Source organism: Lycium barbarum, chromosome 9 (genome assembly GCF_019175385.1).
Source record: "Lycium barbarum isolate Lr01 chromosome 9, ASM1917538v2, whole genome shotgun sequence".
Lineage (NCBI taxonomy): Eukaryota > Viridiplantae > Streptophyta > Magnoliopsida > Solanales > Solanaceae > Lycium > Lycium barbarum.
In genome coordinates this window covers 53,606,283-53,678,371 of record NC_083345.1, presented here as the reverse complement: position 1 = coordinate 53,678,371, position 72,089 = coordinate 53,606,283, and the positions used below count along the sequence as shown (strand labels likewise).

Sequence of the window (72,089 nt, the reverse complement as noted above, 5' to 3'; positions counted from 1 at the left end):
TCAACATTAGATAATCGACAGCTTAGCATACTTGACTAAAGCTAGAGAAAATTGGGCAACATTTCCTTTATTTATACGACTTTCCCCATATCATCTACCAACTACCAAACATCTATAATAACATTCTCAACATTATAACCCAAAATCTTCATTCATCTACATTATCCACATTTCACAACTTCACTTCAATTCTCCCATAATCATGGTCATAGTACACTACTACGTTTTCTTGCATATAATGTTTACCCCATGTTATTAATGTCATTTATGACATATTTACAATCACAATATCTCAAGAATCATGACTCATCTCAAGCTACTACTCAAAATCTCATTATTCTCATCTTTGTAACCCATTTTCTATCTCCTTTCATAATCTAAGTCTTTCAACCTCCCAATACCTTAAACAACATATAATGATCATAAAACTTACCTTAGATAGTGTAGGAGCAATTTATGGATGATAATATTTCACCTGAATAAAAACCCTAGCTTCAATCCAAAGAGTTTTCTTGACTCCAAGCAATCCTAGAGAGCTTCTTGCATTTGATTTCCTTGGTTTGATGAAGTTGATCATAAAATTCTCTTGAGTTCTTGTGGATGAATAGTAGAGAGGGTTCTAGATTGTTCTTGAGGTGTGAGGTGAAAATGAAATGAAATAAATGAACTTGGGGTCTCTTATATTAATTTTGAAAGCTGCCCGACTCAATTCTATAGACCAACATACGGTCCGTATAAATTATATGGACCGTATGTCTGGCCGTATATTTGGTCCAGTGGAGCTTCCATTCTGGGCAGGATATACGGTTGAACATACGGCCAGTGTGTTTGGCCATACAATGCCCAGCTTTTTCCGAACTCTTTCTCGTCGACTCGTTTGATCTCCAATTCTTATGGTACCTTCTTAATACTTTTTTAACACTCCATTAACAATCCAAGGGACATTATAGCTCTTCTCCAAGACATCATTAAGTTACCATTAACTGGGTACTCATAAATCTTTCTCAATACATAACGTATACCTTGCCTTTCTTGGCAAACCTTCCCTTACTTCGAATGTCTTTGAAATCTCAATTAGGATTATCAACTGCTATTTCTTACTCATTGAAACATCGTATACTTCGTGCCCTTCGTCAGTCTATTCACTGTGCATGAACGAAAAAATTTCCGAGGTGTAACATTCATCCCCCCTTTAAAAACATTCGTCCTCGAATGTGGCCATACACGACCAAAAGCATTAAAAGTAAGGTATTGCATTGCATACCTGGGGCGGCAACGTTTCATCTTGAACCTTCTTTGGGAGCCATCATTTTATTCCTCTAACACACACTATCTATATCATTCCCTTTGAATAGCTGAAAATGAGTTTTTCTTCTTAGTAATGACTCTCGGGTGCATTACTTCCCCTATTCCTCAGAAATATCCTTTCAAGAGATATAAGTGAGTCACTTTCCTGATATAATCCTCATTGATACTCGGACTCATCAGTCCTTTTTCTTGCTCAATAATGGTATTAATTTCCACATGGTTTACTAATCCCTTCCGCTTTCCTATCTTCCCTATGACCACGTTAATGATATTGACCACATCTGTAGAGTCTAGATAAACTCAATCCGAGGTGTCCTGTCATAGGTGTCCATCGTCAACTTCCTCAAAGGCCTCATAATTTTTGAGAATTTCATAACCCTTTGGTATCTGTCGGAAATTTTCTATAACCATAATGGTACAAAAATGAAAATTCCAAAGCGTAATATTCGTTTGGTAAAAACCCCCCTTCATTCAGTGATCGTATTGCATTCGTAAGTTGTCACACCCCAGGGCTACCGTAGGAAGCATATAGCATGTACTTATATCATATTCCAAGTAATTGTCCTATTTATCCTTAACGATAATCCCAACTCAACATTTCAACTCAATTCACCATATATTTTCCTTCAACTGACCCGGAATATCATGACCACACTATTCTTATTTACCTCTTACTCCTCTTTTTAAGTACCCACTTGGTTTCATTGGTAACGTATAAATACTTGCAAGTTACATAATCGTTCTTGCGTGATTCGTGTACATACACATCTATACATATACATGTATCCATATCCATATACATATTTGTGTCCATATTCATATCCATAGCCTACCCAACCTTGAAGGTTCGGTGGTTTTCGCATACCCGGCCATGACAAGGCTCGGTGTCATACATACCAAAACTCTTTTGTCTATCTGTAGTAACTTATCTAGTCATTCTCTCTTCCTTCCTTTAATTTTCCCTTGATTATCATATCTTATGTTCTACTATAGAAAACCTTAGGTCCCTTTCTTAATTTTCGCTTATAAATCGCAATATCATGAACAATGACTCTACCGTTAGTGCCTTTGCCTCTATTCTAATATAGCATCTCTATCTTTTACAATACCCCTTGAGTTATTTTCTCTCAATGTCACGAGGTTCAAGGTCTTCGCGAATGATTTCCAGTACAATCTCAGATGCCTGCTTAATTTGTGTTCGTTTATTTACTACTTATTAGACTCATTTCTGCGTAACTCTCACTCTTTGTTTTAGAGTCTATATCTGTCACATCTTAGGGTCCATCGTTTCAATATCTACACTTGTATTCTCTTTACTCGCTTCCCCCCTTTAAGGGTTTTACTTGTACCATTCTCAAATCCGTTGCCTCACTTTCAAGTCTTGAATTCATATATCCCTTACTATACTACATCTTATTCATGTTGTTTCCCATAATTTATAGCTACGATAATTCATGTGTGAAGTCTTAACATACTCATCTTGCAGTTTTGTAATCAAGTAATACAACCGACATAGCAATCCGAACAAGGATGTATTTTACTTAGCTCATCTGGTAGTTATAAGTCAATGTCTAAATCCGTTCCAATTAACAATTTTTGCCCCATAGGGATGCTCACAATAGTAGTATGTCTAGTTATCCATACCATCCATGCAATGTCACTTGCCCTCTTCTTTGGTGCTTAAAGTTCACTTGTAACGACATCTTTGTTTTCCAGGGCCTAAGTCTCATGCGCAACTAAAACCCCTTATGCCTCATACTCATTTACTCTTGTGTTGCACTCAACATTGATTTCAAAACCAATCATAATCATATTGTATTTGTCGTTGATGATAGCTTTGCTCTATCACTTTATCGTCGTACGGTAAACTCATAACTCATGGCCACTTTTTTTTTCAACTCATTACTTCATATACTTTACTCGTTCTAACTTGGTATAGGATATTCGTAGGAGTTGCATCTTCCGTTAATCATAACATGACTACTTCTTAAGCGCGCGTACTTTGCGACGCATTTCCTTCTCTTTCTATTCCTATTCTTATTCCTTTACATTCCGTCCTCCTCAATTTATCTTATTTCCTCCCATTTTATAATCAATCCTTTATTCTTCACACGTGGAACCCTATTCTTAACTTAGTACCGCTTTGTCCTTTAGAATATACTACCTTTGTACCATCCATTCTTCGCTTCCAAAACTTATTCTGTTCATTCTGATCATCCCCTCTCATCTTTATTGTGTTGATCCTTTTCCTAACAATCATCCTATTTCGTTATTCATCTTTCTGTAGTCTTGGTCTTTTACATCCAGCTAAAGATATCACTCATGCTCTCGATTATACAAATCACAAACTACTACTACTTTGCCATATCATATTTCTCTGATTCCTTTTTCAAGTTTGCTTGCTATCATTTCTGTCATTGAGAAACCTCTATGCTGGATTTTTCTAACAAGGTCTTATAAGCTTTCTTATCTACTGCCCCATGGCTCGCTTGCTGGTTTCACACTTGCATTCATTATTTATTCATATAGAACATGTCACATCTTTAGTCGTCTCCTCACTATACTTTACTTACATTGTATTACAGTTCTTGCCACACTCTCATTATATCTTGATCATAATCAACGCTATAGAGTGCCACTTCTTTACCTCGTTCGCAAGCCTGCTCGTAAAATAGAATAAACCTTGCAAAGTAAGCATACTCAACCTGTTACTCTTTCTAATCAGCCCTATTACACTTACCATATAAGTTATTTTACCAATGGATTCACATTCATTATACCCCTTCGTATTTCATACCCCTGCCTCAGTCATGTTGTTACTTTATTTTGCTAATAGACTTACCGTATCTTACTCGTGCTTATCCATCCAATTAATACTCTAGTATCGCACTCTATTGGAGTTACCATTCCTCTCCTATGTCGTGTTTTAGCAATACCAGTCTCCCTAATATACTCTAGCATTTCTCTTTACCGAATAATGTCGATCTTATAATTATCGTTACTATCAATTCAATAGTATTTAACTCATCTCTTGTAGTCGTTAACAATACTCCTAACTTAATCTCGCCCGGCCATTACTTTTTGCACAACATCTTTTCCCGTTAGGACATATTACAAGCTTATATCTTATCTCCCTTAGATTCTAGGAAAATTTCGGCGGAGTTTCCTCTATATTTATTACTATCCCAAAACCTGCACGCAGCAAATACCAACAATGCCTCACAGGGCCAATATATATGTACGACATATCTCAGCCACACAGGGCTCCCACTTTCAAGTAAAAGCACAAAGATGTCGAAACTTACCTCATATATCACACTTCGAGATGTACCTAATCCTTTAGCGATCTACCCTATTATCCCTTCCTATTTACTTTCCCTTTTATCCTTCAGCTTTACATTTCAATCATACCTCAATATTCTTACCTTACTCGACACACATCTTTCGTACCATCGCTTACCTTTGTTTTGATTCATTCAATTTGTTTAGTTCACAAACTTATAACTGAACTTATCATCAAGAGATACCTTTAGTCAATTCCTCTGTTGCACTTACATCGACTTAGCTCTATGACAACCAATCCATTATCATATAAATACATATTCCGATAACGTAGCCTCAACGAAGGGGCTTACCTCCGTAACTTTCAATGTCATCAATCACTTTCTTCTGTCAGTACCGTTCTTCTGCTGCAATCAAAGGTTCGTATAAGGAATCTCATTTCCTATGGCTTAGCTCTATCGCACGATCTTAGAGATGAAAGAAGAGTAACCATCCTAAATGCCCTGTAGCCTCATGTTTATAGATATGGCGCGCAACACACCATAAACAAGACTCTACTAGACACTTCCTAGGACTGAACTGCTCTAATACCACTTTTGTCATGACCCGACAAGGGGCCATGACGGGTACCCGGGGCTAACCACCGAGCACCGCTCATACCATTACCCATCGTACTCATCAAACGTTCATTCATTAATCTTATACACAAGTCATAGGAAAAACCATTTTTTTCACTTCGAAACGTAATTACCTTTATATACATAAGCCCTTCGGCTATCAAAATAATGTACATACAATAAGGACATCGTGAGACCATACTACCCATACATACGTATCTCGAGCCTCTACTAGAGTACTAGACATATGGACGGGACAGGACCCCGTCATGCCCAAAATATATATGTACATAAAATAATAAATCAATGGCACCTCCGGAATAATGGAGTGCTCTCAAAAGTCTGCTTATCGGCTTCTATGAATCTGGGTCGCCTCCCTGTCTAAATGTGGGCATAAACACAGCGTCCAAAGAAAGGACATCAGTACGAGCATTGTACAGAGTATGTAAGGCGTGAATAAAATGAACATAATAGAGAAATCATAAGAAATGAGATGAGGATATAACCTGCTTAACTTTTAAGAGTAAGTGCATTTTCATCATATCACATATACCATGAAATCACATATATCATCATATCACGTTTATCATATCACATATGTCCTCATCGTTAACCCACGTTCGGGTAACCATCATACGCCGCCCACTAGTGGTAGTCATGTCCGGCCCTCTAGGCACGGTGTACTCATACGCAGCCCACTAGTGGTGGTCATGTCCAGCCATTCAGGCACGGTGGAACCATAAGCAGCCCGCCCTAGCGGTGACATATCCGGCCATCTAGGCGCGGTGGAATAATATCATCACATATATCTCACAACTTACATGAACCTTTTATAGAGCATGCATTAGAATTTAAAGACAATCTATGAAAATCATATCATATTCGTACCATGAACTTCATCAAAAAATATCGTATGATAGGCTTATAATCTCTAAAGCTCATTATTATCATTATCGTATTTATGGCATATCTCTTACCTTTATCTCATATGAAATCCTCTATGAACATAGACTCATAATATTTCTTGAACATTTGTCATAGGACATGCATTAGAGCTTATAGACAATCTATAACAATATCAGGGTGACATAAGTTCGAGAACCCCCGATTACATTATGGAGTGATCATATTCATCATATTTCACCTTGAAGGAACTAACATTTTAAGGTGAGTGTACACCATGAACGACATCAAGGGATCGCAAATAGGATCATTAACTTCATGGATATCATATCTTGCTTTAGAATCTCTAGGCTTAGACTTATCATCATTATTATCATATTCATGACATATTTCTCCTCTTTATCTCATAAGAAGCTCTTTATCAACGTTGACTCATAGTTCCCGGAAAGTAAGAAAAGTCATGGAGAGGTAGGGAAAATAATATCCTTGGAATCATATAAGGTTCAGTAGCTTCGTAGGAATTTCATATCACGAGCTTTAGGACTTCTAGACTTAGATTCATCATCAGTATTGTCATGCTCGTAACGTATCTCCTTTCTTTATCTTGTATGAAGCTCTTTATAATCGTAGACTCATAATTTCCGATATGTAGGAAAATCATGGAAAGATAGGAGGATTCATACCATAGGAGTCATGCCTTAGAAAGAAGGGACTAGCCTTACATACCTTTTTGTTTAGTTATTCTATCGCTTTATCGTTCTCCTTCCATGCTCACGTCTCTACCTTCAAGAGAGTTCGTATCAACATTAGATAATCGGCAGCTTAGCATACTTGACTAAAGCTAGAGAAAATTGGGCAGCATTTCCTTTATTTATACAACTTTCTCCATATCATCTATCAACTCGCAAACATCTATAATAACATTCTCATCATTATAACCCAAAATCTTCATTCATCTACATTATCCACATTTCACAACTTCACTTAATGTCATTTATAACATATTTAGAATCACAATATCTCAAGAATCATGACTCATCTCAAGCTACTACTCAAAATCTCATTATTCTCATCTTTGTAACCCATTTTCTATCTCCTTTCATAATCTAAGTCTTTCAACCTCCCAATACCTTAAACAACATAGAATGATCATAAAGCTTACCTTTGATAGTGTAGGAGAATGTTTTGGATGATAATATTTCACTTGAAGAAAAACCCTAGCTTCAATCCAAAGAGTTTTCTTGACTCCAAGCAATCCTAGAGAGCTTCTTGCATTTGATTTCCTTAGTTTGATGAAGTTGATCATAAACTTCTCTTGAGTTCTTGTGGATTAAGAGTACAGAGGGTTCTAGAGTGTTCTTTAGGTGTGAGGTGAAAATGAAATGAAATAAATGAACTTGGGGTCTCTTATATTAATTTTCAAAGTTGCCCGACTCAATTCTACGGACCAACATACGGTCCGTATAAATTATATGGACCGTATGTCTGGCCGTATATTTGGTCAAGTGAAGCTGCCATTCTAGGCAGGATATACGGTTGAACTGTTATAGCCCGCATTTTATACGTTCGGAAATTTCGAGGTAGTCGTGGTATGTTGAAGGCAAGACCATTTTTCAAAAATTATTTTAATATACAAGTTGTTACGAATATTATTTATGAACATTATTAGTATGGAAATATTGAGAAAGGTTAAGGGCAAACTTGGAATTTGGAAAATAATTTTCATGAATTGCAAGACAAAATACTAAACAAAAAAAAAGTGGGCTTGAGGCATAAGGGCCAAGTGTGGCCGTCCATCTTGATGGGCTAAGTCCCATATGAGAGTCCAAAATATGTTATTAAAAGATGACAAACACTTTGACATAAGATATATTGGTCATAATTCTCTACAAATTCTAGAAGCTTAGAGAGAATAAACAAGGGCCATGTGTTCAAAATTCTTATACTTGAGGGGCTTAAAAATAAATATAAATAAATGGTGGCAAGAAAAGGATAAATAAGACCTAATTGTCTTCATCTTTAGAAAGATGAAAACAAAAACTTGGAGAAGGAGAGAAATATCAACAAGGCCATTCGGCCATGAAGGTGGGGCAAGAACCTTGGAGGAAAAATTATTCAAAAATTATTTTCCTACTAATTGGAAGGTCCGTAGCAAAGTGAAGTAATTATTGGGGAAAGAAAAACATCTATTCATGCAAGGAACAACTTTAACCAAGGGAGAAGATAAGTGGAAAAGGTAAGAATTCAATCTCCTTTTATATGTTATGAATGTTTGTGTATGTTGTAGTACGTAGAAATTAATGAAATTTGTGATATTTTGTGTGTTGGAGGTTGGCCGTGCATATGTATTATTGTGGCCGTGTGGTTGTTGTGTAATATAGAGGAGAATGAGTCAATTTTATGTGGTGTGTTGGTTGTTGTTGTAATGTATAGAAATGAATGGAAAATTCATGAAAATATGCACGTAGTTGTTCTGGCCGAATGATGGGTGGTTTGGCAAGTTATGGTGAATTGATTCTATTTGACATTTTAGTTGTGGTATTGTGAATTTCATGAAGAAAAATGAAGGTTTGATGGCTTAAAATAAAGTTGTAATCGTTATCAGAATATTGAAGAAGTTAATGCGACATTAGCTTGAATTCTTACATTGCATGAGTAGTATTGTTAATGTGTGGTTGTTGATATGGTTTATGAATCTAGAATAAGAGAAAATATGTTGCCAATGTTTTTATTGAAGTTGGAGAGGTTCGGGCGGCATGGTATGTTGATTGGAGCATTTTGAATATTGTAGTGTAGTTGGTTTGGCCGAGTTGAATTCTCGAATTGTATTGATAAATTGGCCGAGTTAGATTCTCGGGGATGGTATATTTACAGGGGAGATGCTGCCGAAATTTCGGCAGAATATAAGTGAATTTATTTGAAAAGTTAAGACAAGTGAATGACAATGGATTTAATGATTATGTGAATTCTTTTGTATGTAGACTAGCAAGCTTGGAAAAATAAGCATAGCCAACAGGACGTGGAATAGGTATGTAAGGCTTACCCTTTATTTCTTTTGGCATGTCTTGGAGCCAAGTAAGGTATGATATGTACTTTAAGCTAATTCTACTCCTTAATTCCGAGTTTGTTGTGATTCGTATGCCCTCTCTGATATAAGTACTCCGATCCGAGTAATCTGACATAAGTATTCTGATATAAGTATTTTAATATGAGTATTCTGACATAAGTATTCTGATACAAGTATTCTGACGTAAGTATTCTAATATAAGTATTCTGACATAAGTATTCTGACATAAGTATTCTGACATAGGTATTCTGATATAAGTATTCTGATATAAGTATTCTGTTATGAGTAATCTGCTACGAATATCCTGATAGCACGTTCGATTATTCCATCGAGTCTTGATTTATGTGCATTTAGTTTCTCACTACTCTGCTCGTGCATATGTTATGATTTCCTTCGCCGAGTCCCGGGCCGGTATGTATCGTGCGTATGGTTCGCCGGGTTCCACGTTTGAGGGCCGGGTGCCATATATGTATTCCGAAGTTAGATGTGTTATGGTGTTATGATGTGTTATGGTTCGCCGAACCACATATGATATGTTATTATGATATGATATTATGATTTGTGACGGAGATTACGGAGCAAAACTTCTGGAGTTAGATGTGTGTGGCGCCGAAGGCAGGGCGGCGCCACGTTTTCCCCGGGTCCCGCAAGGGACCGGATACCGTTCTTGGCATGCATGGTCTGTGTTTCCAGTAAGTTATTTTTATTAATTTTCATATCGCACTTACTCCTGTACTAATCTTCTGTACTATTTATTTCGCTTGTGATTCTGTTCATTTTATTCCATGCTTTACATACTCAGTACATATTCCGTACTGACCCCCTTTCTTCAGGGGCTGCATTTCATGCCACGCAGGTACACCCAGATGAGCAGAAGACTTTGCTAGGAGGTGTTTCAGCGGCATTGGCGAACTGCACTTCCTCCCGGAGTGTTGCCGAGTCAGAGCGTATATAAGTTGTGATTTCTGATTTGTGTTAGAGACTTTGCAGACAGAGTCGTGGGTACAGAACATCAGTTTGTAAGCGGCTTCCTCAGCCGATGTGACATTTTGTGATATGTTACAGATTTCATATGTCTACAGATTTTGTTTGATTTGTGAACAATAGAAAGAAAGTTTCTGAAAGCCTTACTATATGTTTCATGTGATTTGATTTGATAATTTGAAAAGAGTCTGTATGTAATCAGAGTCTGAGGGTTCGCTCGGCTCCGAAGATGGGGTCGGGTGCCCATCACACCCTAATGAGGTTAGGGTGTGACAAAGTGGTATCAGAGCAGGTCTGTCCGTGGGGTTGTCTGCAAAGTCGTGTCCAGTAGAGCCCTGTTTATGGTGTGAAGCCGGCCACATTTATAAACAGGAAGCTACAGGGCATCTAGGGATTGTTGACCTTCTTTCTGTCCTAGATCGTGCGATAGAGCCAAGCCCTAGGAAATGAAATTTCTTATGTAAGCCTTACATACGACGAAAAAAGGTAAGTGGCGACATGGAAAGTCACAGGGGTAAGTATTGACATATTTGTTCTGTTACCTGAAGTTGGAAGCTCTGGGTGGCTGGAATATGTCATATATATATATATATATATATATATATATATATATATATATATATATATATATGCCTAATAGGAAGAAGTGTGGAAAGGGAATATTGTAAATGGACGGTAAGTGGGGTGAGTGTTTCAGAAAGGTTATGAATTTAGTATGACATAAAAAATAATAGCGAGAAAGACGGTTAGCTGTCCAGAGGATTAAAATGGATAACATTCGAGGTTTAGTTGGAACGAGGTCTGCTGGGGGATTCATAGAAAGTCGACAATCGGCTTTGCCGTAGGTTATGATATGAGAACGGTGAGAGGAAGTCTGAACTGGCTGATAATCGAGTATGCATAAGTAACGGCGACGAAGGTACGTTTGTTACCATTGGGACTCTGGGAACCCGGGACGGAAGGTAATTATACATAAAAGTGGAAGGTGAACATTGAAGGTCGAAAAGGGTAAAATGGTAATTGTAAAAGAAAAGACGTGTTACGAGAGTGTCCCGGAATCTGTGAGGCCTCGACTAGCCCCAAATCATGTAATAAAGGTCACATGAGAAAGTGGACGCGATTATATCAGTATTAAGGCACCAGATTCCATCGAAGTTTCGAGGTTAAGCGTGCTAAGGTGGGAGCAATTCTGGGATGGGTGACCCCCTGGGAGATATGCTAAAAAATTTCACAAGTGTAGATCCAAGAGACAAATGAAAAGTTAGAATGACCTAAAGGAAACTAGAGTATATGGGACGGTTGGAGATCATGAGAGGTCGCGTAGAACGAGGCAGATTGGATTGGTGAAAAGACAGGGGGTGTATTACAGCTCTGGAATTAGGATAGGCTTGAATAGTGTTTGGAAGTATTTCGTGGACTAGTTGATAGTAGCTATATATATATATATATAGGAATGCGCAGGATATCCCACATATGCTTGTATCGATGAACATGTGCGTCCCAGCAACCGGCGCTACGGTAAAGAAGGCACCAATTGGATAAGGGTACCAAAGTTCAAGTAACAACAAGAATGAACGACACAATGTTATAAGGTAGGTTGATGTTATTCTCTCTATAGGGTAAGATTGAAAAATTCTGATATAGTGATACTTGAGAAAGAAAGAAAGTAAGTAAATGGAAGGCAAAGAGATCAAAATGTCGGAAAAAGGTGAAAGGTAAGAAATCCCGGTAAGGGAAGCCCGAGAGAAATTGTTGATAAAGCATGAGACTACTTGGATAAAAACTTGAAGGTAAGTATGTAAGAAGAATAAAGTGTGGTAATAGGGAACAAGGGAGGAATGGGTGAGGTTCGAGAAATTAATTTCAATAAATAAGGCGAAAGGAATAGTGACGTTGACGGGAGATGTGAAGCAAGAAAAGAATAATTAGGCATGGCGATGATGTTAAGAGATTAGGTCCTTAAAAGGTATGCAAAGGTATAGATGTGCAGCCATATTAATGTGGTTGCCTCAGATATGGAAGTGCCTTTCTAAGAAGTTGACTTAAGAGTGAAACGAAATTGCACGTTCAAAGTAAAATTTCATGAACTTCAAGGCCGATGCCACAAATGGAAAAAGAAGAAAAGTGTCCGAGGAGGAAAGAACCTAAGGAAGGTTAAGGATGAAAGTAGAAAAAAATATACAATGGGTTGGTCACAGGAAGGGGAGAGCGTTTAGGCACAGGGCAATTGGAAACCTCTAACCATAAGCATAAGAAGGATACCGAAATGAGTTAGCAATAGGAACCTGATTACGTGCCAAGGAAATAATAAGGATAATGAGCTAACGTTGTTGATTTGGAAATTTATGATAGGGAATGAAAATTTATGCTAGATCTGAGAGATTTGATCTTAGAAGAAATGGAAATGAAATGTAAGGAATGTACGTGGGAGACCGCTTGGTTATAGCGTCATGAATAGAATTAAGGATTCGATGAGCAAGAATAGAAGAAGTATAGACTATAAGGATTTTATGCTAAGGGCAAAAGCGATTGGGCGCTCGAAAAAGCATGGATGCGCAGCTGCGGTAAGAGCGCATAGTTAAGAAGAATTACGAGTAAGTAAACTATAAACGAAGACTTCACAAAAGAACTGTTGGCATATAGGGATCCCTAAAAGGGGGGGAGACTATATTATATTAAGCTTATGAGAAATTACGACATTTTCAAACGCCAAGATAGAACGCAGTGTCTACAAATGAGATGGAAGAGTTTATTGGACATTAGGAAATAGTTCATGGACCATTAATTATACGAAGCATAAGAATATACGCCGGGAACTTGTATGAATCACCGATGGGAAGCGATGCTCGGTTACATTTGTAAGAAATCCACACAAGGAATAACAATGGATGAAACGAGCGCCAACACGAAGGATGATAAGTATACTTGAGTTGAGAAATGCGAGGGAAGAAAGTAAAGAAAAAGTTGTAGTAAGAACTCAAGGATGTTGAGAACTAAGAAGTTAAGTGAGCTCGGATCATAATCTACCATAAGGATAACTGGACTGCGAAAGGTAATAAATAAGAAAATATTTCATATGTATGTTTTTAGATGAATATTTAAAATGAAAGATTAGGAAGGGATAGTGGCAAAGACGTAAAGGAAAAGGGAACACCAAGAGCCGATGGGTATTTATAGCCTGATAAGCGAGATTGCAATACCGTAGATTAGATACAAACAAGGAACAGCATGTGGCCCTGTCGGATCGTCAAGTGAAGATTACGTACTAAAGACGTGACTTTCGTCAAGATATGATAACGAAACAACAACAGAGAAGAGATGACTTGGGAAGGACAAGGATACTAACTTGGTACAGTGGGTTAGAAAACCCATGACACGGAATGAGAACTTATGTGGAAATCGAAGAGTTCGATTATAAAGGAAGTAGGGTGAAAGGAAAGAAACAGGCATGAAGGAAGGACAACTATAAAAGGGACCCTCCCGAAGAATTATGACACCCCACGAGGTCATTTGAACATTCGAGGACGAATGTTCTTAAGGGGGGGAGGATGTTATAGCCCGCATTTTATACGTTCGGAAATTTCGAGGTAGTCGTGGTATGTTGAAGGCAAGACCATTTTTCCAAAATTATTTTAATATACAAGTTGTTATGAATATTATTTATGAACATTATTAGTATGGAAATATTGAGAAAGGTTAAGGGCAAACTTGGAATTTGGAAAATAATTTTCATGAATTGCAAGACAAAATACAAAACAAAAAAAAAAAAAGTGGGCTTGAGGCATAAGGGCCAAGTGTGGCCGTCCATCTTGATGGGCTAAGTCCCATATGAGAGTCCAAAATATGTTATTAAAAGATGACAAAGTCATCTTTTACATAAGATATATTGGTCATAATTCTCTACAAATTCTAGAAGCTTGGAGAGAATAAACAAGGGCCATGTGTTCAAAATTCTTATACTTGAGGGGCTTAAAAATAAATATAAATAAATGGTGGCAAGAAAAGGATAAATAAGACCTAATTGTCTTCATCTTTAGAAAGATGAAAAAAAAACTTGGAGAAGGAGAGAAATATCAACAAGGCCATTCGTCCATGAAGGTGGGGCAAGAACCTTGGAGGAAAAATTGTTCAAAAATTATTTTCCTACTAATTGGAAGGTCCCTAGCAAAGTGAAGTAATTATTGGGGCAAGAAAACATCTATTCATGCAAGGAACAACTTTAACCAAGAGAGAAGATAAGTGGAAAAGGTAAGAATTCAATCTCCTTTTATATGTTATGAATGTTTGTGTATGTTGTAGTACGTAGAAATTAATGAAATTTGTGATATTTTGTGTGTTGGAGGTTGGCCGTGCATATGTATTATTGTGGTCGTGTGGTTGTTGTGTAATATAGAGGAGAATGAGTCAATTTTATGTGGTGTGTTGGTTGTTGTTGTAATGTATAGAAATGAATGGAAAATTCATGAAAATATGCACGTAGTTGTTGTGGCCGAATGATGGGTGGTTTGGCAAGTTATGGTGAATTGATTCTATTTGACATTTTAGTTGTGGTATTGTGAATTTCATGAAGAAAAATGAAGGTTTGATGGCTTAAAATAAAGTTGTAATCGTTATCGGAATATTGAAGAAGTTAATGCGACATTAGCTTGAATTCTTACATTGCATGAGTAGTATTGTTAATGTGTGGTTGTTGATATGGTTTATGATTCTAGAATAAGAGAAAATTCGTTGCCAATGTGTTTATTGAAGTTTGAGAGGTTCGGGCGGCATGGTATGTTGATTGGATCATTTTGAATATTGTAGTGTTGCTAGAATAATTGTTGGCATTGTTGTTGGTTTGGCCGAGTTGAATTCTCGGATTGTATTGATAAATTGGCCGAGTTAGATTCTCGGGGATGGTATATTTACAAGGGAGATGCTGCCGAAATTTCGGCAGAATATAAGTGAATTTATTTGAGAAGTTAAGACAAGTGAATGACAATGGATTTAATGATTATGTGAATTGTTTTGTATGTAGACTAGCAAGCTTGGAAAAATAAGCATAGCCAACAGGACGTGGAACAGGTATGTAAGGCTTACCCTTTATTTCTTTTGGCATGTCTTAGAGCCAAGTAAGTTATGATATGTACTTTAAGGTAATTCTACTCCTTAATTCCGAGTTTGTTGTGATTCGTATGCCCTCTCTGATATAAGTACTCCAATACGAGCAATCTGACGTAAGTATTCTGATATAAGTATTTTAATATGAGTATTCTGACATAAGTATTCTGATACAAGTATTCTGACGTAAGTATTATGATATAAGTATTCTGACATAAGTATTCTGACATAAGTATTCTGACATAGGTATTCTGATATAAGTATTCTGATATAAGTATTATGTTATGAGTAATCTGCTACGAATATCCTGATAGCACGTTCGATTATTCCATCGAGTCTTGATTTATGTGCATTTAGTTTCTCACTACTCTGCTCGTGCATATGTTATGATTTCCTTCGCCGAGTCCCGGGCCGGTATGTATCGTGCGTATGGTTCGCCGGGTTCCCCGTTTGAGGGCCGGGTGCCATATATGTATTCCGAAGTTAGATGTGTTATGGTGTTATGATGTGTTATGGTTCGCCGAACCACATATGATATGTTATTATGATATGATATTATGATTTGTGACGGAGATTACGGAGCAAAACTTCTGGAGTTAGATGTGTGTGGCGCCGAAGGCAGGGCGGCGCCACGTTTTCCCCGGGTCCCGCAAGGGACCGGATACCGTTCTTGGCATGCATGGTCTGTGTTTCCAGTAAGTTATTTTTATTAATTTGCATATCGCACTTACTCCTGTACTAATCTTCTGTACTATTTGTTTCGCTTGTGATTCTGTTCATTTTATTCCATGCTTTACATACTCAGTACATATTCCGTACTGACCCCCTTTCTTCAGGGGCTGCATTTCATGCCACGCAGGTACACCCAGATGAGCAGAAGACTTTGCTAGGAGGTGTTTCAGCAGCATTGGCGAACTGCACTTCCTCCCGGAGTGTTGCCGAGTCAGAGCGTATATAAGTTGTGATTTCTGATTTGTGTTAGAGACTTTGCAGACAGAGTCGTGGGTACAGAACATCAGTTTGTAAGCGGCTTCCTCAGCCGATGTGACATTTTGTGATATGTTACAGATTTCATATGTCTACAGATTTTGTTTGATTTGTGAACAATAGAATGAAAGTTTCTGAAAGCCTTACTATATGTTTCATGTGATTTGATTTGAAAATTTGAAAAGAGTCTGTATGTAATCAGAGTCTGAGGGTTCGCCCGGCTCCGAATATGGGGTCGGGTGCCCATCACACCCTAATGAGGTTAGGGTGTGACTGTCACGACCCAGCCCCGTGGGCCGCGACTGGTGTCCTTCTGGGACACCCCAAACGAACTCACACCCAGACCATCGTAATCAGACTCATCCGAACTCAACGTACGTTATTCGAACTCAACATCGTAATCAGATCTCTACCGAACACTTATCCTAAGCAGTCGCCCGTACAGATCAGGCAAATCACAAATCAGAAAGGAGGCGGAATATACATCGCCAAATTTCACACACACACATCAGAGGGGTGGCGGAATGCACATCGCCCCCAAGTACATACACATACATACAAACTCAGAGGCCGATTTGGCCATAGCAGCGTACGGGCCGCTTAAGAATGCAAAACAGACTCACATGCAAACACACCGGACCCACGACCCACAAATCTAACTACAGGCCTCTAGACAAAACAGAACATATGAACATATGACGGGACAGGGCCCCGCCGTACCCACTCATCCAAATATACAGAATACAGACACAACAAAAGATATGTACCAAAAGTAGGCTCCGGATCGAGGGGAGCTCTCCAACACAGCAGAATGAGTAGCCTAAACTGGAGGACCACCCAAACGAGCTTCTGTACCTGCGGGCATGAAACACAGCCCCCGAAGAAACGGGGGTCAGTACGGGAGAAGTACTGAGTATGTAAAGCAGAAGGTACAGAAATCACAAACACAGCTGGAGTCAGAAAGAACAAACACACCAACATCGCAAACAAAGCAAACCTGTGCGGGAGGCGAACGTACAAATGCAAATCAAATCATGTATAGGGTTTAGGAACGTGGTCACCCCCCGACGCTGGTGCCACAACACATCATAACTCCAGAAGTTTTCAAATCTCCGTACAGTCTCCAGACACATCATATCACACACACATCATATCATCAGAACATATCAAATGCCATATCACATCATAACTCCATAAACGGTAACCGGCCCTATGGCGAGGCCTCGGAAACCGTAACACATCATAACTCCCGAATATATTATAGCGCGCACGATCACAAAGCCGGCCCGGGTACCGACGAACGAAGTCATAGCAGACAGCACGAACAGAGTAGTGCCGAAACCATATGCATATTAAAAATAATTTGTCGGACTCAACATATCGTTTACATATAGGTAGATACTGACGCCAGAAGGCTCGGAGTAGGAATCGAATTGATAAAAGTAGGCCTATAAAGGTTACGAAGTTCCAAACTGTCAAATTCGTAAGAAAACTGTTCATAAGTCATTTTTCCGGAATTCTCACATCATCCCAAAGTACAGAACATGCATTAATGGCATAGGAAGTTTCAAACACATCCTTGAGTCATAAATAGAAGATTGCGAATCATAACAGACACAAGCGAATCAAACAAACCGAATAAGGGGAGCCTCGGGGCTCGCGGGCCCACCTCGGGTCAAATTGAGGCGGCGGACACAAATCACAGACTTTCGGCTCCATAGAGCCATCTACGAAAGTTTCGAAGGGTTTCGGACACAACAGCACAAGTTATGGAGGTACGAACATTCTTTTAACCAAAAGTGACAAAAAGGGGTTCAATCGCGCTGAGTGAATAGTGCTCGAACTTGAACTTCGATTTCCAAGAGCAGGGTTATTCCCGAGATTCCGAAATTTACCTAGTGGGTCTAGGACATGCCAAAAGAATGAGAGGTAGGCTTTACATACCTGGTTGGCGCCTTACGCTCGTCAAATCGCGATTCCCGTTTCGTCCAGAAACTGCAAATGGTCACTTTTACCAGTTACTATTCATGAGAGTTAGCATTTTCATCTTTGGGGCTATACTTGGCTACCGAAATTTCGGCAGCATTTCCCCTATAAATCTAACATCCCCGAGACTTGGCTCGGCTCAAAATACAACAACAACAACAACCCAAACATCATTGCACAATACAAACCACAATCAAACCACACTAGCTTCAAAATTTCACCTTAATACATAAGTTGGTAATCCTATATTCAAACTTCACAATTCTAACTCATGTCCACATTATTGTATTCATTCATTCAAGATTATTCCTCCACATAACATACAAGTTCCAAACCATATACAAAGTTTCTCAAAATCCATTTCTTTCCCTATTTCATTTCAACCACCAAAAGTTACGACGAATATTCTAACTTGCGTCGTTTCATTCTAAATTCATCAACATCAACTATAAATCATATTTAAAGTCCTTGGTATCATAAATATACTATGATATATACAAATATACCAAAGGTATACACTTTCCGATAACGTCCGAAATTATTTTCTAGCACCAACTCAATTCTTTAATCGATCCTTTACGACATAAAGATCACAACAACACATTATTCAAGCTAAACAAGATAAAATTCTTATGCCTTGCACTACATGGGACTCACGGCCAAACACACCCTTTTATATACACACACACCATGCACAAACACAACCTCATCCCACAATCTTCACACTAATCCAATCACTAACACATATATATCCATTTCATAGCATTAAAACATAAAAATCTTACCTTTTTCTTGAATTTCCGACTTGTCGCAAACGTCGCTCTTTCTCCAAACTACTTGTATCACGTCGGAGAGCGTCTTGAGTACTCCACAACTATGTAAAACTTGAGATTTTTGGATCAACAATCAAGCTTGGAAAATTATTTCTTTCCTCCCCTAAGGGGTTCGGCCGAATAGTGGTTTAGGTTCCAAGTTGGGTTTGTTTGATTTTTTTTTGTCTAGATAATTCTAAGGATCATTGATATATATCTTGACTAAGGCACATGCCACTCACATGACCATTAAAATGGTCTTGGGCCTTGCCAAAGGGGCCGGCCACTTCACACTTTGGGCTTCACTTTTATGTTCAAATTTTTCTTGGCCCAATTCATAAAACGTCCCGTTTTGTAATTCCCGAAACTAATTTTCGAAATTCCAAATTTACCCTCGGCCTTCCTCGACGTCTTAACATTAATGATTCCATAACCAACATAGTCATACTCACCAAAAATCAAAATATTTCCTCCACACTCACAAGTCTTCTTTATTTCTCGATTTCCCGTTATACGAAAATACGGGACATAACAGTGACATGAACATACGGCTAGTATGTTTTATACGGCCAGTATGTTTGGCCATACAATGCCCAGCTTTTTCCGAACTCTTTCTCGTCGACTCGTTTGATCTCCAATCCTTATGGTACCTTTTTAATACTTGTTTAACACTCCATTAACAATTTAAGGGACATTATAGCTCTTCTCCAAGACATCATTAAGTTACCATTAACTCGGTACTCATAAATCTTTCTCAATACATAACGTATACCTTGCCTTTCTTGGCAAACCTTCTTCCCTTACTTCGAATGTCTTTGAAATCTCAGTTAGGATCATCAACTGCTATTTCTTACTCATTGAAACATCGTATACTACGTGCCCTTCGTCGGTCTATTCACTGTGCATGAACGGAAAATTTTCCGAGGTGTAACAAAACTGCCGAGAGGGCCATTCATACAAACTACCAAGAGGGCCATTCATACAAAATGCCGAGAAGGCCATTGCACGTTTACTTTCCATTGTCAAGAGGGTCATTCATACAAACTGCCGAGAGGGTCATTCATACAAACTGCCCAGAGGGCCATTCATACAAATATCATTAAAATATTTACAATATTGTCGAATTTCAAAAGCAGGTGCTCAGCCTCCAAAAATGGGCCAGCTTGCTGAACTAGATCTAGACGAATTTCGGAGCAAACGTGGAACTTTTTCAAGTCAAGCTCTCCGGCTAGGACTTGAAAGCCATCCAATTTAGACTTGGCCACAATTTGTCATTTTATTGTCTTTATTAAAAACTGCGACTGGTCGGATACACACCGGGACATACTCTTCTCCAGTGATTCGAACTACATGTGGCCTGATTCCCAGAGACCAGGGATATGTAGGCGGGCTCAAAATCAGAGAGTCGGCCACACTTTAAAAACCGTCCAGAGAAACCCCGGTCACAACACCGGGAATCTCAGGACTTTCCTGCTAAATCACTTGAAAGTCTTTAATTGAGTCGGACTACATATGGCCTGAATTCTCGAATAGCCCAAGATATGTAGGAAACTCAAAAGCCAGGGTCCATCCACATATGTGAATTTCATGAAATTGAAGTGTAAGATGAGTCGCGTCTGTAAAAAATTAGGGTTAGTCAAATTTTGTGGCTCAGGGATGGCCTCGCCATCCCTGATCACCGAAGGGGCAGTTGTTGACACCTAATTTTTGACCTCCCATAATTTTATTTTAATTATTCAGAGTCCTTGGATAATAAATAAAATAAGTTGTGCACCTTAAAGGGTCTAAATAGATTTTATAAATTGTTCAGGTCAATGTTTTACTCTTTTAAATTGATAAACAATATTTTCATGGCAATATAAATTATTTAGAAAATAATTTGTATTTTATGACATTTATGGAATATTTTATTTAATTGAAAGCAAACAATTTTTGAATGATTAATTACTTAATTGTTTGAATCAAGGAAAAATCAGATTAACAAATAATTTATCCTAGTTTATCCAAGGAATTTGAGTAATTAAAGAAATTGACCATTTTACCCCTCAACCTTTAATTCTATTTGTTTGCATAATTTTTAAATTAATAAATTATTCTAGTAATTAATTTGGTTAATTAGAGGGGTCATTTTTGCAAATTTAACCTCCTAATGACCTTAATTGAGATGATCAAATCTATTGGAAAATCAATCGAGGTCATTAGCGTAAATTAGCTTTAATTGGCTAACTAATACCAAGATAAGGCTATATTTGAAATAATTAATCGGATTAAGATTAATCAAGGATATTTTTGCAATTAGCCAGATAAAAGGTTTTAATTAGAACCATCATTTATCTTTAAAGCCAATTGAGGCCATATCTGCAAAAATGGATTTAATAGTCATGTTTTAAATTAATTATGTCCTAATTTGATCATGATTAAAATATCATGGTTAGTAATTGATATTTTTAGCTTGGACCATTTATTGGACTGCCTATTTGGCCCCTTCATAGATATATATACAATATGTATACTTGTATATATACATTGTGTATGTATATATATGTGAAAAGAGGACCCTTTCATTTTTTTATATACGATCGAGCCCAGTCCAAACGGACTAGACCCGGCCCACAGAGTGTTTAAAGGGGAGGCAATGTGTATACCCTCATCGTATTCTCATTTCTCAGACCCTAGGGGTCTCTAAGCAAAAGAGAAAAGAGGCGAGGTGGCTAGGGTAAAACCCTAGCGCTGCCTCCCCCACTGTCCCACCCTTTTTCCCTCATCGCATCCCATCTTAGGATGGAGGGTAGAGTAGGGGAAAATCAGAGGAGAGGACGAAGCATTAATAGCTTCATCCTTCTCAGTACGTTTCTTCACAAAATTCATCCAAACGCTCCCTTAAGGTACATTCCTTGCATATTCTTTTATTTATCATCGATTTATAGTTATTTAAGATGAGAATGAGCCGCTGATTATAGTTTCCTTTTGATCTGGACCGTATGCGGTTGAATTCATGTGAAGACTTATGGAAAAACCCACAAGTCCCACATCGGTATTGTAGAACTTGAGACAAATTTTGGGGTTCTATAAATAGAACCCCATCCCTCACCATTTAAACAAGTTTAACAACCTTAAGAGGCTTGAACTTTGAGTTTTACTTGAAATTTAGGCTTAGTCAGTATTATTTTAGACTTTAACTAAAGGGTTTTGAGTCTTTCTAGTTCTAAAACTTTATTTCTTTTCCGTGTTTTATATTTTGTGTGGCTGAGTGTGGGAATCAGAAGCACAAAGGCACCAAGTTCATTCTTATACATGGACATGGTTGCACATACAAAAGGTAAGATTTAATCTTGTTGTCGTTATTTTCTGCATTTTCCTTTTGTTTTATTTCAAATTAAGAGAAAATCTTATTAGTTTAGGTTATTGTATTATTATTTCCTTGCTTGTTTAGTGAATTATTAGTAATGGGCTGCTGAGTTTGCTAAATTTCCTTTTAGTGATAGTACAGCTTAGTAATATTCATGTCTTGATCTTTGCCTGTTTGAGTGGTGATTAGTGTGATGATATATGATTAGTTTGAGTTGGGGTCCTGATAGCACTATACTAGTTTATGGTCATTTGTGGTAAATATGCAAATCATGATTAATTGAGAACTATTTGATGAGTTAGGCCAGTAAGAATCTTATCTTGTTTCGTTTTTTGAAGTTTATCAATATAAGTGAATTAGTCTTCATCTGTTTGTCTTGTTAAAGTATGGTTGATTGATGGTTTGAATATGATGATGAGAGGTTGAGTCTAGGGTAATGTGGCTTTGAATTTAAAGTCATAACTTGATGGGGTTATTGGTAATAGAGTTGAAGGATGTATCCCTAAAAAGGAAGTGACATGGGAATATGCATAATGCTTGCTGCTTGCTTAGTTTCAACATAAAAATCTCTATATGTTCACTCAAGTGCTTTAAAACTAGTCTATTCTGATGGTCTTGATTAAGGTTGAGTTGTATTATGTCATTTAGATGTGATTGGATATGGAGAACCTACTACGATTGAGTCTAGTGAAACTGGAGCAATCTTTGTCCAAAACCTATTCCATGAAGTTTTGTTACCTTGTTTCCTATGTGTCAAAGCTTGAAGTGGGTGTCCAGTTATTACAGTAAGTCTGAGGCTTTGAGGTTGTTTGGTTTTGTCTGGGGTCATCTTCAATCTGTATCTTATTTAGGCTGAAGAATGAGGTAAAAGGGTCTAGTATCATTACATCCCTAGTCTTACTTTAGTTGGTTAGGGTCTGTCTAGTATGAATATGAGAGCTTAGGTTGACTGTCCTTCTTGCTTTTTCATATCTTAAAATGCTTTACTTTGAAATGATTATGGATAGAATGTATAAAACATGATGTTGTGAGTTAGCATTTTCTGTGGTCTACTTCCTTCCCTCATTTGATTATTAACTTGAAAGTGGGGTGACCTATCATGCACATGCACACTTGAGTTGATCCTTGTCCAGTTGACTAAATTATTACTGCAAGCATTGTGTGATTGATTGAGTGTTGATTTATTTCATATGTTCCATGAGTAAGACTATCTGGAGTCTAAGTGAACTCTAAGGAGATGCCAAACATGAATCATCAGCTGATTATTTGCCTTCTTAATATGTTAACACCTATCTGTGGGATTGAATGACTTAGGTAATCTTTGATTATGCTTGTAACTTGACCATAAGAGCTTAAAGGTTTAAATAGGTCTTAATGAGTTAACTATGGTAGACTTGTGATAGTGATAAGCTATCCTAAACCATCCCAAGGCTCTTACTGATTGTCTCTAGGGTATGGGGAGAAGGTCAGAAGAGGGAAAGGTCTTGGGAGAGTAAAAGGTGAGCCTGGGCATGAACTGGAGGTAGTGACCAGTGGAACGCAGGATCCCTTTTTAAAGAAAGGAGATTCAGGAAAAGGAAATGGGAAGGTGATGACCCCACCCTATCCTGCTTCCCTTTCAGGACCCTAAGGCTTCTTCCTATTCTTTTTGTTACACCTTGGAAAATTCCCTGTTAGCGTACAGTGAATGGGCTAGCGAAGAGTACGATCTATACGGTGATTTGATAAGTAAGAGATAGCATTTGATGATCTTAATCGAGATTCGAAGACATTAGACGTAAGGAAACAAGTTTGACGAAGAAATGTAAAGGATATGTTATGTGTCGGGTAGGAATTATGGACGACGGGTTAATGAGAGTATAATTATGTCTTAGATACAAGTAATAACGTCCCTTAGGTTAGTATTGAAGTGTTGAACAAGTGTTAAGAAGGTTCCATAAGGATTGGAGATCAAACGAGTCGACGAGAACAAAAACGGAACCACTGGGCATTATACGGCCCAACATAAGGACCGTATAAATTATACTGGCCGTATGTTAGGTCGTATAATTGGTCAAGAGCGACATCACATTCTGGACCAAACATACGGTCCAACATACGGTCAGTGAAAAATATACGTACCGTATAAGTTGGTCCGTATAAGTTGGTCGGGACAACTTTGTGATTTAATATAAGGGACCCTTCTCATTTCATTTTATTTCATTCCCACTTTCTAAACTTCAAGAAACCTCTAGAATATTCTCCATCACCCATCCATAAGAATTCAAGGGACAACCAAGATCAACAACACCAAATCCATGAAAACAAGTGTATGAAACCTAGTGAAAGTCATCCAAGCCAAGAAATCCCAAGAGAAGTGAAATAGGGTTTTGGTGCTAGAAGAGTATTTCCATTCAAGGGTTGTTCATCCATCATCTAAGGTAAGTTTCATGACCATACCATTTTGTTTAAGGTATTGGAAGGCTAAGACACTTGAATTGTAGAAAGACATAGAAAATGGGTCATAAATGAGTAAATAGTGTCATTGTTGAATAGTGGTTGGGATGAATCATGAATACTGGTATGTCGTGATTGTGAATACGTTATAAATGACATTTATACCATGGAATAAGTATTATATATGAGAAAACGCTATAACGAGCTATAACCATAATTGTGGAGAAATTGAAGAGAAATGGTGAATTGTGATAAATGTATACAAATGATGATTATTGTTTGCCATATTGTGAATGTTGTTGTGAGCGTTTGGGAGTTGATATAGAATGTGGGTAAAGTAGTAGAGACAAAGGAAATGCTGCTCAATTTTCCCTAGAAATAGTAACACGTTCTTATAGCCGATTAACTAATGTTAATGCGAATTCTCTTGAAGGTAAAGACGTGAGCATTAAAGGAGAACAAGCAAGCAATAAAGTAGTTAAACGATAAAGGTATGTGAGGCTAGTCCTTTCTTTCTTTGGTATGAATCCGATGGAATGATTCTCTTTCCTCTCCACGAATCCTCTACATATATTCCGGAAGGTCAAAAGTCTATGGTCATGAACAGCCATATGAGATAAGAGATATGTTATGAGTCCAATGATAATGATGATAAGCTTGAGTCTAATGATTCTATAGTCCTTGATATGACGCTTCTATAACGCTAATGATGTTGTATGTTGTAAACACTCACCTCACACACTATTCCCTTCGAGGTGAGGCAAAATACTATTAAGTTAAGTATGTCATGCATTGCATACACTCACCTTATGTATTGTCCCTTCAAGGTGAGGCAGAGTACCATAAAGTCGATGATGTTATGCGTTGTACATACTCACCTTATATACTCCTTCCTTCAAGGTGAGGCAGGATACTTATAAATATTCCATGATAAAATCGGGGGATCACGACCTTACGTCACCCCGATAAAGTATAGTTGTCCTTGAGTCTTCATGCACGTATTATGATGAGCATACTATGGTCAGTATATTATAATGAGCTTATGATGATGATATTACACCATACCTATATGGTCGGGCAGATACACACACCACTATAGTGGGCAGCTTATACCCCAGACGCGGGAGGCCTGGACGCAGGTTAATTATTATCACACCGTACCTATGTGGACGGGCAGCTTATACATTATCACACCGTACCTATATGGGCGGGGCAGCTTATACTTATACATTTATGCATATATGATATGATGATGAGTATGAGTAAGACAACATGATTTATTTATTTTATGATTCACAGTCAGTTACAGATTGCTCCTCATTTGATGCCTCCTTATTTCATTGATGTATCATTATTGTTTATGCCTCTCATACTCAGTACAATGTTCATACTGACGTCCGTTTTCTTTGGACGCTATATTCATGCCCACAGGTAGACAGGGAGGCGACCCAGACTCGTAGGAGCTACTCGCTGATTTGAAGAGCACTCCATCTTCCGGAGGTGCCCTTGATTATTCTTTTGGTATATATGTATATGTATGTTTTGGGCACGACGGGGTCCTGTCCCGTCCTTATGTCTAGTACTCATGTAGAGGCTCGTAGATACGCAGTGTAGGTTATATGGTCTCACGAGGTTGCCGTTATGTATGTATATATATATTATTTTGATGGCCGAAAGGCCTATGTATATATAAAAGAATTTATGTTCTCAAAAGAAAAATGATTTTCTTATGATTTGAGGATGAATTTGATAAAAGGACGTTTAATGGGTATGATGAGTAGTAGAATTAGTGGTGCTCGGTGGTTAGCTCCGGGTACCCGTCGCAGCCCCTAGTCGGGTCGTGACACTTTTAAACCTCTTTCTCATGGTTTGGGGACACACAAAGACCTCAGGTGGATTAGGAAAGCTTAGGTATATCTGGGAAGAGGGTACACCTAGAACTAAATAATGTCCTGCCAGTACTTGTAAAGCTTAAGTCATGTGTTTCACTATGTCTTCTAAAAAGGATTTTAATTTGGGGGGATTGGTTGTCTGTGTTGTTGTTGTTTGAGTTAGGTGTTTGATAAGAAAGTAGGATTAGGGAGTTTACTAGTAATGATCCAAGTCAACACCCTTAAGGGACTGAGTAATAACCTTAATGTTTGTCACCTACTTTTACTTATGATCATGTGCATCTTGTTTTCTTTAACTTGTGTATCTGCACCTTGCTTCTCAGAACTTGCTTTCTTGTGATACTGATTGAGTCTGTGATTATGAGAACCTAACTATGCTATAAACTTTTTCTTAAAAGATTTGCTTAGATTAAATATTTGGGGAACCATTACTAGGAAATAAGATTGATCCAAGATTGTTTGACTGATTGCTTACATGATATGCTTCTGTAATCCATTTTCCTGAAGATTTTGAGTGTACCTCTATGTATGGATTGGCATTGGTTCTAGTTAGTAGATATGTTAGTTATATGCTGAGATTTGTAAAAAGGGTGTGAGCTAAACCTGTTATATCCCGTATTTTGTGCATTTGGATATTTCAAGATAATTGCGAGAAGTTAAGGGCGAGGCTATATTTTGATATTGTTTAACACACAAGTTGTTTATGAATTTTTTTGAAGTGGAAATATTAAGAAAGGCTTGGGGCAAAAAGGGAAATTCGCAAGATGGCTCATAGAAAATATGGAGGAAGGCTAAGGGCAAATTTGGAATTAGGAAAATAAATTTTCATGAATTATAAAAAAAAAAAAAAAAAAGTGGGCTTGAATTAATGGGCCATTTGGCCGTCCAAAATGAAGTGGGCCAAGGCCCACATGGATGTAAAATAAATAAGTCTAAAGATGACTTATGGATCACTCTTATCCCTTAGAAATTTCAAGAAACTTAGAGAGACAAAAACCAAAAGGCCATTCGGCCATGGCAAGGTGGAAGTGAAGTCCCAAAAACCTTGACCAAAGAAATATTTTCTTCTAGCTAATCAACCAATTGGAAGGTCCCCAGCAAAGTGAAGTAGTCATTGGAGCAAGTAAAACATCTATTCTTGCAAGCTACAAATCCTAGCCAAGTGAGGAGTTAAGTGGAAGAGGTAAGATGTAATCTTCTTTTTTATATGTTATGGATGGTTGTGTATGTTGTAGTATGTAGAAATGGACGAAATTTATGAAAATATGGATGTTATGTTGTGGCTGTGTATATATAGTATTGTGGCCGTGTGGTTGTTGTGTGGTATAGAAGAGAATGAATCAATTTTATCTAGTGTTTTGGTTGTTGTTATTGTGGATTCTATGTTGATAATGAAAGTTTGATGATTCTAGTTGAAGTTGTAAGTGTTGGAGAGTTGTTTTAGAAGCCAATGTAGTTTGAATGTAGCTTCTTGTATCTATGGATAATAATGTTGCTAGCATGTGAATTATTGGTATAGTTCATGGATTTGAAGGAAGGAAATGTGTTGTTATTGTTCTTGTTGAATTTGGATGGTTTCGGGGGAAGTAATATGTTGATTGGGTTGTTTGGAACATTATGTGAATTGTTTGAAGTATTCTTGAACCATGTTAGAATGATCTCGGATTAATACTTGAATGTGGGATCATTGGTGTTAACTTGACCACATGTGACTGAATTGGATATTAATGAAAAGTCGTTGAATTATGTGACAAGGGTTGTTAATGTTAGAATGCATTTGAAATAATTGTTGAAGTTGGAGATATGATTGTTGGTATTGTTGTTGATAATTTGGCCAAGTTGAATTCTCGGATTTGTTGTTGATAAATTGGCCGAGTTAGATTCTCGGGGATGGTGTATTTACAGGGGAAATGCTGCCGAAATTTCGGCAGAATATAAATGAATTCATTTTAAGAACTAAGACAAGCATATGTCGATGAGTCTAATGATTATGTCAATTCTCTTGAATGTAGACTAGCAAGTTTGGACAAATAAGCGTAGCTAATTGGACGTGGGACAGGTATGTAAAGCTTTCCCTTTCTTTCTTTTGGCATGTCCTAGAGCTAAGTAAGCTATGATACTTATCTTGGGGTAACTCTATTCTTGATTCCGAGCTTGTTAATGATTCTTATTCACTTCTTGATGTGAGTATACTTATTATAGCCAAGCTTATTGTATGATTGAATAACAAGAAAAGTCTAAAGAGTTTTGTAAGTAGTAATGTCCCTAACTTTCGTAGACGGTCTCGGATTGCTTGAAAATGGTCGTAGAGGTTTCTATAATGAATGATGTCCATAACGATATTTGAAAGGTACTTGGTATGATTGTTGCTTTAATTTTCCAAAAAATAGCTTCTGAAACGTTCGTAGAAGGTTCTGTACTTCAAACTCTCATAACTTTCTTATACTAAGTCGGATTGACCTGAAACTTGTTTCTGAGTCTTCAGGCGTCGGTAAGTATACTTATCCATTGAGTCTTAAAAGTTGATTTATGTGCATTTAGTTTCTCACTACTCTGCTCGTGCATATGGTTGTTAACTTTCTTATGCTAACTCGGATTAACTTGAAACGTGTTTATGGTTAACTAATGATTTCGAGAAAAATTAGTTTTGTACTAAAGGAAGCATAAAGTTGATTTCCAAAACCACTCCGAAGGGGGTGCGAGATTCTACTATTTAGACTTTCCAAAACCACTCTGAAGGGGGTGCAAGATTCTACTATTTAGACTTTCCAAAACCACTCCGAGGGGGTGCGAGATTTTACTATTTAGACTTTCAAAATCACTTCGAAGGGGCTGCGAGATTTTACTATTTCGTTTCGATTACGAATTATGTTTGCACTCCATAGCATTATTTCTTTGTATTGATATTTGTGGATTAAGTGGTGTTGACACCATCATCATTAGTATTAATGTCGCAAGCGGCATGCCCGAAGGGGCCAGGACTATTATTATTATGTCGCAAGCGGCATGCCCGAAGGGGCCAGGATTATTATTATTATGTCGCAAGCGGCATGCCCGAAGGGGCCATCATTATTATAATGCCGGACGCGGCATGCCCGAAGGGGCCATCATCATTATTATGTCGGAACCAGCATGCCCGAAGGGGCCACCATCATTAGTATTATGCCGGCGGCATGCCCGAAGGGGCCATCATTATTATTATGCTGGAAGCGGCATGCCCGAAGGGGCCAGGACTATTATTATTATGCCGGAAGCAGCATGCTCGAAGAGGCCATCATTATTATTAAGCCGGAAGCGGCCATCCGATGGGACTATTGTGATACTAAATTTAGATTGTGTATTCTAGAATTTATGTATGCTGTATTTATATTGTGTATGATGGAAGTGGTGTAAGGCACTACATGGCACGGTTCAAAATGCTGTTCCAGGTTACTCCCGGGTTGCTCTTAAACTGGTTTACTGTTACGCCTTTCCTTGTTTATGATTCAGTACCGCTTTACATATTCAGTACATATTCCGTACTGACCCCCCTTTCTTCGGGGGCTGCGTTTCATGCCACGCAGGTACACCCAGATGAGTAGAAGACTTTGCTAAAAGTGTTCCAGCGGGATTGGCGAACTCCATCTCAGTTCGGAGTGTTGCCGGGTCAAAATACTTATGTCATGGTATTCTGTATATGTTAGAGACTTTGCAGACACTGTCCTGTGGATAGGGCGTCGAGAAGTGCTAATCATTTGTAGATGTTATAAGAGTATATATTCTCAGATGATTTCAGTTAGTAAAAAGTACGTAATTGATTGAAAGTTTTCATAATTTGTATAAAGATAATGATCTCTATTTGGAAAAGTCCCATGTTTTAAAAGTTTTTGAAATGACAGGTTTTGGTAAAGCGAACGTTTAAGGGTTCGCTAGACTCTGATGAGAGTCGGGTGCCCATCATGCCCTATCAAGATGAGGGCGTGACAAAACCATTAAGTCTAAAGGTATGCCTTAAGTTACGAACTCTTCCAAGGCTCTTTTCTGAAATGAATTAGTGTAGTACTCAAAGTGGAAACCTGCCTGCTGTGTCCCTTCTTGAATTGTTTGTACCTCTGATTTGAATTCTAATGAATTTCTTATATGGTTAGTATCACTACTTGACTCTTTGGCTTTCTGCATCTTTGAGAATACTCTGCCTATGTGTTGAATTACCATTGCTTTCTAATCTAGTTGTGTGCATTTGTGGGGCTGGGTTGAATAGAGATTATGACATGGCATGACCTGTAAGGAGTGTAGACTTATTTCGGGTGATTCTGTAAAGTTAAAAGGACCTGAGTAACCTGCTAATGGTAAGCCGACCCATGCTATGACTCTGAATAGCTTAATGATACCTTGAGGAGATTGAGAAACGGTTATGACCTTAGCTCAAATGATTATGTATGTTTATATGTACATGTATTTGAAACTTTTTGGATTGAATTCTTGGCTGATAATAGTTTGAGAAACAAGTTTCCACATGATCACAAGGGATTGAAAGTGAGCTAAGGCCACATAACCTGAGATGAGCCTTTTTTTCAGGAGTGCCCTGGAGAAAGGATAAAAGGAAAACCAAGCCTAGCTTGGTTTATAACACCATTCCTTCATATAAAGGGCACCATGTCACTTCTATGGCCTGTAGGGTTATATGCTCATTGTAAAGGACCTTGGGATCACATGGATTCTATTCCTAAACCAGAAGAGACCCCAGGTTAGAGTTAAGTATACATCTAGGAATGCTTGATGATTTGATTAAATAAAGAGTTCAAGTGTGCATATGTGTTTAAGTTAGGCACAAAAGGAGGGGCTTAACAGAAGTATGAAACTGGGATGTTAATTTGTCTTGTCCATGTCTTGTTTGCTTGTCCAAACTACCCTACTATCTCTATATGATACCATGCCTTGTACAGAATAACCCAGACACAGAAAGATTAAAGTTCTGCCTCTGTCCCTGCCATGTCCGCATACCTCAACTTGCTTCTGTTTGCTTCTTACCTATAAGATGCAGCCTGTCCTAGTCAATCTCATGGTTATGTGTTTGGTACTTGCTTTGTTTTCCTCTTATCTACAAGATGTAGCATGTTCTAGTTCATCGAGGATTATGTGCTTAGGTTTCTTGTTCTTGTTCACCTCACTTCTGTATGCTACAACTTATGTTGTTTTATCCATGATCATGTTCCTTGTTCTTTGTTCTGTCTACCATGCATTTGTATGCTGCGGCTTGCTTTGTCCCCCTGTGACTGCATATTTTGGTCCTTGTTTCTTGTTTACTTCAGCCTGCTTTTGGTTCATTCCATGAGTGTATGCTTGGTTCTTCTCCTTCTTACTTTATGTCCATGTCTTGAAGTTTTGCTTTGATTAACCTTTGGTCATATGTCCTTGGTTTGCTTCTGTTTACATTGTACTCATTTAGGGCCAGTCTGCTTTTGGCTATATTATGTCTATATATATGGCCTTCTATGTTATGTTGTGGTTCTGGGATACTGCCTATTGTCTTATGGCTACATTGGTGGGGGGTGAGATAATTTTGAGGATGCCTAGTCTTAGCCTTCCCCGGGTGTCCAGCCATGCATGGGGTTCACGAAACCCCTTGGAACTTGTGCAGCATCGGGAATACGGGGGCAATGACTCTCCCCTCCCATGTTATCCAAATCCCTGCCAGTGGGGCCTTGTAGTATACATATATATCCATACATAGATATCTTACTCTATGACTTGTGAATATGTTTGATACATGTATATATATTTGATATATGTGTTTGTATAGTTATAAGTGTGATAAGTTCAGTATCCTTAAACCGGGTTCCTTTTTCCTTTTCCCCCTTCTCACTGCATGACCACTCGGGTCAAGATCAGCCTGCCTATTGGGTCTCAGGCCCAACAAGGAAATTCTTTCTCCAAAGATATCGAGTCCGCAAAGATGGAATTAAATAACTGGCGTGCAGAAGGCCCAGTCATGGGTGAAAATGGCCAACTAGGGGCTTGGTATGCCCCTAGTCTTCCTCTATCCTTTATTTTGTTTCAATCTCCTTCATTTGAGCTTTGTTTGTATTTGTACAAAACTTGTAAAAACTCATATCATATAGTGGAATCCTTATTGTATGAACTAGTCGTCTTAGGATAACGATACCTATGCCGTTCAGATTGACTTTAAGTCCCCAAAATAATTTTTTCAAAACCCGGATTTAGCATAACGATTTTTGTCAAAATTAAATGGATAACCAGCAAAGCTACTTTGACACAGGTTAAGTTAATAGAAATAGGAGGATTTTTCAAAGTCATGAACGCTATAATATTATTTTGAGCAAAAGCGGACTGGGTTTTAACCAAGGGACATATTCTTTATAAAATAAACTAAGTTTTTTCAGATCCAAACCAAGAACAGAGGATAAATGTTTTGGACCAGACCTAAATAGTTGTTACACCCCGTATCTTCGAAGAGCACTTATCAAGTTTGAAACATAAGTACGTTGAGTTAGGGTTAAGTAAAACCACTTTGGAATATAAGGAGCAAGCATTATTAAGTATATTTAATGAGTGAAGGATGTATACGAGGTATACCGGAAGGTTTTATAAGGAAATGAGTGGAGGAAATGGAGTAGTACGACTTTGGAGAAAGGATGAGTAATGTCTTGTGTGAAAATTTTGGTCCAACTTGGTGGTCGCATATCTCTTAGCATATGAAGTGTTTTAAGGTAAAACAAAATCCTAAGTTGAAGTTCGTCGAGTCTAGTTTCCAACTCAACAAACCACTCGTCAATACGACGTCGGAGTAGATAATTATGGACGTTACAAGTTCAGCTGACAGAGCAGAAACGCATGCTACAGTACTGCAACAGTAACCGAGCAGCTACAGTAAAATGCTACAGTACGGCCCGAATTTGACCCTTATAAAAAGGGTAAGAACCCCCTTTTTTCAGCAGATTTGCCCCAGAAAATTCCAGAAATTTAAAGAGAGAGAGAGGGAATCAAAAAGTAAGCAATTTTCAAGTAGCGGAGTAGTGGTTTAGGTCCGGGCAACGCATGGTTGTGATTCTAGTGTTGTTTTGCGGTGGATTTTAGCGTGGATACTGAGGATATTGCGGTCTTAACAAGAAAGAAGGTATGAATCTTTCTCTTTTGGTATTATTTAAGACTTAATTACGGAGATTATGTCCTTAAATAATTGTGTAGTAAGTTGGTTAGTTATGGAAGTTGGAAAACAGCGTGTGGGCTGTTTTATGGTACATATTGGTGTTGGAAATGATGTTATTGATGTTGGTATTGTTGTTGATGTTGTTGGTTGCTGAATTGAGATTCTGGGCTAGGCATATAAACAGGGGAAATGCTGCCCGATTTTCAGCAGGATATAAAATAGTTTGACTTGAGAGCTTAGCACAAATATACTACGATGAGTCTAACGATTGTGTAAATCCTCTTAAATGTAGACTTGCGAGTTCGGACGAATAAGTGTAGATAATTGGAGGCTGAACAGGTGTGTTAAGGCTCGTCCCTTTCTTTCAAAGGCATGATTCCTATGGTATGATTTCATAAATGTTTCCATAACCTTCTTGTCTTCAAAAGCCAAAAGTCCATGGTTCTTAAATCTTCTCATGATGTCTAGGATAAGAATGATTTTATGATGGTGACAACGATAATGATGATTTGTGTTTATGATTTCAAAGCGAATATGAAAATGTGGAGCTACTTCTATATGTTCTCAATTTTATTCATTGATGATGACTCTACCTCTAAAGGCTCCAAGTTGTATGTAAAGTTACCCCTTCTTTCTTTTTGGCATGAACTGCGTAAAGTGAGCGAACGACGAACATACATGACTCCAATGAACTCTAGTTCTCAGTAGTACTTGACACGATAATTGTCTTTGATTCTCCAGTGTTGGTTTATTCTAATTATTCTATTGAGTCTCAGATGATGATTTAGCTTGCATATGGTTTCTCATGATATTCTACTCGTGCATATCGTTAATATATCAATTACCGAGTCCCGGGCCGGGTACGTAACTGTGCACAGTTTCATTGCATTGTTCACCGAGTCCCTCACTAGAGGGCCGGGTACGGTATATATATGATTATTTCACCGAGTCCCTCACTAGAGGGTCGGGTACGGTATATATATGATGATTTCACCAAGTCCCTCACTAGAGGGCCGGGTACGGTATATATATGATGATTTCACCGAGTCCCACACTAGAGGGACGGGTATGGTATATTATATATATGCATGACTCTCACCTCATAAGCATAGATGCATTGGTATCCTGGATTATCATACTTGTCTCCTGTCATCTTCTACTCAGACATGAGCTTCATTATTGTACTTCATGCTTTACATACTCAGTACATTTTCCGTACTGACCCCCTTTCTTCGGGGGCTGAGTTTCATGCCCGCAGGTACAGACACTCAGTTTGGTGATGCTCCGGCTTAGGACTTCTGCCCAGCTGCTTAGAGAGCTCCATTGTTCCGGAGCTTGAGTTATTTTGGTACAGACCCTTTGGACGTAGGCTTTGTTACACTCTTAGAGGTCTGTAGACATATGTGGGTTGTGTATATACGGTTTGGTCAGCTATGTCGATGTAGTTTGTCTTGGACGTCCCTGTGTATAGCGGCAGCCTTGTCGGCTTGCATATTTGTTATGTTTTGGTTAACTGATTTCTCAGCAGACAGGTTCTTTCTGATGTATGATATGATGAGTTCACAGCATGCTTTTACAGAGTGCCATATTGTTTTCAGTTTTAGACTGATTATATCTAGTGGGTCGTATAGGGGTGCCCAGCACTGGCACTAGTCATGGCCCATCGGTTTGGGTCATGACAAAAGTGGTATCAGAGCAGTTCATCCTCGGAGTGTCTACAGACCGTGTCTAGTAGAGTCTTTTTTATCGGTGTGTTGTGCACCACATCTATAAACTGGAAGCTACAGGACATTTAGGATGTCATCTTTCTTTCTGATCATAGATCGTGCAGTAGAGCCAATGATAGGAAAGCTCGTTCTTGGTATGATTTTTGTTAAATTGCAGGATTGTATTGGAGAAGAGGACAAGTTCAGGTAATGGGAGCGTAAGTGAGGCTCAGAAGGGGGACTGGAGACCCGTATTGCCCGTCGACTCAGGATCGAGGATATCAAGAGGTAAAAGAAAGAGCATCGGCTATTCCATTGAGACAGGCCCATCGGAGCATGTGGCTCTAGTAGGAGGAGACCCTGAGAAATCATATGACAAAGACTTGTTTAAGGGTTCACGAGACTCTTGTGGATGAAGACGTAATTGAGGAAGTACAAAGTTGGCACATCTAGATTTTCCTTACGTTTCAGCATTATGTTAGGCCAGACTAGTAGACGGTGGGAAGACAAGGATGAAGAGCACACTTCACTCTATAGCCCACCAGATCAGGTTAAGGACCGATCGGCTACAGGTATACGAGTTCTTATTGGAACTTTCTATGTGCGTATGTATTTACTTCAGAGTAATACTGAATAGTGATGAGTGAAATCCTAAAGGGGATCAGTGACTTAAATATTTGGAAGTAACGACGATCAAGATGCCTTCGCCACCATTGGGAATCGTGAAAGCTAGGATGAAAAGTAGTCATACATGCAGATTGAAGGTGATTATTGAGGATTTCAAAGGCCAAAATAGCATTTTCTTAGTCGGACGAGTAAGAGATCCTCTCTAATTCGGAGGGAGATGCATTATGAGAATGTTTTGGAATCTGTTAAAACTTCAACTTGCTTTAATTTATGTGAGAAAGGTCACGCAGTAAGGTGTATGCGATTATACCAGCACTAACGCACCGGATCCCATTAGCACTCCAAGGTTAAGCGTGCTGGGGTGAGAGAAATACTAGGATGGGTGACCCCCTGGGAAGTATATTAAGAGTCCTACAAATTCAGACAGATGAGAAGTTAGAGTAGCCTAAGGGAAATTGGAGTATGCGGAGTAGTTAGAAACCATAAAAGGTCGCGAAGGATGAGGCGGACTAGACCGGCAAAGAGAAGAAAAAAAAAGTGCATCACAGCTCTAGAATTAGGATGAGTTCGAATAGTATTGGGAAGTACTTTGTAAGAGAGGCGTTAGTAAACATATATATATATATATATATATATATCTGTGTGTGTGTGTGTGTGTGTATGAAGTTGATGATATTGTCACCACAGGCTAGAGTTGGAAAGTCCTAATGCAACAACATCAGGGAAAGGAAGAAAGCGAATATATAGAAAGTAAAGAGATTAGAATGCCTTGAGAAAAAAAAATGTAAGAAACGAGGGTAAGTGAAGCTTCTAAGAGGGACGATGGGTAAAGCAAGGGACTATTTGGATAAAATTCCAAGGTAGGAATGCGAAAGGGATAAAGTATGGTAGTGTGAAACAAAAGATGAATGTGTGGGGTCAGAAAACAAACTTCGATAAGTGGGACTAAAGGATAGTAATCACAAATAGGGATGTGAAGTAAGAGAGAGAATGATCAGGCCTGGCAACGATACTAAGAGATTTCCAGCTCTCGAGAGGTGTCTAAAGGGATAAATGTGTAGTCATACTGACACGGTTTCCTCGGAAACGGAGAAGCTTTCCTAAAAGATTATTTGGATAAAATTCGAAGGTAGGCATGCGAAAGGGATAAAGTATGGTACTGTGAAACAAAAGATGAATGTGTGGGGTCAGAAAACAGACTTCGATAAGTGGGACTAAAGGATAGTAATCACAAATAGGGATGTGAGAGAGAATGATCAGGCCTTGCAACGATACTAAGAGATTTCCAGCTCTCGAGAGGTGTCTAAAGGGATAAATGTGTAGTCATACTGACACGGTTTCCTCGGAAACGGAGAAGCTTTCCTAAAAGATTATTTAAGAATAGAACGGATTTGCACGTTAAAAGGAATATTTCACTAACTTCAGGGTCAATACTATAAAATAACAAGTGGAGAAGGGCGCTCGGGGAGGAAGGAACTCAAGGATGGTTTGAGGATGAAAGCAGGAAAGGTACACTAATGGGCTAGTCAAAAGAAGAAGAAAGGAAGAAAAGAAAAATCGAGCGATCACCAAGGACAAGCGAGAGGTTAATGAACTAACAATGTTAACCGGGAGGTAGTACATCAATGACATGGGATGAGGATAAGGAATACCGAGGTTTAATTATAAAGGAAATAGAAGGATGTATGGGAAATATTCATGAGTGTGGACAAGCCTTGGCGGCAGGAAGGAGAAGAAAGAAGAGGGCATATTTGCAAGGATTTCACGACACGAACAAGAAATGGTAGAACACTAGAAGAACTACAATGCATAGGTAGGACGCAAATAAGTAGTCAAGGAAAATTTCGGACAAGTGACCTAAGTGAATAAAAGGATTGATAGTGGAAGGGGAAGAGTGTAGCAATGATATATTGTAGACGTAGAGTGAAACCGGAAACTCAGAGTAAGAAATATTCCAGTGATAATAGTTGTTGAGGAAGACGAGGGATAAAAAGAGCAAAGTGTGACCAAACGTTCCATAAAATATTTTAATGGATTCCAATGTCCCCATTAACCCGTTGATTCGGGAATTGTTCGATCATAAAAGGTATAAGTAGAAGGGCCTTAAAGAAGGCAGCGACAATGGATCTATAATGCATAAGCACTTCATTCAAATGCAAAGCCCTCGATTAGCAGAAAGTAAAATAAGTCAAGCTATACGATGAGAGAATTTCGGTATTATAAGAGACCAAAAGAGTCGAAGGATCGATATGGTAGGCCGATGACTACTGATACTCGGGAGTTACTAGTGTATAAGAACACCCTTAAAAGGGGGGGGGGGGAAAGGCAGATCGAGTCCTAAAACGAGGTATGGCATTGTCAAAAATCCAAGGAAAGAAAGAGGTTAGCTTAAGGAGGCCAAAATTCTGGACGTAGTGGCATACCAAGAATGAATTAAGAGAGAGCAGGAATGAATTAAAGATAAGCATACCACAAAGCAGGTATGAAAAGGAATTAAAATGGATCAAGATAATACTTCACGCGGACGTGAGATATGATATTTCTAGACCAGGGAAATTTGTGTTGCACCTAAATAGGCAGCGGCGTATCCTAAAGAGTAATAAAGAGAGTAAGAAAGCTCTGCAAGCTAACTACAAAGAGAATGATGAAATGGATGATGAGTACAAAGGACATTTTGGGTTACAACGGAAGAAAATCTTGCTATTAAAGGAAAAATATAAGAATCTTAACAAAGGGAGTAACGATAAGCGGTGTGGCGATCTCTAAAGAGAGGAAGAACGATGTGGGTACAGATAGAAAGGCAGCAGCATCAATAGAAATTAGAAAGTATATCACGGGTCACTAACCATACTGAGCATAAGGGTATGTATTATAGAATTATATGAACCATCAACATAAGTTTATGCCCCACAGATGGGAATGGACACACCGGAAAGCCAACAAGGAATGACAGCTAACTAAGTGATCACTGTAATAAGGAAGTCAAGGGTAAGTATACCATACCGATATTGGAAAGAAGCTGCGATAAAGTGAGAATTGCCCTAACCTTATAATTATAAGTTATATTGCAAGATTTGAGGCAAAGGAATTAAAGGGAGAGTTTGACGAGAACTCGAAGATATTGTGAGCTATAGACCAATTCGAACTATGATTATTGGTTCATCCCAATATATATTCCTGCTACGAGGAATAATAGAGATAGTGATGGAACAATAGGAATGTACGTATTTAAGAAATCGTATTGAGGATATGATTATAACCTATCATGGAAAGGAATTAAGACGGATGGTTGAGGAAACGTAACCGTTAAGAGTAAGGATTTGTCAGTACCAGAGTAATGTTGAACAAGCAACGAGACATTAGTATAAGAAAATCTATGATGAATCGGAAAGCTTGGCTGATGAACCACGAGGGGATAATCTAGCACGTATCTAAGCTCAAAAAGTACAAGTAGGGATAGCCAAGATAGCATCGGAGGAGTCAACAAGAGAAAGAAGAAAGTGCTATATTCGAGCAAGGTAGTTATCCGTTAATAAAGAAATGAGGAACGAAGAGGAAGGACGCTCGCAGGACGGCGAGTAACCGTGGCGTGGCTAGTTAAACCACAGGAAGGAAGACAGAATGAAAATGGAATACTAGCTAACTTGTATACATGAGGATTGAAGACTGTACAACTCACAAATGAATTTGATAAGGAGCTAAGAAAGAGCAGGACGAAACTGACAAAATTATAGTATAAGTATATGGTAATCGAACAAAAATTCAATGAGGATATTGAGGATCGGCTCACTACAACATTCGAGGATGAATGTTTTTAAGGGGGGAAGGATGTTACACCCGTATCTTCGAAGAGCACTTATCAAGTTTGAAACATAAGTACGTTGAGTTAGGGTTAAGTAAAACCACTTTGGAATATAAGGAGCAAGCATTATTAGGTATATTTAATGAGTGAAGGATGTATATAAGGTATACCGGAAGGTTTTATAAGGAAATGAGTGGAGGAAATGGAGTAGTACGACTTTGGAGAAAGGATGGGTAATGTCTTGTGTGAAGATTTTGGTCCAACTTGGTGGACACATATCTGTTATCATATGAAGTATTTTAAGGTGAAACAAAAGCCTAAGATGAATTTCGTCGAGTCTAGTTTCCAACGCAAGATGCCGCTCATCCATAGGACGTCGGAGTAGAGAATTATGGACGTTACAGGTTCAGCGGACAGAGCAGAAACGCGTGCTACAGTACTGCTACAGTACTAACCCGCTACAGTTTGCAGTGGATTTTAGCATGGATACTGAGGATATTGCGGTCTTAACAAGAAAGAAGGTATGAATATTTATCTTTTGTTATTATTTAAGACTTAATTACGGAGATAAAGTCCTTAAATAATTGTGTAGTAAGTTGGTTAGTTATGGAAGTTGGAAAACAGCGTGTGGGCTGTTTTATGGTACATATTGGTGTTGGAAATGATGTTATTGATGTTGGTATTGTTGTTGATGTTGTTGGTTGCTGAATTGAGATTCTGGGCTAGGCATATAAACAGGGGAAATGCTGCCCGATTTTCAGCAGGATATAAAATAGTTTGACTTGAGAGCTTAGCACAAATATACTATGATGAGTCTAACGATTGTGTAAATCCTCTTAAATGTAGACTTGCGAGCTCGGACGAATAAGTGTAGACAATTGGAGGCTGAACAGGTATGTTAAGGCTCGTCCCTTTCTTTCAAAGGCAAGATTCCTATGGTATGATTTCATAAATGTTTCCGTAACCTTCTTGTCTTCAAAAGCCAAAAGTCCATGGTTCTTAAAGCTTCTCATGATGTCTAGGATAAGAATGATTTTGTGTTTATGATTTCAAAGCGAATATGAAAATGTGGAGCTACTTCTAGATGTTCTCAATTTTATTTATTGATGATGACTCTACCTCTAAAGGCTCCAAGGTGTATGTAAAGTTAGCCCTTCTTTATTTTTGGCATGAACTACGTTAAGTGAGCGAACGACGAACATACATGACTCCAATGAACTCTAATTCACAGAGGTACTTGACACGATAATTGTCTTTGATTCTCCAGTGTTGGTTTATTCTAATTATTCTATTGAGTCTCAGATGATGATTTACCTTGCATATGGTTTCTCATGATATTCTACTCGCGCATACCGTTAATATATCATTCACCGAGTCCCGGGCCGGGTACATAATCGTGCACAGTTTCATTGCATTGTTCGCCGAGTCCCTCACTAGAGGGCCGGGTATGGTATATATATGATTATTTCACCGAGTTCCTCACTAGAGGGCCGGGTACGGTATATATACGATTATTTCAATGAGTCCCTCACTAGAGGGCCGGGTACGGTATATATATGATGATTTCACCGAGTCCCTCACTAGAGGGCCGGGTACGGTATATATATGATGATTTCACCGAGTCCCTCACTAGAGGGACGGGTATGGTATATTATATATATGCATGACTCTCATCTCCTAAGGCACAGATGCATTGGTATCCTTTATTATCATACTGTCTCCTGTCATCTTCTACTCAGACATGATCTTTATTATTGTACTTCATGCTTTACATACTCAGTACATTTTCCATTCTGACCCCCTTTCTTCGGGGGCTGCGTTTCATGCCCGCAGGTACATACACTCAGTTTGGTGATGCTCCGGCTTAGGACTTCTGCCCAGCTGCTTCGAGAGCTCCATTGTTCCGGAGCTTGAGTTATTTTGGTACAGACCCTTTTGACGTAGACTTTGTTACACTCTTAGAGGTCTGTAGACATATGTGGGTTGTGTATATACGGTTTGGTCAGCTATGTCGATGTAGTTCGTCTTGGACGTCCTCGTGTATAGCGGCAGCCTTGTTGGCTTGCATATTTGTTATGTTTTGGTTAACTGTGACTTCTCAGCAGACAGGTTCTTTCTGACGTATGATATGATGAGTTCACATCATGCTTTTACAGAGTGCCATATTGTTTTCCGTTTCAGTCTGATTATATCTAGCGGGTCGTATACGGTTCCCCAGCTCGGGTACTAGTCATGGCCCATCGGTTTGGGTCGTGACAATAACAAAATCTGGTATCCTTGTTTTTTTTTTCAGAAAAAAAATGACTTAAACCCAAAACGGGCCAAGTCCAACAAAAGCAAAAAAAAGAAGAATTTTGGGCTGAAGCCCACCTAAGGGTAAAGAATTTATGATACTGGGCTTTTAAACAAGATTTTTCATACATGAGTTTATTTGGGCCAAACAACGTAGACGGACCTTTTAAATGGCAGTTTGTAATTTTTTGGGGTATAAGCCCATGTACAAGACTAGTTTTTATAGAATTTGTAACAGAGGATGTACATTTTTAAGATAAATATGCTTCAAACAAAACATTCGTATATACAAGTTCTTAGATGAGGCGCTCCAAACATATTAAACGGATCGATCCAAACAAAGTATGAGTTAAGCATGGACAAAATTACGTACTTAAACATAACAATTTTATATTCTTTATGAATAACATGTATAAAAGGATGACAAAGTTTATATACTCTTTTTGCAAACAAAATATACCATCCTTATAAAGGGAGATTATTTTATCCGGATATTATAAATCTGAATCTAAGTACCCTATATATAAAGGGAATGTGTTCAAACTCTTTTTTTCTCAAAAAATGATATGCAAATGACAAGATTTTTGCAGGAATAAACACTAAATAAATAGTTCATTCAAATACTCATACATTGGAATTCGAAGGTCAACCGTATAGTACGAATCCTTAATACTAGGGAGCCTAATACCTTCCCTAGGGATCACCAGAACCCTTACCTAGAACTTTGGATTACGAAGGATTTTTCACGGTGTATGAATAAACCCTTCAAAACTAGTTTTCCTAATTTCCTAAAAATTAGGTGGCGACTCTTTTAAAACAAAGTCCGAAAGAGCACCAACAAGTTCGAAGTAGCTTTTCCGAGCGCTAACCCCGCCCGCAAAAATGTGAACCGTTATAATATGTGTTAGCTAACTTTTGTCGGCCTATGATACCTACGAGTACATAATGATTGTACTGATACTACCTTGCTGCATTCTTTTATGAGTGCAGAGTACGTGACAGGTTCCACATCCACTCCTCGCGACCGATCCCGAGGCTTTGTTGTTGAATGTCTAGGGTGAGCATGCTTGATGGATCCGCAGTCCGGAGACTCTTTCTTTATACTTGTCTTTTCTTGCATTATGAGACAGTATTCATATTTTGAGACTTTGTATTATTCCAGACTTGTAGCTTATTAGTAGTGGCTCTTGTACTGTATTCAGACCAGTTCCTTGGGGTTGTATTAGTATTATATTTCGTACTTATTTATAATTACGTTTGAGAATTATTTTTCTATTGTCCTATTTACTTTATTGTTGTTGAATTAATGATTAAGGGAAGTGTTCTCCTACCAAGGTGGGAAATGGTAGTTGCCCACACGACTAAGTGATTTTGGGTCGCGACAATTTGCATAAGCTATTTCTCCCACTCGTCGTTGTTTACCAACCCGGATACCAAACAAAGCCACTTAATCTGATATTGAGTTGCTTTATCAATACTGGTCCAGGCCCATTCATAGCAATACCTCTGGCCCAATAAGAACCTTGTCCTCAAGGTTTGAGTAGTAAAGCCTTATATCAACAACATCATTGTCAAAAGCCCAAAGCTGAACATAGGCCAAGAACTTCCTCACATCCTTTTAATATTTGACAGACCTTGCGACACTTCTTTGGTGTCCAAACAATCTCCTTAATAATGTCCTACAAAGTAACTTCGTAAGAAGAGTGTTATAGCCTGCTATTGCCACAACATTGACTCCAGTAGCCTCATAGAGAGTTGTAGATGCTTGCATTATTTTTCCACTCTCCTGATTGACACATTGTATTATTCTCACATGAGAAGGCAATATATATTTGTGTCACGACCCAGCTAGGGGCCGTGACGGGTACCAGGAGATAGCCACCGAGCACCACTCGTTCTACTACTCATCTTACTCATTTAATGCTCTTTTATCAACTTTTATACTCAAATGGTAAGAAAATCATATTCCATCTGAAAACATAATTACTTTTATATACATGTGCCTCTCGGCCATCAAAATAATATATACATATAATAGCATCTCGTGAGACCATCTAACCCACACTGCGCATCTACGAGCCTCTACTGGAGTGCTAAACATACGGACGGGACAAGACCCCGTCATGCCCAAAATATACATGTACACGAAAGAATGATCATAAGCACCTCCGGACAATGGAGTGCTCTCAATCAGCTGACAGCTACTACGGATCTGGGTCGAGCTCTCCTCCTTGTCTACCTGTGGGCATGAACACAGCGTCCAAAGAAAACGGACGTCAGTACGAACATTGTACTGAGTATGAGAGGCATAAACAAAGAAGTAAGACAATGACATAAAGGAAACATCGATATGGAACATCGGTATCTGACTGTCAAGTATAAAGAAAATAATGCATGTTGGCTTACTCATAATCATCATCATGTCATGTATGCATAAATATATAAGCTGCCCGTCCATATAAGATCGGTGTGATAATCATAACATTAGCCTACGTCCAGGCCTCCCGCGTCCGGGGTACCATCTCATGCCGCCCACTAGTGGTGTCTGCCCATGCCATTTGGTCATGGTGTATCGTATAGTTGCCCGCCTTAGCGGTGACTGCCCGGCCAAATAGGTGCGGTGTTATATTGTCATACCCCGTATTTTATACGTCGAGTTATTCATAAAAGAATCGACGCGAGTTAAAGACGGAACCCTTCCCAGACACAGAATAGAAATCCTTAATTTTTCAATTTTTATTAGAACATAAATTTGTTTATAAATTTTACTTAGTGTAAACATATTAATGGATATTAGGGATTAATTAACCATGATTGGATTGTTAAGTGGGGATTAAGACTTAAATATTCACTAATTATGCACTAGTGGCCGTGTGGGCCCCACTGCCACATGACCAAATCAGATTTTGGCCCATGATTTAGTTGGGGGAACGTGTAAGACCCTCTTGGGCAGCAAAATGGTCTACTTTGTTGACCAATTTGCAGCCACAACACATTTCCCAACCCCACAAAGTGAACTTAGAGAGAGAGGCTCTCATCTTCACCAAGTAAAGAGAAAAGAGAGCCACGGCCAGCCATGGCAGTTCCACCACCAAGCATGGCCAGCCCTTCTATTTTTTTCTTACCATTAAAGTGTTCTACACATTCACCATTATGTTTCAAGTGAAGGAGAAACCATAAACATGCCATGCAAGCTCTTATAAGCTCACGGCCAGATTTGAGCTCTCTATTTTGATTCAAAAAAATATTTTCCAAGGTGTTTCAACCCTTAGGAAGGTGCATAGCAACGTGGAATAGCCATTGGAGCAACAAGAACAAGTATTAGTTCAATTCATCAAATTCTAGCCAAGTTGAGAAGTTAGATTGTTAAGGTAAGAATTGATCATCTATTTACACGTTTTTAGTAAGGATTTGGACGTGTTGTAAATGTGCAAATGTAAATTGAATCCATGCAATTAGGTGTGTTGATGTTGGAGCATGATAATAGCCATGGAATTATATGTGTTGATGTTGAAGTATGGTTGTAACTTCGTGAACATGAATTGCATGTATAAAATCATGAATGTTGGTGTTGGAATGCTAATGTGGCCGTAGGGACTGTTTTAGTTGAAATGGGTGGACTGATTTTATTTAGTAATTATGGTTGTTGCTATCATAAATTATATATTAAAAGAATGAAAAGAATTAGAAAGTTAAAGGTGAAATTGTGTTGATATGAATACAAATTGAATCCATGAAATTATGTGTATTGATGTTGAAGCATGGTTGAAGCCGTGTAGGGACTGTTTTGTGTAGAAGGTGCTGAACTAATTTTACTTGGTATTTTAATTGTTGTTTTCATGAATTTAATGATGGAAATGAAGGTATTTAATGGTTAGAGTTGGAGCTAAAATTGTTTGTGGGTTGTTGTAAGGATTGTAGTGATAATAATGTAGCTTATTTGAGTATGAATTGATGATGTAGTTGTCGTGTGGCTGCTGGTCGTATCCCACTGAAATTATATGAAAAGAAGATATGAAATAATGTGTAAGAATCGTATGTGGTTTGCTTAGTATGTTCGTAAGCGTTTGCAAGAATTCTGAGCATCTTTTGTGTGAAAGTTAGGGGTTGTTTTGGATGTGTCGTTGTTGTTCTTATTGAGCTTGGAAGATTGATGATAATTAAGATTATGCATTGTGTTGTATGTTGGTTGGGTTGTTATAAAGTTGGTTACATGAAAACGTTAAGGTTACGGACTATTAGGAATAACTTGAAGACGTAGTAGTCGTATGTGAATCATTATTGAATATTGTGAACGTTGGCTGTTTGGAATATTGCGTGGACTGGAATGTTGTGCGGGCTGTTCGGAGTGATTCTTGCATCTTGTCTTGAATAGCCTCGATATAGTACTTAAACGTATATTTATTGGCGTTAGCTTGACTAGTATGTAATTAGTTTGGGATGTAAGGAAACCGTCGTCTAAATTGTCTAGAAAGGAGTTGCTAACGTTGGGAAACGTTTTGAATCTCCCCGTAGCTTAACCATAATTCTTGACGTCTTAATATAGGTTGAAACTTTGGGCAGCGTATACGTGTTGTGTTACGAATAAACGCCAAAGGTACGTAAAGTTAACACTTCTTTCTTTTTTGGCACGATCCTTACAAAACGAATAGACGATATGTATATGGTTCCAAAGAAGTTCCTATTCTTAGAGCCACTAGGATGGCTAATGTTCTTGATTCTCAGAATTGATTTATTATTATTTTGATATGTACACATGATTTTAAAGTTCCATTTTGATAAAATCCACAGGGACATCCGAAGGTACTTGATATGATTATTATTTGAATTTGCAAATGATAGTTCGTTTTGATTATTCCATTGAGTCTTGATAATTTTTAAAATTGCATATGGTTTCTCACTACTCTGCTCGTGCATGCCTCAATATATCTTTCACCGAGTCTCGGGCCGAGTATGTTATCGTGCACAGTTTCACAGCATTGTTCACCGAGTCCCTCACTAGAGGGTCGGGTACGGTATATATATATGATGATATGATGACATGATGATGAGATGATGATATGATGATATGATGATATGATGATATAATGACATGTTATGGCGGCCAGGAGGGCATATGATGACTTTATTCACCGAGTCCCTCACTAGAGGGCCGGGTACGATATATATGTATATGATATATGATATTGACAAGCATGATTATGTTTCAAAGGCAAGTGTTTTGGTATTCTGAACATTGTACTTTTTTTCTGTACTCCTTATTTCAGATATGCTCCTTTTACTGTATTTCCCGCTTTACATGCTCAGTACATATTCCATACTGACCCCATTTCCTTGGGGGCTGCGTTTCATGCCCGCAGGTACAGATACTCGCTTTGGTGAGCCGCCAGCTTAGGACTTCCCTTCTGCTATCTTGGAGAGCTCCGTTGTTCCGGAGCCCAAATTTGGTATAGATCCTTTTGATCTAAATATATGTATATGTTGTCTAAGGGTACGACGGGGCCCTGTCCCGTCATATTTCACTGTTGAAACTCTTAGAGGTCTGTAGACATGTATGTGGGTTGTATTCAGGTGTGATCAGTTGTGTGTATGATCAGTATGCGTGTGCTATCGTTGTAGCAGCCTTGCCGCCTTGCATATTTTGTCATGTTGTGATAGCAGCCTTGTCGGCTTACTTGTGTTATTGTTTCGTAGTGGCAGCCTTGTCGGCTTGCGTATGTGTTATAGTTGGGGCATTCCCACATGTTATGACAGCCTTGTCGGCTTACGTACTGCATTATCTGTTGAAAGTTGTGACTCCCCAGGAGACCGGTTGCGGCACATATTTATACATTTATGTGACAGCTCCGAGACTATGCTTTGGCCTTCATACGTTCCATGTTATGTTTGTGTTGATTGGTCATATGGTTAACAGGTGTGTATACGGGTGTCCAACTCGGGCACCAGTCACGGCCTACGAGGTTGGGTCGTGACAAAAGTGGTATCAGAGCGATTCATCCTCGGAGTGTCTACAGACCGTGTCTAGTAGAGTCTTGTTTATCGGTGTGTTGTGCATCACATCTATAAACAGGAAGCTACAGGACATTTAGGATGTCATCTTTCCTTCTTATCATAGATCGTGCGATAGAGCTATATTATTAGGATGATCTTTTTCTAACAGAATATTATGTTTGCATCTATGCCTCCGAAGAGAGCGACAGCTGCCCAGAAGGGCAAAGCGATAGCAGGGAATACTAGCCAGACACAGAGAGTTACTAGGGCTCGTGCCCAATTTATACCAGAGGTTGTCCTCCAGTCCGCGAGTTCTGCCACATCGTCACTTCCAGAGGAGCCCAGAACAGCGACAGCTCCAGGTCAGGGGGCGGCTCCACCGCCAGCTCCCGAGTTCCCAGTACCTGAGCCTCCAGCTCCTCAGCCATGGGCGGAGGATAGAGCTATGAGGGATGCAGTTCAGTTGTTGACTAGATTAGTGGCAGGATAGGCTCGCAGGCAAGGACTAAGGGTTGATCAGATAGATAGACATGACAGTCTGAGAGCCCGTGACTTTCTAAGCTGCAATCCTCCAGAGTTTTTCGGGTCAAAGCCCGAGGATGACCCGCAGGAGTTCGTTCGGCAGATGCAGCGTACGCTGAGGATAATTAAGGCTTCTGAGACTGAGTCGGTTGAGTTAGCGTCGTATCGACTGCGGGATGTAGCTGTCAACTGGTATGAGTCGTGGGGGCTGTCTAGGGGCGCGGATGCTCCTCCAGCAGTATGGGACGAGTTTTTGGAGGCCTTCCTTGGCCACTTTTTGCCTCCAGAGTTGCGGCGAGCGAGAGTTGATAGATTCTTACGTTTGAGGCAAAATGGCAGGAGTGTTGGGGATTATAGTCTTGAGTTTGATTCGTTGGCTAGATATGCACCCACTATTGTAGCTGATATGACCGATAGGATGCATCGATATGTGGTGGGGTTGGATCGTTATTTGGTTGATAGCTGTATGGTAATGGCCTCCCAGCCAGGGATGGATATTGCTCGAGCACAGGCGTATACACAGGGGATGGAGGACCGGCACAGAGGGCGTCAGCCCGACAGAGATCATGACCGGGGCCAGCCCAAAAGGGCTACATCGGCTGGTTATTCTAGTGAGTTTCGAGGCAGGCAGCCTCAACAGCAGCATAGTAGATATCCTTCTCAGCCAGCACGGAGTGCACCTCCGCAGTTCTCGGGTAGGAGATTTGATAGTAAAGGGTATTCAGGAGCCGGTCAGAGCTCCAGGTCTTCGGGTTCGCAGGTGCCCAGAGGTTCGAGTCAGTTGAGTCCACCCTTACCTCGGTGTTCTCGGTGTGGTAGACCCCATTCTGGGGAGTGCCGTATCGCTACTGGTGCTTGTTTTTCTTGTGGTCGTCAAGGCCATATTATGAGAAAGTGTCCCTATGGGGGTAACCCAGGTGGTGCAGCTCAGCCTACTGGGTCAGTTGCTGGTTCATCTTCTTCTGTGGCTATGCGCCCTATGGGGCAGGGTTTTCAGGTACCAGCAGGCCGTGGTAGAGGTCGTGGCGGAGCTTCTAGTTCCAGCGGTCCTTCGAACCGCATATATGCTTTGGCCAGTAGACAGGATCAGGAGGCGTCACCTAATGTGGTTACAGGTACGTTATCGGTTTTCTCTCGAGACGTGTATGCATTGATAGACCCAGGTTGCACATTATCGTATATTTCTCCATATGTTGCTAGTAGAATTGGGATAAAACCTGAATTGATAGAACCATTTGAGGTAGCTACACCAGTAGGAGATTCTGTTATAGCATGACAAGTATATAGAGATTGTTCGGTGATCATATATAGTCGTTGCACCAAGGCAGATTTGATAGAGCTAGATATGACTGAGTTTGACGTTATTATGGGTATGGATTGGTTAGCTTCTTGTTATGCTAACGTTGATTGTAGAGGCAAGATAGTCCGGTTTCAGTTCCCAGGAGAGCCAATTATAGAGTGGATGGGAAATACAGCATCGCCGAGGGGTAAGTTTATTTCATACCTCAAGGCAAAGAAGATGGTCAAAAAGGGTTATATTTATCATCTGGTACGGGTACACGACCTGAAGGCAGAGGCGCCGACTTTTCAGTCAGTGCCGGTAGTTAGCGAGTTTCCCGATGTATTTCCAGATGAACTTCCAGGCCTTCCTCCTGAGCGTGGGATAGAGTTCACTATAGATGTATTGCCAGACACTCAGCCCATATCTATTCCTTCTTACAGAATGGCACCTGTAGAACTGAAGGAACTGAAGGAGCAGCTGAGAGATTTATTAGAAAAGGGCTTCATCAGGCCCAGTACACCACCTTGGGGAGCACCAGTGCTATTTGTGAGGAAGAAAGATGGGTCGCTGCGAATGTGTATTGATTATAGGAAACTGAATAAAGTAATAATAAAGAACAGGTATCCCCTCCCCAGGATCGATGATTTATTTGACCAGTTGCAGGGTGCTAAGTGTTTCTCGAAGGTAGACTTGCGATCAGGTTATCACCAGGTGCGGGTAAAGGAGGCAGACATTCCAAAGACTGCATTCAGAACCCGATACGGGCATTACGAGTTTAGAGTGATGTCCTTTGGGTTGACTAATGCTCCAGCAGTGTTTATGGATTTGATGAACCGAGTGTTCAAGCCATTCCTTGACCTGTTCGTGATTGTATTCATTGATGATATTCAGGTTTATTCACGATCAGAAGAGGAGCATGCAGATCAATTGAGGGCGGTACTTAGGGTGCTTCAGCACCAGAAATTGTATGCTAAGTTCTCCAAATGTGAATTCTGGTTAACTGCAGTAGCATTCTTGGGGCATATTATTGGAGCTGAAGGTATTCGGGTAGATACACAGAACATCGAGGCGGTGAAGACTTGGCCTAGACCTACAATACCTACTGAAGTACGCAGTTTTCTGGGACTAGCAGGGTATTACAGGAGGTTCGTAGAGAAGTTTGCCTCAATTTCAGCGCCTTTAACAAGGCTAACCCAGAAGGCAGCTAAGTTCCAGTGGACCGATGCTTGTGAGCGGAGCTTCCAGTTGCTGAAATATAAGTTGACTACGGCCCAAGTTCTAACTCTCCCTGAGGGACCAGATGGCTATGTCATTTATTGTGATGCTTCCGGTGTTGGGTTAGGTTGTGTGTTGATGCAGCATGGCAAAGTTATAGCCTATGCCTCCCGACAGCTCAGAAAGCACGAAAGAAATTATCCCACCCATGATCTGGAGTTAGCAGCGGTGATTCATGCTTTAAAAATATGGAGACATTATTTATATGGTGTGCATGTTGACATTTATACAGATCATAAGAGTCTCCAGTACATCTTTAAGCAGAAGGAGTTGAATTTGTGGCAGAGGCGGTGGCTAGAGTTGCTGAAGGACTATGATGTTGACATTCTATACCACCCAGGGAAAGCAAATGTCGTAGCAGATGCACTCAGCCGTAAGTCTAGGGGTAATTTGGCAGATTTATGACCAGAGCAGAAGGGCATAGTCCTTGAGATTTGTCAGTTAGCTAATCTGGGAGTCCGTTTGGCTGATGCTGATAATGGCAGGGTTTCTGTTCGAGCAGTTGCTGAGTCCTCTATCATAGAAGGGATAAAGAGACACCAGTACGAGGATCCTATTCTTGTACATCATAGAGATGCAGCTCTTCAAAAGGAAGAAACCCCATTCGAGGTTGCACCTGACGGAGTGCTACGATACAAAGGTAGATTATGTGTACCTGAGGTTGCAGGGTTATGACAGCAGGTGATGAGAGAGGCACACTATGCCCGTTATTCTGTTCATCCAGGGTCAATGAAGATGTATCATGACCTCAGATGCTTATATTGGTGGGATGGCAAGAAGAGGGATGTAGCAGAGTTTGTCACTCAGTGTCCGAATTGTCAACAGGTTAAGAGCGAGCACCAGAAGCCTGGGGGACTATTACAGGAGATGGAGATTCCGACCTGGAAATTGGAGGTGATCAATATGGACTTCGTCACAGATTTACCTCTCACTCCGCGAAAATATGACTCTATTTGGGTCATCGTTGATAGGTTGACAAAATCAGACCACTTTCTTCCAGTCAAGACTACATATTCAGCTGAGGATTATGCCAGGTTGTACCTTAAGGAGATAGTGAGACTTCACGGGGTTCCCACAGCTATTATCTCTGACAGAGGAGCCCAGTTCACAGCTAACTACTGGAGATCTTTCCAGGAGGGATTGGGGACACAAGTGAGTCTCAGCACGGCATTTCACCCTCAGACTGACGGACAGGCCGAGCGTACCATTCAGACACTACAAGATATGTTACGGGCCTGTGTTATTGATTTCTGGGGTAGCTGGGATGATCATTTGCCACTTATCGAGTTCGCCTATAATAACAGCTACCATTCGAGTATTCAGATAGCACCGTATGAGACCTTGTATGGGAGGAAGTGCAGATCACCTATTGGCTGGTTTGATGTTGGTGAGACCAAGTTGATAGGCCCAGATATGATTCAGCAGGCTGTTGATAAAGTGAAGCTTATTCAGGAGAGATTACTGGCAGCCCAGAGTCGGCAGAAATCATATGCAGATAATCGACGTCGACACTTAGAGTTTCAGGTTGGTGATTGGGTGTTCCTGAAGGTGTCGCCCATGAAGGGTGTTGTGAGATTTGGCAGGAAATAAAAGCTAAGCCCGAGATACATTGGGCCTTATCAGATTGTCTGTAGAGTAGGCCAGGTTGCCTACGAGTTAGACCTACCAGCTGATTTGGAAGCAGTGCATCAAGTCTTCCACGTGTCAATGCTTCGCAGATGTATAGGCGATCCTTCCAGAGTACTTCCCGTAGATGATATCCAAGTGACAGAGGAATTATCCTACGAGGAGCAGCCTATAGCCATACTTGATCGGCAGGTTAGGAGGTTACGAATTAAGGACGTGGCTTCCGTCAAAGTATTATGGAGAAACAACAATAGGGAAGAGATGACCTGGGCAGCCGAGGAGGAGATGAAAGACAAGTATCCTTACTTGTTCCCTACGCCTATAGGTAACTTAAACTCCTCACTTGATTATATTGATTGTCTGATAAGACTATATGTTATGACGATAAGGGAAACCTTTCCAAAAATTCTTATAGCACCTTACGGGACCAATTCAACATTCGAGGACGAATGTTCTAAAGAGGGGAAGAATGTTATACCCCGTATTTTATACGTCGAGTTATTCATAAAAGAATCGACGCGAGTTAAAGACGGAACCCTTCCCGGACACGGAATAGAAATCCTTAATTTTTAAATTTTTATTAAAACATAAATTTGTTTATAAATTTTACTTAGTGTAAACATATTAATGGAGATTAGGGATTAATTAACCATGATTGGATTATTAAGTGGGGATTAAGACTTAAATATTCACTAATTATGCACTAGTGGCCGTGTGGGCCCCACTGCCACATGACCAAATCAGATTTTGGCCCATGATTTAGTTGGGGGAACGTGTAAGACCCTCTTGGGCAGCAAAATGGTCTACTTTGTTGACAAAGTTGCAGCCACAACTCATTTCCCAACCCCACAAAGTGAACTTAGAGAGAGAGGCTCTCATCTTCACCAAGTGAAGAGGAAAGAGAGCCACGGCCAGCCATGGCAGTTCCACCACCAAGCATGGCCAGCCCTTCTATTTTTTTCTTACCATTAAAGTGTTCTACACATTCACCATTATGTTTCAAGTGAAGGAGAAACCATAAACATGCTATGCAAGCTCTTATAAGCTGACGGCCAGATTTGAGCTCTCCATTTTGATTCAAAAAAATATTTTCCAAGGTGTTTCAACCCTTAGGAAGGTGCATAGCAACGTGGAATAGCCATTGGAGCAACAAGAACAAGTATTAGTTCAAGTCATCACATTCTAGCCAAGTTGAGAAGTTAGATTGTTAAGGTAAGAATTGATCATCGTTTTACACGTTTTTAGTAAGGATTTGGACGTGTTGTAAATGTGAAAATGTAAATTGAATCCATGCAATTAGGTGTGTTGATGTTGGATCATGATAATAGCCATGGAATTATATGTGTTGATGTTGAAGTATGGTTGTAACTTCGTGAACATGAATTGCATGTATAAAATCATGAATGTTGGTGTTGGAATGCTAATGTGGCCGTAGGGACTGTTTTAGTTGAAATGGGTGGACTGATTTTATTTAGTAATTATGGTTGTTGCTATCATAAATTATATATTAAAAGAATGAAAAGAATTAGAAAGTCAAAGGTGAAATTGTGTTGATATGAATACAAATTGAATCCATGAAATTATGTGTATTGATGTTGAAGCATGGTTGAAGCCGTGTAGGGACTGTTTTGTGTAGAAGGTGGTGAACTAATTTTACTTGGTATTTTGATTGTTGTTGTCATGAATTTTATGATGGAAATGAAGGTATTTAATGGTTAGAGTTGGAGCTAAAATTGTTTGTGGGTTGTTGTAAGGATTGTAGTGATAATAATGTAGCTTATTTGCGTATGAATTGATGATGTAGTTGTCGTGTGGCTGCTGGTCGTATCCCACTGAAATTATATGAAAAGAAGATATGAAATAATGTGTAAGAATCGTATGTGGTTTGCTTAGTATGTTCGTAAGCGTTTGCAAAAATTCCGAGCATCTTTTGTGTGAAAGTTAGGGGCTGTTTTGGATGTGTCGTTGTTGTTCTTATTGAGCTTGGAAGATTGATGATAATTAAGATTATGCATTGTGTTGTATGTTGGTTGGGCTGTTATAAAGTTGGTTACATGAAAACGTTAAGGTTACGGACTATTAGGAATAACTTGAAGACAGAGTAGTCGTATGTGAATCGTTATTGAATATTGTGAACGTTGGCTATTTGGAATATTGCGTGGACTGTTTGGAATGTTGTGCGGGCTGTTCAGAGTGATTCTTGCATCTTGTCTTGAATAGCCTCGATATAGTACTTAAACGTATAATTATTGGCGTTAGCTTGACTAGTATGTAATTAGTTTGGGATGTAAGGAAACCGTCATCTAAATTGTCTAGAAAGGAGTTGCTAACGTTAGGAAACGTTTTGAATCTCCCCGTAGCTTAACCATAATTCTTGACATCTTAATATAGGTTGAAACTTTGGGCAGCGTATACGTGTTGTGTTACGAATAAACGCCAAAGGTACATCAAGTTAACACTTCTTTCTTTTTTGGTATGATCCTTACAAAACGAATAGACGATATGTATATGGTTCCAAAGAAGTTCCCATTCTTAGAGCCACTAGGATGGCCAATGTTCTTGATTCTCAGAATTGATTTATTATTATTTTGATATGTACACATGATTTTAAAGTTCCATTTTGATAAAATCCACAGGGACATCCGAAGGTACTTGATATGAATATTATTTGAATTTGCAAATGATAGTTCGTTTTAATTATTCCATTGAGTCTTGATAATGTTTAAAATTGCATATGGTTTCTCACTACTCTGCTCCTGCATGACTCAATATATCTTTCACCGAGTCCCGGGCCGAGTATGTTATCGTGCACAGTTTCACAGCATTGTTCACCAAGTCCCTCACTAGAGGGCCGGGTACGGTATATATATATGATGATATGATGACATGATGATGAGATGATGAGATGATGATATGATGATATGATGATATAATGACATGTTATGTGTTATAGCCCGTATTTTGTACGTTCGGATAATTCAAGATAATTGTGAGAAGTTAAGGGCAAGGCTATTTTTCAAAGTTATTTTAATGTACAAGTTGTTCATTAGTATGGAAATATTGAGAAAGGCTAAGGGTAAAAAGGGAAATTCACAAGGTGGCCCATGGTAATATTGTGAAAGGCTAGGGGCAAAACGGGAATTTCACAAAATGTTCAAGAAAATTCTTGAAGAAGGCCACTTTGGCCGTGTGGCATATATATATATATATATATATATATATATATATATATATATATATATATATATATATATATATATATATATATATATATATATATATATATATATAAATGGAAAAGTGATGACAAAATAAAATAATTAGTCATCTTTATTTTAATATTTAAGAAACTTCAAGAAAGAGGGCATGTGTTCACATGGTATTGGAAGGAGATATATATATATATATATATATATATATATATATATATATATATATATATATATGTAGAGAGAGGACCAAAGCAAGACATATTTTCATCTTCAAAACTCAAGGAAACTTCAAGAAAAATTAAAGAGCCATTCGGCCATGGCTAAGGAAAATTGGCTCCATGGAGTTGATCAAGAAAAAATATTTTCTTCTAGTATTCCAACCAATTGGAACGTCCTCTTTAACATGGAGTGGTTGTTGGAGCAATAAAACCATCTATTTGTGCAAGTTCACAACCCTAGCCAAGCCAAGAAGCTAAGAGAAAAAGGTATGTATTCAATCTTCTTTCATGTGTTATGGATGATTGTGAGTATTGTAGTATGTAGAAAAGGATGAAATTCATGAAATATGGGTATGTTGGTGGTGGCCGAATATAGTTGTGTTGTGTAGAACAAATGAATTGATTTGATTTAGTAATTTGATTGTTGTGGTTGTGAATTCCATGATGAAAATGAAGGTTGGATGAATTGAAATGAAGTTGTAATCGTTGAGAAATTTTTGGAGGAATTAATGTGATTATAATATGGTTTCTAGTAATTATAAGAATAATGTTGTTAGTGTGTGCATCATTGGTATAGTTCATGAATCGAAGGAAGGAAATGTGTTGTCATTGTTCTTATTGAATTTGGAAGGTTTCGGGTGAAGTAAAATGTTGATTGGGTTGTTTGGAATATTATGTGAATCGTTTGAGGTATTCTTGAACCATGTTAGAATGATTTCGGATTAATACTTGAATGTGGGATCATTGGTGTTAGCTTGAATATATGTGATCGAATTGAATAAAAATGAAATGTCGTCGAATTGTGTAGAAAGAATTGCTAGTGTTAGAATGCATTTGAAATAATTGTTGAAGTTGGAGATGTGGTTGTTGATATTGTTGTTGATAATTTGGCCGAGTTGAATTCTCGGATTGTTGTTGATAAAATTGGCCGAGTTAGATTCTCGGGGATGGTGTATTTACAGGGGAAATGCGGCCGAAATTTCGGCAGATTATAAACAAATTCATTTGAAAGACTAAGACAAGTACATGTCGATGAGTCTAATGGTTACGTCAATTCTCTTGAATGTAGACTAGCAAGTTTGGACAAATAAGCGTAGCTAATTGGACGTGGGACAGGTATGTAAGACTTACCCTTTCTTTCTTTTGGCATGATCTTTGTGAAACCAACATGACAAAGTATATGTTTGATTTCAAAGAAATTTTGATTCTTAGAGCCACTAGGATGGCTAATATTCTTGACTTCCATAAGCTATTTCATATGGTTTTGATGCGTACCTGTGATGTCCGAAGTTCTATTTGATATGTTTTCGAATGGCATTCGAGAGATAATTAATATGACTAATGTCTTGATTTTCAAATGATAGCGCGTTTGATTATTCCATTAAGTCTTTGATATATTTTGATACGTACATATGGTTCCAAAAGCTCTATCTGATTTGATCCATAACGATATTCGAAAGGTACCTAACATGATTGTTGCTTTGATTTTCAAAAATGGCTTCTGAAACGTTCGTAGAAGGTTCTGTACTTCAAACTATGGGGATGGCGGCCAGAATGGCATGTGATGATTCTATTCACCGCGTCCCGCAATAGAGGGCCGGGATCTATTATATGCATATATGATATATGGTTTTGACATGCATTGATGATTCTGTTCACCGCGTCCCTCACTAAAGGGCCGGGATCTGTTATATGCATATATGATATATGATATCGGCATATATGATGACTCCATTCACCGCGTCCCTCACTAGAGGGTCGGGATCTGTTATATGTGTATATGATATATGATGTCAGCATACATGATGACTCCATCCACCGCGTCCCTCACTAGAGGGCCGGGATCTGTTATATGTATATGTATATGATGACATATAATGTCGGCACGCATGATCTGTGTTTGGAAAGTAAGTATTTCGATACTCTAGATGATTTACTCATTTTCTGTACTTCTTCTGATATATGACATCGGTACGCATGATTTACGTTCGGAAAACAAGCACCTTGGTATTCTGGCTAATGTACTTACTTTTTGTACCGTTGTTCCGGTTATGTTTCTGTTTTCTGTATTCCATGCCTTACATGCTCAGTACATATTCCGTACTGACCCCCTTTCTTCGGGGGCTGCGTTTCATGCCACGCAGGTACACCCAGATGAGTGGAAGATATTACTGGAAGATGTTCCAGCGGGATTGGCGAGCTCCACTTCCTCCTGGAGTATGGCCGAGTCAGAGTATATGTGCTATGATTTCTGATTGATGTTAGAGACTTTGCAGACATATTCGTGGGTATAGAATGTTAGTTCTGTAAGCGGCTCCATCAGCCGATGTGTCATTTTGTATTATGATATGAATTCCACATGATTACAGATTTTGTTTGATTTGAGAACGAAAAAGAATATTTCTGAAAGTTGTACTACGTATTTCATCTTTATTTGATTTAAAAGTCCAAAAAGGTTATGTGTGCACTAAGGGTCAGAGGGTTCACTCGGCCCTAAGTAAGGTTCGGGTGCCCATCACACCCTAGGGAGATTAGGGTGTGACAAAGTGGTATCAAAGCAGGTTGTCCTAAGGGTTGTCTGCAAAGTCGTGTCCAGTAGAGTCCTGTTTATGGTGTGAAGCGCGCCACATTTATAAACAGGAGGCTGCGGGGCATCTAGGGATTGTTGACCTTTTTTCTGTTTTAGATCGTGCGATAGAGCCAAGTCATAGGAAATGAAATTCCTTATATAAGCCTTACATACGACGGAAGGAGGTAAGTGATGATATGGAAAGTTATAGAAGTAAGTCTTGATATATTTGTTCTGTTACTTGGAACTGGAAGCTCTGGATGGCTAGAATGTATCATATAACCGTATGTTCTGTGAAGTATTGTCGATATTTGCTGCGTGCAGATATTGAATAGTAAGAATGGTAAAAGAGATTCTGCCGAAATTGTTAATCAGGTTATTTAGTTAGGTACGCCTAACGGGAAGGAGCGTGGAAAGGAAATATCGTAAAAGGACAATAAGTGGGATGAGTTGTTTAAGAAAGGCTATGGATTTGGCATGACATGAAGAATAATAGCGAGAAGGACGATTAGTAGTCTGGAGAATTGCAATGGATAACATTCGAGGCTTAGTAGAAACAAGGTCTGTTAGGGGATTCAGGGAAAGTCGACAATCAGTTTTACTGTAGATTATGATATGAGAATGGTGAGTGGGAATCCGAACAGATTGATATCTGAGTACTTACAAGTAATGTTAATGAAGGTGCGATCACTACCAGCGGGAATCTAGGAATCTAGGACGAGAGGTAGTTATACACATAAGTGAAAGGTAAATATTGAGGATCGAAAAAGGGTAAAATAGTAATTGTAAAGGAGGAAGACGTGTTACGCGGGTGTCTCGGAATCTGTAAGACTTCAATTTGCTCTAGATCATGTAATAAAGGTCATGTAAGGAAGCGGACGCGATTATATCAGCATTAATGCACCGAATTTCATCAAAGTTTCGAGGTTAAGCGTGCTGAGGTGGGGGAAATATTAGGATGGGTGACCCCCTGGGAAGTGTACTAGGAATCCTATAGATTTAGACATAAGAGACAAATGGGAAGCAAGAATAGCCTAAGGGAAATTAGAGTATACGGGATGGTTGGAGACCATAAGAGGTCGCGTAAGACGAGGCAGACTAGACCAGTGAAGAGACAAAAAGTGCCTCCCAGCTCTGGATAGGCTTGAATAGCGTTTGGAAGTGTTTTGTGGGCTAGTTGATAGTAATTATATATATCCCACATGTGAATGTATCGGTGTTATATCCCGTAATTTTGCACATTCAGATAATTTGAGATAATTGTGACTAGTAAGAGATATGACAATATTTTGATTTTATTTAATATATATACGTCGCTCATGGAAAATATTGATGTGGAAATATCGGGGAAGGTAAGGGCAAAATCGGAAATTTAGAAAATAGTTTCATGGATTACAAGAACTAGATATGAAATAAATGGGCTTGGAAAAATCAAAAAAAAAAAGAGAAAGGGCCCAAGAGGTGGCCGGCCATAGGGCATGGCCCAAGGCCCATGTAATAAAAAAAAAAGAGGAAGGGCCTATTATTCATCATTTATCCTAGAACATTCAAGAAAGAAAGGAAAGAAAGTTGAGAGCAAGGAGAGAAAGGGGGACGGCCAAGAGAGAAAAAAAAATTGAAGCTTTCCATCTTGATTAAAAAAAATTACAGTCTTCTAGTATTCCTACTAATTTAAAGACCCTCTTCAACGTGGTACAATTATTAGAGCAAGAAAACTATTTTTGTGGCAAGTCCAAAAATTCTAGTCAAGTGGAAAAAGGTAAGAATTTCCATTCTTTTACATGTTATGAAAGGTTTATGTATGATGTAGTAAGTAGAATTGAATGAAATTCATGAAAATATGGGTATATGTGTTGTGCCCGTATGGTTAGTATATGATGTGAAAGAGAATGAATCAATTTTCTCAAGAATTTTAATTGTTGTTGCAATGGAATCTATGATGGAAATGGAAGTTTAATAATTCTAGTTCAAGTTGTAATTGTTGGAAAATTGTTTTAGAAGTTAATGTGAATTGAATTTAGTGTTCTTGCATGTTATATCCCGTGTTTTCACACCTTTGGAAAAATTGGAAATAATTTTGACTTGTAAGAAATAAGGTTATAGTTGATTTTATTTAACATAAGAGTTGTGCATGAAAGAATATTAATGTGGAGGTGTCGAGGAAGACTAAGGGCAAATTTGGAATTTTGAAAATTAGTTTCGGGAATTACAAATATGATATATAAGCCATTTGGGCTCAAAAATGAGAATGGAAAAATTGAGGCCCAAATTTTGGAGCATGGCCAACCATGGGGTGGCCCAACCCATGGCCTTATAACATTTTCCATGTGATCAATTAACTATGGGACCATATTATATATATTATATATCATCTTCATCTTATCTTTTAGAAGACTTAAGATAAGAAGCAAGAAAGAAAAGCAAGTAAGAAAGAAGAGAAAAAAAAAAAAAAAAGGGGTTCGGTTTTGGCATGGAAAAATTAGCCCTCTAAAATCTTTCCTCAAAAATTATTCTCTTGTTATATTTTCACTAATTCAAAGTCCCTTTACAACTTGGTGTAGTTGGTTTGGAGAGAGAGGCATTAAATTCATCAAAGTGACCATACACTCAAGTGAAGAAGAGTGAGGAAAAAGGTAAGAATTATTCCTTGTTCTTGTGTTATGAAGTCATGTTTGTGTTGTATTATGTAGAAATGAATTGATTGTATGTAGAAATGGAAGTTTGCAAAGTGGGTAGGAGATATAGTATATAGCCGTGTGTGTATATATGTTGTATAATTATGGTGAGTTGAAATTATGTTATATTCTAGTTGTGATTGTGGTAAAATGCATATTGGGAATGAATTTAGTTGAAGTTGGTAAGGTGGTGTTTGGCCGTGTGGTTTGGAGTGTGTCGGATGGAAATGGATTAAATTTGTTTAATGTGTTAGTTGTGTTATTATGATGCTTGCAATGTATATGGAGATAAAATGATATAAGTTTGTATTGAAATGGAATGTAGAAGTTTATGTCGTTTTAGTACGATTTTACGACATTATGTAAATGAAGTTATTAGGTTGCTAAATTATAATGATCATTGATAGATTTGGAAGTTGGAAACATTTTATGAATATGTATGCCAAAGATTAGAAGCTTTGGATGAAATATGACTTTGGCGGAAAGTTTGCATATTATGTATATCGTGTGTATAATTTAAGGAAACGATATGAAATGCTGCTAAACTATGTCGTGGTGATCTAGATTGATGATGAATGTGAAATCATTGAGATTAGTTTGAAAGTGAAGGTTATGACATTGTATTGAAAAGATGGCTAAATAAGTTATATTGCGTTTATAGTGGTTGTTGTTGTTGTTGATGTTTGTTGTTGGGTTGTTGTTGATGGTTTTGAGTCGACTTGAATTCTCGGGGATGCTATATGTACAGGGGAGGTGCTGCCGAAATTTCGGTAGACAAATACGAGTTAAGTTGCATTTGTAGCATCAATAACTCACAATTGGTAAATGTGACCATTTGCAGATTTTCGACGAAACGGGGAGTGAGCTTGGATAGGCGTGCAAAGCTCAAAAGGTATGTAAAGCTACCCCGATCCTTCTTTTGGCATGCCTAAGTGTATTATAATAGGATTCGGGCTTCGAAAGATTTTCTGCCCATCGGAATCCGCAATTGAAAATCTCGCTTTTTCCTTCAGTAAGATTGAGCCCTTTTGGTTTGTATTCTTGAAATCATGCAAACTTTCCCTAAACTACTTGGAAAGCTATAGAACGTCCGTAGAACCTTTGTAGGTGACCCCATAAGTTTAAAATATGTAATTTGAGCCCACCGCCTTGCTTGTCCCGAGGTGGGCCCGCTATTCCCGGTTTTGCCCTTAGTACTCTAGTCTTACTTTCGAGCGATTTTTGAAAGAAATGTTTTGACTACCATTCTAATTACTTAACAAACATTGTTTTAAATATTCCATTAAGTCTGATAAATTTTTTTGACACTCGGAACGACTTCAGAAAGGTTATACTCTGTAATTCACTATGATATCCGAAACTCATTTATTATGATCCCTTCCGACTTCATTGGATTTGTTTGTTTTTGATATGCCTCATCGAGTCTCTGGAAACATTTATGATATTTTAACTGCATTAGTCTCTCACTACTCCATTCGTGGATGCCCCAATGTTTCCCACACTGAGCCCGGGCCAGGATATGTTGTCAAGCGTGATCCTTTGCATTGTTCGCCGTGCCTCGATGTGAGGGGGCAGGTATACGCGTACATGGGTTTGTGGAGTATGCTGTGCCATGTACGCTTGTTCTGATATGATTTGTTATGGCCATCTGATATGACATATTATGTTACGGGGTTATGCCCCTATTCTGATTCTTCTGTGTTGTGGCACCAGCGTCGGGAGGGTGGCCACGTTCTGTCTGCCGAGTCCCTTGGCAGGGTCCGGATTTAATATGACATATGTTTCTGTACACACTCAGCATGTTTTGGAAATATGTATTTGATACTTTGGATTTTCTACTCACTTTTCTGTACGTTCTGTACCAGTTATGATTCTGTTTCTGTAATCCAGGCTTTACATATTCAGTACATATTTCGTACTGACCCCCTTTCTTCGGGGGCTGCGTTTTTATGCCGCGCAGGTACAGACGACAGGTTTGCTGATCCGTCCGCTTAGGATCTTATTCTGCTATTTTGGAGCGCTCTCTTATCCAGAGCCCATCTTTTGGTATAGTCTGTCACTACTGTATATATATATTCTCGTTCATGGGTACGGCGGGGCCCTGTCCCGTCATATGATTCTGTCGGTCTGTTTAGAGGTCTGTGGACATGTTTGTGGGTTGGGGTCTTTCTGTACAGATGCGGGTATATGTTGTGTTTGGGCGATCCCATTCGCCGCGGCGGCCGGTCCGCATATGTTTAAATGCTGCTTTGTTGGCCCTGTGTGGTCTTTTGTTGGTATTTTCTGTGCACAGGGTTATTTTGGATAGTCTGTAAAACAAAGGAAATTCTGCCGAAATTTTTCTGGAAATTATCTAACTTCGAAATATAGCCTTGTCGGCTTCTGCTATATACTTGAATGTGTTGGATAAATATGGATATAGCATTTGATAAATGTGTTTGGGTGCCCAGATCGGGCACTAGTCACGGCCTACGGGGTTGGGTCGTGACATTGCACTTATGGAAAATAATGTTGTTAGTGTGAGAATTGTTGGTATAGTTCATGAATTTGGAAGAAGAGAATGTATTGTAGTTGTTGTGTCGCATTATGTTGATTGGGTTGTTGGAATATCATGTGAATTGTTAGAAAGATTTCGGATTAATACTTGAATGTGGGGTCATTGGTGTTAGCTTGAATATATGTGATTAAATTGGATAAATGAAATGCTGTTGGATTGTGTGATGAGAGTTGTTAATGTTAGAATGTGTCTTGAATTGATTATTGATGTTGTTGGCATGATTATTGGAATTGTTGTTGTGGATATTGTTAGAATAATTGTTGGTATTGTTGTTGATATTTTGGCCGAGTTAAATTCTCGGATTGTTGTTAATGAAATTGGCCGAGTTGGAATCTCGGGGATGGTGTATTTACAGGGGAAATGCTGCCGAAATTTCGGTAGAATATAAGTGAATTCATTTGAAAGACTAAGGCAAGTGAATGATAATGAATCTAATGATTATGTGAATTCTTTTGTATGTAGACTAGAAAGCTTGGATAAATGAGCGTAGCTAATAGGACTTGGAGCAGGTATGTAAGGCTTACCCTTTTCTTTCTTTGGCATGATCTTGTGAAACAAGCATACGGTATGTATATGATCCCAAAGAAACTTCTATTGTCACGACCCAACCCCGTGGGTCGCGACCAGTGCCCTAGCTGGGCACCTATACGTACCTGATACCCAAATTAGCATATTATCAGAATAATAATATAGTAATAACATTAGTGGATACTACAGAATTTAGCAGAAGAGCAGACTTGGCACACAGAAGCCGATAAGGCTATCATAAAACAAAACATCCCAAACATATGTACAGAACCCACACAGATGTATCCACAGACCTCTACAGAACATATCATAATCATAAGACGGGACAGGGCCCCGTCATACCCAGAACAAAGTACATATCCAGATAGCAGTGACAGACTGTACCAAAAGATGGGCTCTGAAGAAGGGAGCGCCCCAAAATAGCAGAAATAGGATCCTAAACGTGTGGATCAGCAAACCTGTCGTCTGTACCTGCGCGGCATGAAAACGCAGCCCCCCGAAGAAAGGGGGGTCAGTACGAAATATGTACTGAATATGTAAAGCGGAATCACAGAAGTCAAATCATAATGGTTAGAGAAAATGAGTACAGAATCCAGAGTGTCAAATGCATATTTCCAAAACAGACAGAATGCGTACAGAAACATATGTCATATCATATCATATCCGGTCCCTGTCACGGGACTCGGCAGACAGAATGTGGCCACCCTCCCGACGCTGGTGCCACTATACAGAGGAATCAGAAAAAGGGGCGTGGCCCCGTATCATATAATGTCATATCAAAATGGTCATAACAGATCAGATCAGAATAGGCGGACATGGCACATCATACTCCACAGACCCATGTACGCGTATACCTGCCCCCTCACATCGGGACGCGGCGAACAATGCAGAGAATTACGCTTGACAACATATCCTGGCCCGGGCTCAGTGTGGGAAACATTGGGGCATCCACGAATGGAGTAGTGAGAGACTAATGCAATTTAAAATATCATAAACATTTTCAAAGACTCGAAAAGGCATATCAAAGATAAACAAATCCAATGAAGTCGGACGGAATCATAATATATGCATTTCGGATATCATAATAAAGTACAGAAATATAACCTTCCCGAAGTCATTCCGAGTGTCAAAATAATTTATAGGATTTAATAGAATATTTAAAACAATATTCGTTAGGCGATTAGTAGGGTAATCAAAACATTTCTTTCAAAAATCGCTTAAAAAGGAAGCTTTAGCACATTAAGGGCAAAACCGGGAATAGTGGGCCCGCCTCGGGACAAATAAGGCGGCGGGCTCAAATTATGCCCTCTAAGCTTATGGTATCACCTAAAAAGGTTATAGAGACATTCTATGACTTTCTGAATCATTTAGAGCAAAATTGCATAATTTCAGAAAAAGCGTATCAAAATGGTTCAATTCTACTGAAGGAAAAACTGAAATTTTGTCTTGCGGATTCCGAGGGCCAAGAGGTCCTTCGAGGCCCGGATCCGACCCTAACACACTAGGAGCATGCCAAGGGAAGAATTGGGTTTGCTTTACATACCTTTCACGCTCCTTACGCCTTTCCAAACTCACTTCCCGTTTCGTCGAAAAACTGCAATTGGTCAAGTTTACCAATTGTAAGCTATGAATACCAAAGTTTCAACTTAATGCATATTTGGCTACCGAAATTTCGGCAGCACTTCCCCTATATATATGGCACCCCGAGAATTCAACTCGGCTAGAAATCATCAACAACAACCCAAACGACAACATCAATATCAACAACAACCATTAAAGACACAAATATCCTTCAACTAGTCATTTTTCTCACAAGTTGACATAACCTTCATTCTAACCCAACTTCCAAACTAATATCAATGATTTCACATTCATTAACATTCAAAACCATCCCAATAAAATTCTAGAAACATTTCAAATCGTTTTCCTTAAGTTATACACTCGATATACACAATATACAACTTTCCGTCAAAGTCATAACTTATGCAAAACATCAAATCTTTGGCATACAACTTCATAACATGTTTCCAACTTCCAAATTCATCAATGATCATCACAATCAACAACCAAACAACTTCATTTCCTTAATGTCGAAAAAATCATACTAAAACGACATAAGTTTCTACATTCCAATTCAATACAAACTTATATCATTCTAACTTCATTTACATATCAAGCATCACAATAACACAACTAACACATTAAACAAACTTGATCCATTCCATTCCAAATCCAATATACCACACGGCCATAAGCCTCTTTTAACAACTTCAACTAAATCATTCAACTTTCAATCCCAATATTCATTTCATCACCATCACAACTAGAATATAACATGAATTCAACACAACTTGGCTATACAACATATATATACACACGGCTACAAGCCATATACCAAACCCACATTGCAAACTTCCATTTTTCCATACAATAAACACATTTCTATATACTACAACACAATCAAAACTTCATAACACAATAAAAAGGTAGAAATTCTTACCTTTTCTTCAAGTCTTCTTCACTTGGAGGTATGATTACTTTGGTGATTCTAATGCTCCCCACTCCAATCCAACTACACCAAGTTACAAAGGAACCTTGACTTAGTAGGGAATCAACAAGAAATAAATTTTTGGAGCAATATTTTTGGTACCTAATTTTCTAGGCCAAACCCGAGAGCCTCCTTGCTCTTTCTCTTGTTCTTGATTTTTTTTGATCTAGCTTCTAAAGTCTTGAACCTTCTAATCATATATTAAGAAGACTTGGTCACATGACCAAGCACATGACCAACTAATAAAATGGGCTTGGATCAAGGTCTTATGTTAATTAATTCACATGGAAATTTAATACAAATTTTGGGCTTGGGCCACACCATGGCCGGCCACTCCAATGCATTGGGCCTTAAATTCCATTCCATTATTTTTGGCCCAATGACTTATAGTCCATGTTTTGTAATTCCCGAAACTAATTTCCAAAATTCCAAAATTGCCCTTAGCCTCGTCCCACACTTTCATGATTCTATTCTTTCATGCATAACTCCTACGTTCAACAAAATATCAAATTTGACCTCGTATCTCAAGAATCCATTATTTATCGAATTTTTCCAAACGTGTGAAAACACGGGATATAACATCCTCCCCCCTTTTAGAACATTCGTCCTCGAATGTAAAATTAATCTTATAGGGATGGAAAATACTTTGGGGGAGTTCATGCTTATAAACGACACATGTGACATACGATTGATATTGAAATGAAATTAAGCAGGAATTTAAGGTTACCTGTGGGCATAGGGAACAGATGAGGATATTTCTTCTTCATTTCCTCTTCGGCCTCCCATGTCATTTCCTCTCTATTCTCGTTCCGCCACAGTACCTTAACAGAGGCTACATCTTTATTCCGGAGCCTCCTTACCTGACGATCCAAAATAGATACGGGCTGCTCCTCGTACGATAGTTGCTCCGACACCTGAATATCATCCGCAGGGAAAATTCTGGAAGGGTCACCAATGCATCTGCGGAGCATAGAGACACGGAACACCGGATGTACCGCTTCCAAATCAGGTGGAAAATCTAACTCATAGGCGACATTTCCAACCTTCCGAACAATCTGATAAGGCCCAATATAACGCGGACTGAGCTTACCCTTTCTACCGAACCGCATCACGCCTTTCATAGGCGATACCTTCAGAAATACCCAATCGCCTACCTGAAACTCCAACGGTCGACGCCGTTTATCCGCGTATGACTTCTGTCGACTCTGGGCTGCCAACAGTCGCTCTCGAATAAGTTTCACCTTGTCCACGGCCTGCTGGACCATATCTGGGCCAATCAACTCTGTCTCGCCAATATCAAACCAGCCAATCGGCGATCTGCATTTCCTACCATATAAAGCCTCGTACGGAGCCATCTGGATGCTGGAATGGTAACTGTTATTATATGCAAACTCAATCAACGGCAGGTGATCATCCCAGCTGCCTCTGAAATCAATAATACAGGCCCGCAACATATCCTCCAGCGTCTGTATAGTGCGGTCGGCCTGTCCGTCGCTCTGAGGATGAAAGGCTGTGCTCAGACTCACCTGAGTCCCTAGACCCTCCTGAAAAGACCTCCAGAAATGCGCCGTAAACTGGGCGCCTCTGTCAGAAATAATAGATAGAGGAACTCCGTGAAGCTTCACAATCTCTCTAATATAGAGCCTGGCATAATCCTCGGCGGAATAAGTAGTCCTGACGGGAAGAAAGTGGGCTGATTTCGTCAGCCTATCCACAACGACCCAGATGGAATCATACTTCCGTAGAGTGCGAGGCAAACCTGTAATGAAGTCCATATTAATAACCTCCCACTTCCAAGTCGGGATTTCCATCTCCTGCAACAGTCCACCTGGCTTCTGATGTTCAATCTTGACCTGCTGACAATTAGGGCACTAGGCGACGAACTCTGCAATATCCCGCTTCATGCCGTCCCACCAGTATAAGCATCGAAGATCATGATACATCTTCGTAGACCCAGGATGGACCAAATAGCGAGCATAATGTGCCTCGCTCATGACCTGCTGCCGAAGGCCTGCAATATCAGGTACACACAACTTGCCTCTATATAACATAGTGCCGTCCGGTGACAACTCGAACGAAGTCCTCTCCTTATCATAGGTTGTGTCCCTGTACCGAGCTAAGACAGGATCCTCGAACTGATGCCGCTTAATATCGTCCCTAATGGATGACTCAGAAACCCCTCGAACAGAAATCTGGGTATCTCCAGAATCGGCCAGACGAACCCCGAGACTAGCCAACTGTTGAACATCACGGGCTATCTCTCTCCTGTCTGGCTGTAAATCGACCAAACTACCCATAGACTTCCGACTGAGCGCGTCTGCAACAACATTAGCCTTGCCCGGATGATACAAAATATCTACATCATAATCTTTCAGAAGCTCCAGCCACCTCCGCTGCCGCAAATTAAGCTCTCTCTGTCTGAAAATATGCTGGAGACTCTTATGATCAGTATAGATATCCACATGAACGCCATATAAATAGTGTCTCCATATCTTCAGAGCATGAATCACCGCTGCGAGCTCCAGATCGTGGGTAGGATAATTCTTCTCATGCTTTTTGAGCTGCCGGGAAGCATACGCTATAACTCTGCCGTGCTGCATCAATACACAGCCTAACCCCATGCCAGAAGCGTCACAATAAATAACATACCCGTCCGATCCCTCTGGAAGAGTCAGAACTGGGCCTGTAGTCAGCTTCTCCTTCAGCAACTGAAAGCTCCGTTCACAAGCGTCAGACCACTGGAACTTAGCTCCCTTCTAAGTCAGCCTTGTCAAAGGCGCTGAAATCGAAGCAAACTTCTCCACAAATCTCCTGTAATAACCTGTTAATCCCAGGAAACTGCGTACCTCTGTGGGCGTCGTAGGTCTGGGCCAATTCTTCACGGCCTCGATCTTCTGTGTGTCCACACGGACACCATCAGCTGCAATAACACGCCCCAAGAAAGCCACTGAAGACAGCCAGAATTCACACTTAGAAAATTTCACATATAATTTCTGATGCTGGAGTACCCCTAATACCGATCTCAGATGATCTGCGTGCTCCGCCTCAGACCGAGAATAAACCAGGATATCATCAATGAATACAATTACGAACATATCCAAGAATGGCCTGAATACCCGGTTCATCAAATCCATGAATATTGCGGGGGCATTAGTAAGCCCAAAAGACATAACCCTGAACTCATAATGCCCATATCGGGTCCGGAAAGCTGTCTTAGGGATATCGGCCTCTCGTACTCGTACCTGGTGATAACCGGATCGAAGATCTATCTTCGAAAAACACTTAGCGCCCTGCAGCTGATCAAACAAATCATCAATCCTGGGGAGGGGTATTTATTCTTTATAGTTACCTTATTCAACTGCCGATAATCAATACACATACGCAGCGACCCGTCCTTCTTACGTACAAATAATACCCGGGCTCCCCAAGGCGAAGTACTGGGTCTGATGAAGCCCTTATCCAACAAATCTTTCAGCTGCTCCTTCAACTCCTTTAAATCTGCAGGCGCCATTCTATACGGAGGAATAGAGATAGGCTGAGTGTCTGGGAGTAAGTCAATAGAGAAGTCTATCTCTCGCTCTGGAGGAAGACCTGGAAGCTCGTCGGGGAAAACATCTGGAAACTCATTAATCACGGGGACTGACTGAAGTGTCGGCGTCTCGGCGTCCAAGTCTTGCACCCGAACCAGATGATAGATATAACCCTTTCTGATCATTTTCTTTGCCTTAAGGTATGAAATAAACTTACCTTTCGGCGATGCTGTATTACTAGCCCAATTTATAACTGGCTCCCCGGGAAACTGGAAGTGAACTACCTTATTCTGGCAGTCAACATTAGCGTAACAGGAAGCTAGCCAATCCATACCCATAATAACATCAAATTCAGTCATATCTAACTCTACCAGATCTGCCTTAGAGTCACGGTCACAAACAATCACAGAACAGTCTTTATAAACCTGTTTCGCTATAACAAAATCCCCTATCGGTGTGGCTACCTCAAATGGCTCTATAGGTTCAGACATAATACCAATTTTACCGGCAACAAGGGGTGAAATATATGATAAAGTCGAACCTGGATCAATTAGTGCATACACAGATCGAGAGAAGACTAATAAAGTACCTGTGACGACATTAGGAGATGCCTCCTGATCCTGGCGGCTGGCCAAAGCATAAATGCGGCTCGAAGGACCGCTAATACCAGAAGCTCCACCACGGCCTCTGCCGCGACCTGCTGGTGCTGGAAAACCCTGCCCCGTAGGGCGCATAGCCACTGACGACGATGAAGACCCAGCGACTGATCCGGTAGGCTGCGCTGCACCACCCGAACTACCCTTATACGGGCAATCTCTCACAAAATGGCCCTGACGACCACAAGAAAAGCATGCACCGGTGGCTCTGTAGCACTCTCCCGGATGATATCTGCCACAAAGAGAACACTGAACCCTGGGTGGCCTTATCTGACCAGAACCCCTATCTGTCCGTGAACCTGAAGCCCTGGAGCTCTGGCCTGCTCCTGAATACCCTGGGCTATCAAATCTGCGACCTGTAGATTGGGGAGGTGCGCTCTGCGCCGGCTGAGATGAAAATCTGCTAGGCTGCTGCGGCTGTTGGGGCTGTCCGCCCCGAAAATCACCAGATGACCTGGCCCTCTTGGGCTGTCTCCGATCTTGGCCCCTGTCAGGCTGGTGTCCTCCTCTGCCCCGATCCTCCATGCCCTGGGCATGGGCCTGAATACGGGCAATGTCCATACCGGGCTGAGCAGCCAATACTAAACAGCTATCAACAAA

General features: G+C 39.4%; 1 pseudogene; it reads left to right on the top strand.

Moving 5' to 3' along the window:
* Window positions 1-36,502: 36,502 nt before the first annotated feature.
* On the top strand, window positions 36,503-36,622 carry LOC132612421 (5S ribosomal RNA; annotated as a pseudogene).
* The last annotated feature ends 35,467 nt before the right edge of the window (window positions 36,623-72,089 follow it).